Below are 72,089 nucleotides of genomic sequence, written 5' to 3' on the forward strand. Positions count from 1 at the left end.
CAAATGATAAAGAAAAATGTGTCCGATGCGTCAACTAGACAAATGATAAATCTGGTATATTTAGTCAATGATACAGTGTCTTAATAACATATATAAAACAGATGACATATCCGTCAAAGATACAGAACACTTACTTACTACAAACATAATAAAATATGACACATACGTTGTTATGAACAAATTCCCAAAACTGTAGCGTGAAAACAGTCCGATGATTTTTTTTCTTCATATTTTGGAAAAAACATGATAAAAACTATATTTGTGACTTACTATAGAAAAAAAATCATCTGGATTTTAATAAGTACCCTCCATTCTTCTTAAGGACTATAACTTTCACAAAAAGTCGTCTGACACTTTTGCCATCCTAACAATTGATAAAATTCAAAAATATTAAATCAACACGTTTAATGATTGCCTGCGTCCGATGCCCTTTTGGTATGGAAATATCGTCATCAGGAACGCCCGGAGCCAAACATATGAAATCCGAGAATGTATAAGTACCGAAACAATTGAAGAGCTATATGACAAGTATACCTAATATAAACATATAGCCGAATTCATCTAAGGTCAACATTCTGGACAGTTTTGCCCTTTCAGAATTTTTCTATTTATATATTTTTTTTTTAGAGAAATAAAATTAATTTCATTCTACCTCTATGTACTTATTATAGCCATGTCGACCTTTTTTTGGTTGGCAGGCGATGTCATCGAACGGAATTTTTAACGCGACACTTCAATACTGATTTAATGTAGCTAAAGTTTCAAAGGAGAAATTATTGTAAAAGTTACCGACGACGAAGACGGACGCCAAGTTACTTTTTATACCAGTTGATCTGAAAAGGCAACGAATATAATTGAGGGAAAACAAGCATTGTACTGACAAAAGTTGGAAGCTGAATAGAAAATGGTTTGTTGGTTTGAATTGAAGACAAATAGAACATTAAACGAACTTGGTCATTAGACAGACAATATTCCCAATGTTCTGAATGTAAACATTCTCGGATATGTTTTGGACTGTAGAGAAAACATGCGATATGTTTTCTGAAACTAGTGGAACATGAAATGATTTCACTGTTATCATATACGCTCAGTCAATATCGGAATTAGGATAACATTCATATACGCTTAGAAATATAAGATGTCAACACAGAAGTTTTCACTCGATGAGGTAAAAAAATATATTCAGTCAAATATCGTTACATATTCGTCTGTTATTCAATTCTGAAATAAATCATTCATAAAAAAACTTGTTCCTACAATAATTGAAAGATTGGTGCTGTGGTAAAGCAATATCCAGACAATGCTTCAAACACAAAAATTATAAAGAGATATTTTTATAAACCAATATTATTCTAACGACAAAAACAAATTGACATAACAATACCAACAAGATCTTAAAATCATTTTGATTTTAGATTCATGTTAATTTACGCTCAATAATTCGGGGTGGCAGTGTTTTAATGGTTTTATTGGGACCCTTGATGTACAAATACAGATGATCAAAACGCACCTTTTCACAAATCAAAGAGACACAACGACTCAAATATAATAAAATAACGTGCCTTTTTGGGGTAAGGCATATTGGTCAAATAATTGTCGGGAAAAGCTCGATGATATGGCGAGTCTTAGAAGGAGTTTGTATAAAAAGTTTAGAAATAGGTTTGTAAAAAGAGTTGCATGCACCCAAACAGAAAAATAAATGAACAAATTGCTTTCAAATCGTATTTACATCTTTTTCAAATCGTGATTCTGCGATTTGTTAGTACCATTTGCTTGCGATTCATTTAACAAATCATAAACAAATCAGAATTTTCAAAATTCCCTAAAACTGTTTTCTTTGTGATTTCTTTCAATTGTATGATTTGTAAGTAATTTGTTTCTGTTTTTGTGCGATTTCCGGATGATTTGTTTACTTAGAATATCGTATGAAATGATTTGAAAGAGATTTGTTAACTTTGTAAGCTAGCATGGTGTGATTTCTTTATGATTTGATAACTTTGAATATCATATGAAATGATTTGGAATTGATTTGTTAATTTTGTTAACTATCTTAGTGTGATTCTTTGATGATTTGCTACAATGAATAAAATGTTAATGTATTCAAATTTTCTTTATTTATCTATCTCTCTGACTTTCGATTGAGGTCAAATTCAAATTTTCAAATACTGTTCTATATTAACTGAACAAAGAAGGTTGCAAGATGAGGAGTTTTATTCAGTCTATGAAAGATCACGATGGTAAGGAATCTCTGTTATTTATTTATAATTTCACATATTCAACTTATACTATTCAAACGTTAATTAACCTTTAAAATTCATAAACTGTGCATTGCAGTATCTCGCTATATATAATCATGATAATTTTGTGCTGTAATTAATTTTTCAAAATAAAAATGTGTAAAAGATGTGTAAACAGATCAAAACATTCATTTCAAGACTAGCCTCCCGAGCCAGCAGACACAGTTTACTGGCAAGTTTAATGTTTTAATTGTTGCTTACTGACCAGGTCCCTGGTCAAATGGACACAGCTTTATTACAATGTAGCAGATTTGGACCAAGACAAAGACCCAACACCTATTCGACATCATTCTACTAAGTACACGTGGTTGTCTATGTATTTTTTCTTCAAATTTCAGTATAGTCAAATTCGGGAGAAAAGTAAGAAAAATCTACACAGAGGGAACAATTCGTCCCTCATTGCAACCAAAGATAGTATTCCTTTTTGCTATTAAAGAAGTAGCTATTAAAGGTAAATTGAAGACAATTGCGCTTCAAAGTTTGGGGGTTTCAGCGGCAGAACATATTTTTGATCTGGATGTATATAATTTAATCTGTGAATTAATGTTTTACGATTTGCTTGTGATTTGCTTGGGGTAGAAATATATGATATACTTCTGATTTGTTTAAGATTTCATAACAATTCGTTTATAACTTCTTCAGAATTTGAAAACAATTCGTTTATGATTTGCTTGAGGTAAGAATATGATTTACTTCTGATTTGTTAAAGATTTGATAACAATTTCTTTACAATTTCTTTACGATTTGAAAACAATTTGTTTGTGATTTGCTTGAAGTAGGAAAGCAATTATTTCTGATTTGTTAATGATTTCAAAACAATTTCTTCACAATTTGTTTATGATTTGCTTATGAATTGTAAGCGATTTGTTCGTGATTTGTTATTGTGATTTGATAGCTCATTTGCATGTGAAATTTTACCACTTTCAAATCACAAAGAAATCATACGATTTGTTTATCATTTGTTACTATGATTTGTTCCCCATTTTTTGTTTTGTTTGGTGGTATTCATTTGTAAGAATGGATGGAGATGTTATATATACAATAAACCAGCACCTGCACAAACAACGATGAAATACTGTTTTCCATCAAACATCAAACTGACCTAGATGTTGGCTTGCATGCATTTGCTATATTTGAGATTTCCAAATTACCATCCACTATGAACTGGGTGTTTTTCTAAAAAAATGAAAACAGATTATGTCACTGAAAGATGTTAATCATCGAACAGTTACATGTAGTTTCATGACATAATATAATTCCAAATATTAAGTTAAATTAGGTTGTAGATGAATAGATCAAATGTTACACAAATACTTTATTTGTTCAATGATATGATGATAAAACTGCATCACGAGATCATTATTTGTTAGTATTGATGATACAGCTAAAGGGTGAGTAAAAATACTAGTTTTTAATGTTGACTAATTTTTAACAATACACTGTGTTAAGGTAGCATCAACCCATCATATTTGATCGGGACATTCTTTAATTTGTTATCAATATTTTGTAGTCGACAGATGTTTCCTGCCGTTTTCGTATAACCATTCTTCATACATAATTTCTCAAAATAAGGATATTTTCGCTTCTGTCATTAATGAGTCATCATTCTTTACAAATTCAAAATGACATTTAGTGGGTTTATGTAATGGCATTTTTTTTATTAGATCTTTAAAGATGCAAATGTTAACTAGCTGTTTCTCAAAGCTTATCTTTTATTTACAAGATACGACAAATGAAAATTATACGTAGTTTGTTTATCCTTATTTATATGTTTTGAATGTTCATACATATTTAAACATGCCTTGTTTTTAAGAGATAAGACTTGAGCATTTTATGCAGGAAATTGGTATGAGAATGATGATATTTATTAAACGCCGTACGAATACACTACTTTGTAGAAAATACTCCAATAACAAAGCAGTCGAATTCTTTTTTTAAGTATTTTAAATACACACCATTGTCATATCTTATCAGATAAGGTGAAGTATATTTAAGAATGTGTTGTTCATCTGTGTTGATAGTTTTATTGAGATATATTGACACACAGATTAAGACACTTTACCACGTAAGGACGACAATTGGTTAGTGTGTAAATATCTAGTAGTCTTGTCTATCATTATGCTGAAAAAAAAAAATTTTCATTTATATATTTTCCGACTTAGCTATTTTGGCAAAACATAAACGTCATATAAGGGCAATCAATCGTATACGCTGCGGATTTTAGTATTAGCTTGACACCAATATTTGTGCAATTTATATACAACTTTGCGTAATCTGTTTGTCGATATTTTTGTTCTGATATTGTTTTAAGAGCTTTGCAAACTGTCTGTATTGGTTGCATCTCACTAGTGACTATGACATTTTGGAATATTGTTGTCAACATAAACTTAAATTTCTTGACGATTAATCATTATTGGTTAGTACGACTGGTGTCACGGTCTGTTAGCATTCAGCCATTGTTAATCTAAAAATTCTTACATAACAACTAAGAAATAAAGTTTGAAAATAAATATTTTCACTCTTATCATTCTGGAGTTAAAGTCATTGATAAATTGGAAAATGAACAGTTTTTTCTCTGTATATCCGAGTACGCATGATACATCACTCAGCTAAAATGTCTCAATCGGTAAAGAGAGACAATCTTTAGAAATTAAGCTATTAGAAAATTTATTTTATTTACTTAATAGCAGGGCACAATGGCCAAAGGGACCCAACTTGTTTTGAGTGAACTATTATAACACTCTAGCAGTAAAGTCAAATTTTAAAGTGTAAACTGTATGACATAATATAATACTGAACATCAAACAAATTCAATTTTGAAGGTTAGATGACAAATGTAAATCCTTAATCAATACAAATTCTATATTTGTATTATGATAAACGATGATAAAACTGCATGGCGGGATCAATATGCGCTACATCAATTCAGCTGATACGTGCATATATTACGAGAAATTACGAGAAATTTTGGGATCGGTGATAAAAAGATGAAACTGTTCCTACTTGTAGACTTGTGTCTGATTATTAATTTAAAATATGGACACACTCTGAGTCATTCAATATGAGGGTCATTTTCAAGGTTGCGACAAATTAGTCTAAATGTTAAAGCCTTGCATAAAAAAGCAAACAAATAAAATATAATATAACGTTGATGACCCATTGGTGGCCTTCGGCTGTTGTCTGCTCTATGATCGGGTTGCTGTCTCTTTGACATATTCCCCATTCCCATTCTCAATTTTAATTGTTATAGTATGTCAAGATGTTATATTGGACTTGACAATATTTTGTTTTCAAAATGGTGAACATTTTCGATTGGCCGCAAAAATAGAAAATGAATAAACTGAGATACGGCTTTGCTGATATCTATTTTTTCTGTGGAATTGTACATTGAAGAAGAAACGATATTCTAGGCATTGTGTGTCTATGATATACGGTTGCTGCTTACAAGAAGGCAACTTAATCTAGGGTTTCATGTCCGGATTTTAAATTCATCTCTCAGATTCTTCATTTTATATTGTTTCAATAAATTACAGAGACCAGTTGTATATAGTTATCAAAGGTACCACGATTATAATTTAGTACGCGAGACGCGCGTTTCGTCTACATAAGACTCATCAGTGACGTTCATATCAAAATATTTATTAAGCCAAACAAGGAAAAAGTTGAAGTACATTAAGGATCTAAATTAAATAAGTTTAAGAAACAGAATAAATACACTACATTGAGATCCATCAGCCTCCTTACTCTCAAAGCCAGTGATAGTTGACCTTACGTTTATTGTGCCCTATGATTCCATATCTTGTTCAATTTAAAATTGATTTATATTTTTATTAAACCCTTCACATTTCTTTCAAGAATTAAGTCTTTCCGTGACATTAAAGTTCATATGTAATCAGTCCTCTTTTGATTTGATATCTTGTTTCAAGAGTATGTTCGATAATGTCCTAAATACTCTTCAACTTTGTATTTGTTTGACTTTTAACTATTTTGATCTGATCATTACTGATGAGTCTTATGTAAACGACGAAACGTGCGTCTGTCGTATCAAACTATAATCCTGGTACCCTTGATAACTATTCACATCACTCATTGTGGACGTTTCGTTAGCCCAGTAGTCAGCATTTCGGTGTTGACATGAATTTCAATTGTATGGTCATTTTTATAAATTTACTGTTTAAAAAGTGTGAATTATTCGAAATGCTAAGGGTGTTCTTATCCCAGGCATATATTACCTGATCCATATTTGGCACAATTTTTGGGAATTGTGGATCCTGAATACTCTTCATCTTTGTACTTTTTGGGTTTCTGAACTTTTTTATCCGAGCGTCACTAATGAGTCTTATGTAGACGAAACGCGCATCTGGTGTATTAAATTATAAGCATGTAACCTTTGATAACTATTAAGATATCATCAATCCTACGATAATTCATTATTGATCGTTGGTAGTACGACTGATGTCAAGGTCTGTTTCTACTCAACCATTCTCCATTGAAAATTTATGTGATGACAAATGAGGAATCCAGCTTGAAAGTGTACATTTTCACTCTTATCATTCAGGAGTTATCGTCCCTGATAAATGGGAAAATGAAAAATTATGTTGTTTATTGGTATACACGAGAACGCGTGAGTACATCACTGAGTTAAAATATCACAATCGGTAAAATTACAGACAAGTCCTTGTTTTTGGTATTTTTTTTTAAATCCAAGGAAATGTCGGATATTTATTTGGTAATTTACGGCGGTCGTCTGTCAAACAGTGTATGTTCAATACCTTTACGAAATCCTTACCCATTAAGCTATGTAGTTTACATAACGGTCATGGTCGGTTTAAGTTATTATCGTTATTATATTAACATCCTCATAGAAGGAAACACATGATACTTAGATACTAGTGAAGGATAACGCAATAATCGTGCATAATCAATTTATTAAAAAGAAAAGAATGTCCACATTGAAAGTGAAACAATGTTAAATCATTTGATTGACTGATTTTTCAAAGGTAAAAACGATGATTAACATATATTTTAAATCTATTATTTGAAATTTTAATATCAAAAGATTGTATTAGAATTGCACATTTTTTTTTTCAATATTTGTTGGTTTTTTTTTTTCGAACACTATATATTGTATAATTGTTCAGTTTACACCTTTTATATCATCATATTGCTCAAACATAGTCAAAGAATGAAAGCCAAAAGAACAGGATTACTACCAACTATTACAATATTTCACCGGGGGACTCGTTATTATACTCATCAGATAAATTCGGTGTTATACACATCGGTCAATTGGACGGATTCGATCATGTCAATGTTTTATGTTAAAATAATTTCTGTATTATTTGTTAATAAGCAAAGACATTTTTTCCTCTAAACATCAATGTAACAAGCGTCTTAAGCAATCACTAAGACAATGTATCGAAAACAATATGAAAGTGCATGTATAATTCAATCAAACGAAGTTAAACAGATAAACTTATTTTGTTGTGTTTTTCATTAAAGTTATCTTGTGATTGTTACCGCTTCACATACTATACACATGTGTATATTCTACCGTTTGAAGTCCATATTATAACATGTATAAATAACCTGTGATTAAATAACAGTGTATGTAAACAATTTGTCATGTCCTTCTCGTACACATTTACTTGAATGGTACTTTGAGCATTATCATTTCTTTCTCAACAAAAGTTTATATTTCTTTTACAATGTTGAAATAGGAAGGACTGTGTACACAAACATAAAAGTTCTTGCAGACAAAATAACTAAATTTAAAAAAAAAAATATTTTGATGTTGATTATATACTTTTTGTAATCAAAATTTGCGGAGTTCAATATTTTAATAATTCTTAGATACATGTATATTGTTTTATTGCATATTGGTAAAACAAAGGATTCTTTTTTTTTCTGTCATTGCAAGCTTGTCTCGCTATTTAATTTTAATTGCATATCAATTTTGCTGCCAGTTGTTCTCAATCATTACAATTTTCATTAAACCTTATTTCAGTTATCTTTAAACAATAATATAAATGTCAAATTTCAGGTGGTCATTGTAATAATTGTGTTTATTTTGCCTATAAGATAATTCTCTATTATGAAAAGTTGACTGCCTTTTATAATTATTTATATTTGTTATAAAGAGTTTTAGTCCATAAACTATCTTTTATTATTATTTTACTCCCAACATGCCCAAAAGAGACTTAGCAATTGAAATACAGCCACCTTGGTATGATTGCGATCGGCTGTAAATCTCAAACCCTGTGGCCTCCGTTTATATGTGTGAACGGACTGATCTAACATTCAAGTAAAAGTAACGTTTTCCATATACCTATTTACTTAATGCTAGCGCAGCCACAAAATAACCAAATTAGCTCAGGTTCTTTACATAAACTATAAAGACCAGTTCTGCCCTGGACACCTTGTCACACTAGGGGACAAGTGTCTACAACAACCGACATAACGGACAATTCTCTGGGAGGACAAAGCTAATACTTGACCGGATAATGATTTGGACAAGTATAAGCCAGCATTCTAGGAAGGGAAGTCTTAAAGAAATAATACCTAAATTATCATATTTATTTCATACAAAAATACACAACAAATATTCTAATATTATGACAGTTAGTTGTACAACAATACAGAAGTTAAATAAAGTGGGGGAAATGTCGTACGTTAAGTGGGACTTTTAAACTGTATCATTTAAACCATTTTATACCCAAGTCCTAGCGTTTGAACCCTTAATAATGCCAAAATATTTTAGAGACAAATTGGTCCAGAACAGTAATAGTAAATAGCATGGCTGTAATGAATACTGATAGTTACCTTCGAGGAAAGTATGAATTCTGGACAATGTATAAAATGGGAATTCAGTATATAATTAATAACAAAATGACTGAACAAATGGTACTTTCTTGAAATAAGATTAGCAATTTAACCAATTTCCAACACCATCTTACCTTTAACTATGAATAACCGGTTTAGAAAAGGAGTCAATTTATTGTGTACATAAACACAGGTGAAAGTTTTCATGTAAACAATTGTTATTATATAAAATGTAAATAAGCTCAAGCTAACTAGGGAGCTTACACAATATTACCACATATGTAAGGAATATAAAAGCACCATTCAATATCCGTGTATGAAGAAGACGACACTATTTTTATGTTTAGAACACTTGCAAAAACGTTTTTTGGGGTCCGTGGGTGGATTGTCGCAAGCCCAAATGTCTGTCCCTATCCAATAAACCTTATTTTTCATTGGCAGTCAACATTTTGCGACCTTCATCCTCATCGACATCTACTTCAGGACATAACTAATATATTTATTTATAATGTGTTCTCTTTCTGAATATACATAGACAGTTTGACACTAAACGGTCATCAATTAACAATTTGAACGAGTAAACAAATGACAATTACTCATAATAGAACCAGCGTGATATTACACTTCGAATTATGAAATCTTTCTGGTTATTGTGTATCAGATTTGTATGTCCCCGTCGTTGGTTACATAGCTTTTTGACGTTTTAAATCTTTATTCATTCCTTGGTTTTAAATATCAAGGTTGAGCATATCCTTAAGAAGAAAACAAAAAACAAGATGAGTACGTCAGGCGCAAGAAATATATGCTCATACAATTTTTGTATGTTGAAAATGACGGTATTTATCTAGAGCCATACACATACACTTATATATTAAAGACATACTCAACAAAAAAAACCATTACAACATATTTGTGTCAAGTTTAATGTTTAATAATACACTCTGCTGTCATATCTTGTCATATCTTGCCAGATAAAGCCATAAAATAAAGTACGATTGATATTGCGTTGTATTTATAGTATATAGACATGTTGAGTAAGAAACGTTAACAATTAAAATATATTACCTTCGATAAAATTTGTCAGTTCTGTCATAACAAAATATAAATTACAGAATAGAAAAGCGTTTTTTTTTTTAAATGTTTGGGATATTTTGTAGGCGAAAAACCCGTCCGGCGTATTGAATTATAATCCTGATACCTTTGATAACTAATTGCACATTTGAGAGTAATTTCCAAAACAAAATAGTAATTTAGAAATGAAGTTATGCACTCATACGTAATATTTTGCTGAAAGGCAAGTTTGTTTTAACGTAAATGTAACCCTTGTTAGCCAACTTTTTCCATTAACACATAACACATCATCAAGCTGATAACGGAAACTTAAATGCGAAATAGTAGTGGTATCACAGATTATGTAAATATTCACTATTATTTGTGTTTCATATAAACATTTAACACTATATCTATTTTAACTCGATTGATTGGTGTTAAACGTCACTTTAGCAATATTATCTATTATTTTATTGCTGAAAGAAGCCGAAGAGAATTACCGACAAATATCAGGAACACCTTTAGTCAATTAAATTTCCGAAAGTCATGCCGCTTTTTTTCAAAAATGCCTTGTCTTCATAGTAATTGTAATAGTAAGCATATTCTTATAATTTGCAGGAACACAGTTGGAATGGTAAACTGTGTTCACATATGGCACTACACTTTACATGTAAATATAATGCCTTGTTATGTTAGATATGAGTTATCTGAAGGGTTGAATTCAGAAGACATGTGATCTTTTATGTTATACGTCAATAAAAGCAAATTTAATTAAAATGTCAATTGTTCTTGAACTATTGAGAGGTCTTTCCTTTTCAAATGTAAAGTACATGTTCCAATAGGCGTAGAATGCATTGAAAAGCTCTCAAATACACACAAAACCGTTAAAAAATGACAAAAACAACAAATTCGTTAATTTTGACATAACCTTGACTTTTAACCTTGTAACATTTGTAAAGGTCATTGGTCCACAATGTCATTGCAAAAGACCCCATGGGTCTAGGACTTTTCGTTCAAGAGTTAGAGCTAATTTTACCTTTTCAGAAACCGTTAACTGGGGTTATGCCCCTTAAGAATATGTCAAATCCTTTCGGTCAAAAAGTACATTTTTGTAAAAAAAGTTGTGCCTCAGTCACCTAAACATTTTTAACTGTTTACTATTCCTGTAAGATAAACCGTTTTTGAGATATCGACTAAAAAGTTGAAAGGTCAAAGGTCAAGGTCAACCTAAAAAACATTTAAAACACTGCTAACTTCGTCAAAGTTTTGCGGAAGAATAATAATAATTAAAAACAAATTGTTCAGAGAACAATTGAAGGTCTTTCCACCAGTAAATATCTATTTTGATATTAAAATATTAAAAATCAGTCTAAAATGTCAATTCCTATGGCTTTATGATGTATAGATATGAATTTTAAGCAAAGGTCATAATCTAGAACGTCAAATTTACCTATGACCTTGACCTCAATTTCAAGGTCACAAACTGAGGATTTCAAATCAAAAGACCCTAGGTCTCTAATATGTATGGTAAATAAGTTATATCACTTTACGCATAATTTTAGATATGGTAGGGGCTAAAACTCCCGTTTATTGACTACGCACCCTTTCAACCAAAATTATTAAGTTACGACATGTCGCAACTAACAATTTAGTAAAAATAATTTGTCGATATCTTATAAGGTTAATGAAAATGAGTGAAAATAAGCCAAAATCAAAAAAATTAGAATATGACCTTGACCTTTGACCTTGACCTCAATTTCAAGGTCACAAACTGAGGATCTCAAATCAAAAGACCCTAGGTCTCTAATATGTATGGTAAATAAGTTATATCACTTAACGCATAATTTTAGATATGATAGGGCTAAAACTCCCATTTATTGTCTACGCACACTTTCAACCAAAATTATTATGTTACGACATGTCGCAACTAACAATTTAGTAAACATAATTTGTCGATATCTTATAAGGTTAATGAAAATGAGTGAAAATAAGACAAATTCAAAAATTAGAATATGACCTTGACCTTTGACCTTGACCTAATTTTCATTTTTTTAGACCAAGGACCTCAAATCAAAAGATCCTAGGTCTCTATCACTTATGGTGTTCCAGTTTAAAATACATTTCAAAATTTCAAATACAAAAAGGGAAATAACTCTCATATGGAGCGTTCATATTGCTTCGGTCGAAATTGGACAAATCATGCGAAGGATATAACGAGCAATTTTATAAAATAAATTTGTCGTAATCTTTTACGGTTGCGAAGGAGTTGTGATCACAAGGAAAACAGTGTTTGGGGAGATAAGTCCTACAAAGAAAAGTATTCTGTTACACAGGGTAAATTTCAAAAGCGCATAAACTGTTCAATATCATATACCAAATATCTAAGCGACATATTGCGAAACAAATGTTTATCGCAAGAACAAAATTTGGCGGAAGAAAAAAAAAATAATCAGAAGAAAAACAATAGGTCTTTCCACAGAAAAGTGGAAAGACCTAATAATAATCAGAAGAAAAACAATAAGTCTTTCCACAGAAAAGTGGAAAGACTTAATAATCAGAAGAAAAACAATAGGTCTTTCCACAGAAAAGTGGAAAGACCTAATGATAAACAGAAGAAATACAGTAAGGTCTTTCCCTTTTGAAAAAGGAAAGACCTTAATTAGAAACACAGAAATGTTGTAGATATATTCACCTGTATACTTCTTATGTTTCAGCCGATTTTTAAGTCATTCTGAATAGTTAACACACTCACAATATTATAATTATTCCAACGCATTTACTTATTAAATCGTTGAAGACTTTGTTTAATATAATGTAAATATTATAATATGTGTTATAATATGTGTTATATTACAATTGCATTAACGTTGAAGATAAACAAACAAACAAACAAACAAAAAAACGATTTTGAAAATAAAATCAGATAAATGTTTAGAAGGATAAGGTTCTTACTAAAAAAAACAGTTAACAGGTGGGCTGGAAATAATGAAATCATTACAATTTCCAAAGGAATTTTAAGGAAGCTGGCTTGTCATATTTTAGATTTTTTGTCAGATTTTCGGAATCCTCTGGTTTTATCTATTTGAATGCCTTGCCCGGTGACCTCCATTTTTCTTTTTGTAAATCTTTTACATGTATAATGATAAGTCATCTATAAATGTCTTATAAAATTTTAATTATTTTTTAATAGTTTTTGAGAACTTAAACTTGTCAATGATAAAGCTATGAAAAGTCAAGAGAGAATATTTTCCCGCCAAAATTTCAATGGCTAATATCTCGAAAACAAGCACGGTGACCTATATATGTTTTTTGCTTTTTGGATTCCATTATTAGTCCCCTATCAATATAAACTAGTGTCTTGAAAAGTTAATTATTTTGAAACCGAGAAGCGAGCTCCCTTAACAGGTCAGTGAATACTTCAAACAAAACAGGACTATGAGTCTATCCTATCCAAAAGGCATGTTACTTTGTTATTGCAAATCCGTTGATATGTTGTTACGTGACATATTATAACCTTTTACAAGTAATTTGTAATTTTATCATGTCAAGTGCAATCTTCATACCATCATTTTATACTAACATCAAACTAACTTCAATTTTACATGATTAGATTAACTATATATTAAGTGCTTAACAATGCTTAAGTTATTCAAATTAAATTATATTTGTTTAACGATATCATAAACTCCATCAGGGGATCAATGTGCGTTATACTAAATCAGCTGGTACGTGCAAAATCGTGGGATAGGTGATAATAGAATGAAACTTTGCACAGTTTTTAACATATGTTTAATAATAATTTGAAGCTATGGACCCAATTAGAGACTTCCAACATGGTGTACGTCTAAATTACACAACCATGTTTAAAAACAACCCACACAACTTTTTTAAAAGTAAATGAAATATAAATATCTTATCTAGTAAGTTAATCTGTTGCATTTAGATTTTTTTTAATATCGAGAATTTTCGAAATGGCAGCAAAAAAGAGAAAACGAAAAACGGCTTTTCTGATATTTTTTAATACATCAAATTTTAATGCGAAGAATTCTAAGGATTTCGTTTCTATCATATAAAATTGCTGTAATTACATCAAGGGTAGCATGTACGGATTTTGTGGTAGTTCATGTTGATCGACATTAATTTAACTCCCATTTTGTGATGTAAATATTGTTGTTTGCCTTTGGTCATGTTTCATTTTTGGCATGACTTTGGCAGTTTGTCATTTACTTGTAAATTTAAACATCCATTCTTTATCTTTCGACTTTCTTTTAAAAAATTACAAAGTCACCCATTAAAATATTCTTATCTATTAAATAGTGTTTTTATGTTGTAATTTGACATTTGTTTTTGTTGCAATTCAGTGTTTCTATTGTTTAGTTGTTTCTTAGAATAACTGATGTGTTCCTTCTGATTTAAAGTGTAACATGGATTTGTTGTCCACATATTATTTGTGAATTCTGAACAAAGGTATACTATTATTGCCTTTATTTATTCATTCCCCAGAAACCCCCATTTCAAATCAAACGTGTAATTTTAGTAAATTTTAAGAGACTTTGTATACAGTTTTAAATTGTGATTCTAAAGGTTTGAGTTATCAACCTGCTATTGTAATAGTAGCTATATGCATAGATACTGGACATACTAATCAATTTAATTATACAACAGCACACAGGCAGGAGTCACTTTTGTGACTATAACTGCTGACCCTTCTGGAGCAGCTAAGTTTAATACTGGTTTAAAAAAAAATTACTAGTGTAAAACAATTCAAACAGGAAAACCCACGGTCTAACCCAGCTATTTAACTGATTCATCCTTTACACATCACTGGATTTCCAATACTTGAAATCTATCCAGCTGATATTTATAAAGTGTTTTTACTTTCAATTTCATAGAAATATGAGTGTCATAACTTTCATTGACTGTTTTAAGTCATACTCAAAATTAATACGAAAAAAGATATAGCAAAACATTTGATTTTCTAGATGTCAGCCTTCTAGGATGCATTTAAATTCCTTTGTAACAAAGCAGCTCGTTGTTCACTAATGATATTGATTCTAATTAAGACATTATAACATTTAGTTTTTATATAGCAGAGACTAAATATTTGACCACCTTGAGAACAAATCTGTGTTCAGTCACTTTTCTAAAAGTTTTAACTAATTTGGGAGTAATAAATGTATTGGTAAATTTCAAACAAGATGTTTTTACATATAAGGCAACTACAAGTATTTTTAAAATATATTTTAAGGATAAACCATCAAATAGGTGTAAAAAAGAGTCTATATTCACTATTATAAATATTCGATTGTGTTATAATTTAGAAGGAAAAAATCCATAATAAGTCATAATCACTTAAAGAGGTTATAACTAAGCCGAAAACCAAAGCAATTGAAACATTATTTTTGTTTTTCCATATAATACTAGTGATAACTGTCTGAATTTGATGTTATTCCTGTTATAAATACCAAGTTAAGTGTTTGAATATACGGAAAAGTTGTTTCAATTTTCAAATACGTCTAACAGATTAAGGTGGTGAAAGAAATGTGAACGCTATTACTCAATTATTTCACCTTATACACCACGTTATTGAAAAACAAATCATTTTAGTTTTTCTCCCCAAATAACCCAAACTGAATAATCATAAGAATGGATGACAAATGCGACTATGTATGTATCCTATAGGACACAGAGGCATGATGAATAGTTTATTGTGGAAAAAAGAGATGCGACACACAAAATAAGGTCTTCTCGTGTATTAGTATATATACGCCAGACGCGCGTTTCGTCTACACAAGACTCATCATTTACGCCCAGATCAAAATAGTTAAAAAGCCAAACAAGAACAAAGTTGAAGAGGACTGAGGATGCAAAATTCCAAAACAATGTGAGCCAAATCCAGCTTAGGCTATCTATTCCTGGGATAGGAAAATCCTTATTATTTGGTAAAATTCATACTTTTGTTAACATGAAATTTATACATATGACTCATCAATGACGCCCAGATCAAAATAGCTATAAAACCAAACAAGTACAAAGTTGAAGAGGATTGAGGACCCAAAATTCCAAAAAAATGTGTGCAAAATACAGGTAAGATAATTTATTCCTGGGATAAGAAAATCCTTAGTTTTTCGTAAAATTCATAGTTTTGTAAACAGGAAATCTATAAAAATGACCGTATAATTGATATTCTGGTCAACACCAAAGTGCTCACTACTGGGTTGGTGATAGCCTATGGGGACGAAAAGTCTACCAGCAGTGGTATCGACCCAGTGGTGTAAATTATTATCAAAGGTACCAGAATGATAATTGAATACACCAGACGTGCATTTCGTCTACACATTTCTCATCAGTGACGCCCAGATCAAAATAGCTATAACGTCAAACAAGTACAAAGTTGAAGAGCATTGAGAACCCAAAATTCTAAAAGAAATTGTGCAAAATACAGCTAAGGTTATCTATTCCTGGGATAAGAAAATCCTTATTTTTTTTCGTAAAATTTATAGTTTAGTAAACAGAAAATTTATAAAAATGACCATACAATTGATATTCATGTCAATACCGAAGGGCTAACTACTTGGCTGGTGATACCCTCGGGGACTAAACGTCCATCAGCAGTGGCATCGTCCCAGTGGTGTAAATTGTTATCAAAGGTACCAGGATTATGATTAAATACGGCAGACACGCGTTTCGTCTACACAATCAGTGACGCCCAGATCAAAATAGCTATCAAGCCAAAAAAGTAAAAATCGGAAGAGGATTGAAGACCCAAAAATAACAAAATAAATTCTGCAAAATACAGCTTTGGTAATCTATTCCTGGGATAAAAAAAATCCTTAGTTTTTCGTAAAATTCATAGTTTTGTTAACCGGAAATTTTTAATTTAGAAGAAGAAGCAAAATTAGACTGACTAGAAACTTAAATGTCCAAATACCAGTAAATGTAGGTTACAGTTTAACATGTTTAAACAAAACTTTTCCCCTTTCCGTCAGCTGAGAGTGGGTTTTTTTTAAAGAAATTCAAGAATTAAATAATTTAAAAAAAACATGTCAAATAAAAGATAAACGTCATACACTATTGCGATATTTTACGCAAGCAGTGTATGAAAATTTTGAGCGAATTAAGCTAACATTTGACTTTCTTTGGAAAAAAAACGGAAAAAGAGAGGGGGAGGGGGGTTTAAATAAATTACAAATAAACATGTTTGATTCTTTATTGGCTGGAAAACTACAGGATGTTCCCACTATTCCCTTATTTGCCGGTTAAAAGTAATAAAAATCATATGTTGACTCCAAAATATATGAATTCAATATATATGAATTCAATATCAATATAAATGTCAGATATTTTTTTGTAATTTAGGAAGAGAAAATAAAGAGGAACAATGATGCAAAATAAATGCAAATCATACTTGTTGTTGTTATTGCTTTTGGTAGGCGGCTTACTTATGTAGTAATTGCGCCTTAAATTCATATAACACAAATATTATGTAAATATGCTTTCAGTCCTTAATCTATTTTTAGTATAACACAAATTTGGCGAGTAATTATACTTAATAAAACTGACTAAATCTAATATTTGTTTCCAACAAAACTTGAAATTAAGAGCAGTGTATTACTTAATGATTTATTAACAACACTCAGTTAGTAATAATCTTTTTTTTTAAATTATTGATCTTTTTGGTGCTCAAACTACAGTGCATACATACATTTTTACAAGACACAAGTGAATGACATGACATGTGTTGCATTGTTATACTATTGACATTATGCAAATAAGACATTGTAAAAATTTACAAGTTAGTGGTGTGAATACTCAGTATATGATACGTCTTAAGAATACTTGGGAATACATTATACTATAATCATATTAAAAAATAAATTTAATTAAATAGTTTTCATAAATCCCCCCCCCCCCCCCATCTGTTCACAAATGAGTCGTGTTTGTCTTTAGAAATATATAAATATTCTAATATATCCAGACGTCTTTTAAACAAATTAAGAAAAGCTCGCACAGATATGATCAGTCTGTCTAATTGTGTGTTCTTTACATAATAAATGTAATATTTTGCCTGTAGAATGCAATAATTTATAACTAAGTTATCAGAATTCAATACACCAAAAATGACACTGTCTTTATTCATAAATAGTTTTACTCCAAAAACTGAATACCACCAAATTAAATTTGAAAAATCTCTCCATTTTTTTTTTTTATTTCTGTACATTCAAAAAATTTATGCTCTATGGTTTCTATTTCTTTACAACTGGCTCATTCATTAGTTAAGGAAAGTTTATATTTTGCAAGAAGATAATTATGTGAGACTAATTTGTGTAGTAGTTTCTATTGAAAAGCTTGTAGTTTGCTTTCTATAGTACATTTGAAAGCTAATGAATAAATATTTTTCCATTGTTCGTCACTAATTTCTAAATTAAAACTTTCTTCCCTTCTTTGTTGTGAAATAGGAGAAATACTTCCCCGATCGATAAGAAGTGAATATACATCTTTAGCAAATAATTTACTTATAGGCATTTTTTATTCTCATGCTCAAAAAGAAATCCAAATGAGTTGCTGTTAGGTGACATGTGTTGTTGTAATAACAAATCTTTACGGTCACGTGGTATAGCAAGCTTAATAGATAGAATGTCTACAAAAGTGACATTCAGGTTATATTTTTTGTTAATAGCGTCATGAGACAAAAATTCGCCTTTATCATCTACAATATCATTGGTGAACCTTATGCCTTTTATGTACCAAGATCTGTAAAAAATACTTTTTTGATCAATTTTGATAAACGGATTGAACCAAATAAATTCCTTTTTAACATGAAATGCATTTAACGGGATGAAAATACCCTTGAAACGTTTCCAAGCAGATAGCACTTCTATATAAAAAAGAGGTGTTTTCAAATTCAAAAAATTCACATCTGCTCATAAACAAGTCCTTTAAATCAAGAAGGGAAACAAATGCTTTTGAAACATGTTTCCATTTGGAGTCATGTTCTGACAGAAATCTGTTTACCCACATAATACGAAAAGATAACAGCTGTACTTCAAAATTTGGAGCGTTCAGCCCCCCCCCCCCACCCCTTGCTAAGAGACTTTTGAATAACTTCCGATTTAACTTTCGGAGTACTACCATTCCATAAAAAAACTATTAATATCACGTTGTATTTTAATTACATAAGATTTTGGTACATGTGTAGATGAAATGACATACACAAGCGTCGATTTTTAAATATGCGTATTGTTTTGCGTTTACTTTTCTACATTGGCTAGATGTATAGGCGGAGGGTTGAGATCTCATAAACATGTTTAACCCCGCCGCATTTTTGCGCCTGTCCCAAGTCAGGAGCCTCTGGCCTTTGTTAGTCTTGTATTATTTTAATTTTAGCTTCTTCTGTACATTTTGGAAATTAGTATGGCGTTCATTATCACTGAACTAATATATATTTGCTTGGGGGCCAGCTGAGGGACGCCTCCGGGTGCGGGAATTTCTCTCTACATTGAAGACCTGTTGGTGACCTTCTGCTGTTGTTTTTTTTTTCTATGGTCGGGTTGTTGTCTCTTTGACACATTCCCCATTTCCATTTTCAATTTTATTCGATATTGCAAGTGATTTAAGAATTACATTTTTTCCGATCAAGGAAAGGTTTCTGATCCTCCATAGTTTGATTATTGATTCCATTTTTTGTATGCATGTATCTAAATTAGAACAAAACATTCTTCAGAAGCATTACATTTTAAACCTAAGGTTTTAAAACCATCTGTCCATTTAATAGGAAGGGAACCTTCTTTGTTGAACTTGTTTCTTCCAATCCATGTTGCTTCGGTTTTAGAAGAATGTACTTTTAATCCTGAACACTTCTCAAAACCGTTAAAGGAATCTAATAACATTTGCGCGGAGAATACATCTTTCAAAAAACAAGTTGTATCATCAGCCAACTGTGACATTTTGATTTCAGTATCCCCAATGTTTATACCAGATATCTGATTGTTCTTATGAATACTTATTGCCAGCAGTTCAACGGGCAGAATAAATTAAAAAAAGGAGACAAAGGACACCCTTGTCGAACACCTCTCTCAATTGTGAATGGACTAGAACTAAATCCATTATTAACGACAAGACTACATATATTTGAATATAAAGTTAAGACCCATTTCCGGAAATTGCTACCAAAATTAAAACAAACCAATGTTTTTTTAATAAATTTCCATTCTAGCGTATCAGACGCCTTTTCGAAATCGACCAGTGATATAAGCCCTGGGTAATTCTTTAAAATATTCAACAGTATAATATCACAATGAGTCGTAGATTTTCACCAGCCACATATCCCGTTTGGTCCGGATCTATAAGCTTTGGAAGAAATAATTTCATTCTTTCCGCAATAACTTTGGCTAATAATGTATAATCAAAATTTAAGACAGAGAGGGGACGCCAGTTCGGCAAGATTGTTATATCTTTATCTTTCTTTGGAATAAGAGTAAGAATACCCCGTCTTTGGTCCGGTTTCAAAGGAATATTCATACCTTTCAAACACATATTTTTTTATATCAATCCAGAAAAAATTGTAAATCTCAGCAGTAAGCCCGTCTGTACCAGGGCTTTTATTATTTTTAAATGTTTTAAAAACTTTAACGCATTCACATTCTGAAATATCTGCATCGCCTATATCCTTTTCCAGATCTATACGCTCAGGAATAAAATTTAAGTCAAAAAAATTAGAATCACCTGAATATTTATCAGGGTCTTCTTTAGATGCGTATAAATTTACATAGAAATGTCTCTCTTCGTTTGGAATTTTTTCTTGTGACACAATTTCAATGTCGTTTACAACTAATTTGTTTATACATTTATTTTTATAATTGCGTTTTACTAATGATAAGAAATATTTTAAATTTCCTTTATTGCCTTCACAGTGCTCGGCGTGTGATCGTATACTAGCCCCCTTGTTTGGTTATTTACTATTTGCTGTCAATCTTCTTTAACAGTGTCTAATTCAATCAAAAGATTATGTATATCTTTATCTAAATATGTACCAGAGAGAGTTTTCTGAATTTCGTCTTGTCGTTTTTTTTAAATTGGACTCTCTTTCCCGTAATTTAATGTTTTTATATTTCGAATATTTGACGGTTGCGTCTCTTATTTCACTTTTTATGGTATCCCATTTCATTTTTTATTTTCTAAATTGTGATCTTTATTATTTCATTCTGATAAAGTATTTTTTACTATATCCACATAAGTTATTAATAATCAGTTTCTATTATTAAAAACTTTAATTGGACAAAAGAGTAGCAATATTTTAACCACCTAAGCCTACACATAATTGCGAAATTATACCCTTTTATCAAATACCCTTTGTTAGTTGTTTTTTTTAGCAGAAAGAGACCACAGTACATGCAAATTTGTTATTGTTATCGGTTTTAGCATTATCCGTTAAATGAATATGTTCGTTGTCAAATTGCGGTTGACATACATTCACCTTGGTAAAATTATAGTTTTCCACCTTACTTTGCATGGCTATTGCAATAGTCTAAAACTAGTATCGAATGGTACAGTTTACAATGCGATATTGATATGTTTAATTCAAATGGGAAAATTGGATAAAAGTCAAAAGATATTGTTAGGAAGTCGATAAAGTGTTTTAATGTCCGTCTTCTATTCGTAAATGACAAACCTGAATGATAAATCAGTATCTTTTTAAGTTTTTTTAAGGGATAGATTCTCAATATCCCACTATTTACCTCATACATGTTGCTGGTCTCTTAGTTACTAGTTGTGTTATCGAAAAACAATTTAATAAATATAAGGAATCAATAAAATTCTTGCAAAATATGACTACCATTGAATGATAGTGTCTGTTCATGCGTTTATGTAAGCCTTTTTTTATGAAGACGTTTGATGAACAGATATAAAAAAAAAACAATTGCAGATTTTCAATTTGTCACATGGTATAATATATGATTAATATAGAATGCCAAGTACAGAGGTGTTCTTGTAGAGTTGAAAAAGGGCATCTGGATTGATCTAAAATTTCAACATAAAAAATTATCGGGAAATAACAACGTTTTTTTGTCTCTTTTTTATATAAGTGTAGCGTAGTCGTTTTTTATGGATTCTTGTTTGTCGATGTGTTATTTTGAGGTAGCGTAAATTACGTAAAATCCAAGTTAAAATGGCACAAAGAAAACAAACCACAACGCAAAGTCTCAATTTAAATCACAATGTAAATGTATAATATCAGTTCAACATAATATAACAGTCGAACAATAATCCTTATTCAATAACACAATATCACTCTCATATAGAAATGTAATAATTAATACTACTGACAAATTAAAATCGCTACAGAAGGTTAACTTCTCCCCATATCAAATAGTTAAAATCGAAGTATGTTAAAGCTTTGAATTGTTTAAACGTTATGGGTAGCTCTGACTGGGCTGATGATCTCAAATGTTAATAAATGTATATAGATGTCCCGTTTGGTCTAAACTAGTTAATGGTTTCATAGAGTATAGCTCCGAAAGAGAATCAACGATCGAATTTGTCAAGGCTGTGCATTACCAAAGTTTCGTCTGTGTCTTGCTACCTTTATAACCACGCAAATTGAAAGTCTGTATGTAGAGTCTGACTATTCTTCACTCTCTCCTTTTAAGTCTGATCTCGCATATACCGTCACGTTAAAGGCATTTGCATGCAATCAATTATTAAAATGTTGCCAATCCCTTTCATGAAGATACTATGGAGAAAAATTAACATCAAAACAAGATTATTCCATTAGAAATTCGTTTACAACCACATTTAAATACGTGGCGGCATTTTGTGTAAAGTTATGGTTGTTAATCTGATACTGATGTACATAAAAAAAAAACTTGTTTAATTATTTTTTTATTTACATTGTGTCTAAGATCAATTTTTTTTTCGTTCAGTGCATGTCTACTTTTTGTTAATATGTATTTTGATTGAGTTAAACCATTTCACACCGAAAAGCAAGCTCTGAAGGGCCCAAAAATTACTAGTGCAAATTCATTAAAACAGGGAAGCTACATCAACAAACGACAATGATACCTTACGATTTCAAATATACAACTTAATGTGTTTGGATTGAGAGTTATCTCATTGGCACTCACACCACATATGTCTATATCTAATTAAATGTATCGACTTTTCAGATATCTTGAGAACACATTTTATAAAATGGATGATTTATTCAACAATATTCCAGTCTAAATAAAATTAACAATTTTAAAGAAATTCATAGCATATTCCAAAATATAAATATGTTAGATGAGTGCAAAATGATTTAAAAATGATGTCACTGAAACATCTAGGTATATCGTATGTGCAAATATAGATGCGTTTAAATCAAAGGTTTAGTAAATTGAAAGACCTGATTTTTGAAACTGGCTTGTTTTAAAAGATAATATATTCTCGTCGATATATCATGGATCCGTTTTGTGGCGATGCGGCGTCAAGTAAACGCCAATCAATCAAAAAGTTAATTATTATAATGTGATCTTTTTAGGTGGCAAATTTAAGAATTGAAGAAACAATTTGATGGACATCTTACTCTTACTGACTGTCTTTCAGGTATGTATAATATAAAACTGAAACATTTTATTATAGAACGTTTTTCTTACTTTCCCGTTTCATTCCTTCCTAAGAAGTACCGGTAAGTTTACCATGAAGTGATCGCATCAAAATAAAACTAAGCACATACGATACTTTTGGTGTAAACGTTTTGATTTACATGCCAATTCACTGTTCCATGAGCACCTAAATGGAAGAGTGTTTAAACAGTACATTTTAAAGGTAGCTTTGATTTCAAAGTACTATAATACGTTCCTGTTAGTGGTTGTCGTTTGTTGTTGTGGTTCATACGTGTTTCCCGTTTTATATATATATAATAGGACATTAAATCCAATGTAGAGAATTATGACTGTTCTAAATGGGCCTTTAGAAAGGAAACTAAAGTTTCAAATGAGCGTTTCAATAGAAATTAAAAAAAGATATCGTATGATTTATTGATGATGGTCATTCCCTTTACACTCTAAACTCTGAGTATGTTCAATTAATATATCCTTCAGAACTAGAATAAAGGAAACAATAGACACGGCTACCTCCGTCGCATTAATAGACTTATATCTCGATTTGGCTCGAGCGGTCATCTTAGTACTAGAACCTAAAGCAAACGAGACGATTTGATTCTGAAATAATAAATTTCAGAACCTTAGAATAATACCCCAACTACAATTGGAAATGGTATATACATCTCACGTATTTAAGAACCTGCAGCTGCTAATTAGACGAAATAAACGTCAATAGTGTCTGTGCTAATTATAATAGTTGATGAACCAGGTTTATTTTTAAAAAAAAACCCGTCTGTTTCTAAAAGTATATAACAGTTGTTTTATAATCGTTTGATGTGCTGAAGAATATGATTTGGTCATTTTCTAAATCACTTTCCGCTTTTAATTTTCTTTGCATTTAGTTTTTTTTTGCTATTTTATCTTTTGCTGATACCTGATTGTCTTTGTTTTCTATACAGTTATTAAAAGTATATGTATTACGTTATATGCTTACCAATTCTGAATCTGATGATACTGTACAAGAATAATTCTAAGGAATGAGTCAATTAAATATTTCGATAAATTGTGTGTGTGGCCATAGTATCCTCGTACACGATTTTTATTAATATATTGCGTATTTTGTTTTAATCTGAAATTGAAAGGACTGCAATAAAACGAATTTTTACCTTAAAAAACTATAAAAACAATCATGCCGTCAGCCCAAATCCCAGAAATGTTTAACGAAGTCATATTCATTTACACTCATAACCTTGAAACAATTGCAGATCAATTTACAGAATTAATTTATTACAGCACTTTGTTATCAGGAAAGGGTATCAAAAGAAAATTCTGTTTGAACTTGTATTCTATACTTCTATTTTGTAGATGGTATCATTAGTTGGATCATACGAGTTCATCTGTCCATCGCAGGCACACTGGAATCTTCGAGCCAAATCCATGTGTAATCCGACAACAAACTATACTTGTTTATTCGACATAAACCTTCAAATAAATGTATACAGAGATAGATGTTATAGACCTAGCATTGTAGGTCCTGGTAAGTTATTTTTATAAACGTTTGTTCCATAAAGGTCATGATAGGAGAGTTTCTTTTTTTTTTCTTTTTGAGCTTCATCAGATTGAACATGGCAAAATAAAAAACAAATCTCATATTTTCTAAACATTCAACATGAAGATGTTCGATTCATGATAAAACAGATATGTAAATAGATTAGCTTTCAGTATTAAAGATACTGGAAAACACCAGCGACATCGCGGAATCTTGACTAAATTAAAGTACATACGCCTTATCTAAAGCTTAGAATGCTAGTACTGTAATCTGATAAAGTCGTGCTGATTATAAGGTTCACAATTTTATCTGTTGTCAACATCTTTATGTTTCAGCCTGTCACTGTTTCCTTATTGTAAAAAAAACAACAATTAGCAATTTTACCCCGGTGACAGTTTTTGTTTGGAAAAAAATCCCCCAAAAAAGGAAAAAAATCATCAAAAAGGGGAAGTAGAGTACACTTTTTAATGTTAAGAAGTGTTTAAGTTGACGATTCTGTCTTGAAAACGTATAAAAGAAAAATATTTGATACATCATCTCGCTTCAGATTTTATTATTTTAATATATCATGTATTTTGAGGCTGAAGGTTCAAATACACTAAAATGAAAATTTACCGTTCGAATAGATAAATACATAGGTCAAGTGAAATATCTTTTTAATGAGTTCTAACAATTGAGCTGTTGTGTTATAATCACAAAGGAGTAGGTCCGGTAAGGACCGATTTTGGCCCTAAATTTCAGGTTCATCTGACGAAAGATTTTGACCACTTTTTAAACACTAAAGTGTCTATTTTATTTGATTCAATTAGTTTGTGTGAAAGATTTTAACAGATTTTGTCATTAAAAACGATCCGATTCAATCTCAAATATGAAAAATCTACCAAATATGCCAAAAAATGCCACTTTTCAGATGGTTTTTGTCACAAATGAAAGTGGCCGCATCCGTGTTCATCCTCAACCTTTATATATGTTATGTATTATCATAAAACACAACTTACATTTTAATATTAAGGATGAACACGAATGCGGCCACTTTCGTTTTACACGAAAACCGTCTAAAATTTAACTAAAATGCTAGAATTGTGAAGATTTCAGTGATTTAGCATGACTTAATGGTACTTGTACCCGATATATGTGCATTGTATTGTCAAAAACAGCCCATATTTACGTAACAGAAGCATTCTACTGTTCAACTTATAGATAAAAGTTTACATTTTAACAATTTTGTAAAATTGCTTTATTTTGGGGATAAAAAGGGGTCTTACCGGACCTACTCCTTTCGACTTGGTAGTAAAAGTATAATATCAAGTTTTAAAATTTAAATTTTGGTGACTATTGATATGGCAAATTACAGATATAGCAGAATTTCACTTAATATATAAAAAAAGAAACGTTATCAAAGTAAATGTATTCAAACATTCATGTCCATGAATATTATTCACTTTCTTTGCAGGTTATAAATACGTCTTTCAACCTAACTTAAACAGAGCAGCATGTAGTGGTAATCGATATCAGCCTTTCATTTTTGAGACAGTTGGGTACAGTGGCTGCACTTTTCAAAAATCACTTTGTAACAGCCTAGGTCAGGAGACATATGAAAATAGCAACACTAGATCAGACACAACATGTATTTGTAATACTGATAAAGGATATACTTTTGTCAGGAACTTGAATAACCAATGTTACTGCAATCCTTCAACTGACGATTGCTCCTGTTATCTTGGAATCAATCCATACAACGAAACGATTGGACTGAGAGGTAAAATGAATTTTTTGTCAGTTTTGAATCTAATCAATATTCATTTTTGATCAAAATGAATAACTTCACCTATTCAATTCGACATAGAAGCAGACACATTCATTGTTATCAATTGCTCCCCAGGTTGTCTATTAATGACCTTTTGTCATTTATACAAAAGCAATTGAGCATTCGTCAAATTCGCACGAAGCTTTCAACAAAAATCTGAATGCAGATGAACCAATAACAATACCGTTTTTCTTTAAAAATTACATAAACTGCTTGGTATGAATGTTATAAAGTAGTTTTCGGGATAAGATTCCTTTTTTTAATAAGGCTAGTCCATTGCTATAACTGATTGACGTTTAGCCGCCGGGGTATGTCTATTCAAGTAGTTAATAATGATAAATTGATACTATATACACTTAATGTTTATTTGAGGAAAGCCAGTAATATGTTTTCTGTCTATGACGGAATAGCATCAACATTGTGGTGCACACTGTATAACCCACATAGCGGTTTATTTTAAAGAGGGACGAAGAGTGTATCACATTTTCTAATGTTATTTCATATAGGTAGAAAATATTACTGTCATTTCTTATAATTTAATTCTTAATTCCATTTTAACCGAAGTAAACCACGATAAAACGTTGATGACGTCACGATTACATTACAAAATTATGTCTGAGAGCTGATAAACAAAAAAACTTCAGCAAATTCAGAAGACTCGTTACATCCAAAATTAAATTAGTACATGTTGAATTATTCTAAAGATTAGAATAATCGGAATAGCGTATTACATTTAAACCTGATATATTTGACCATTGTATTAAGCTCTTTGCATTTGTATTGTTTATGTGTTAGCCATAAAACAGGAATCCCGTCAGTATTTGTTGCATATTTTAATGTAGTTTATTGAATACTAGATTGAAATTGCAGGTTACTATTACATTAGTTCACAAGTTTGACAGACTTGTAAGCGTTAGAGCTTGACATAAAGTATTGATTCCTATCTATCTATTATGTATACTAATTTGCTAACGCGTATTACAACTTACTGAAAAATGTTCTCCATATGTGAACCGCTTATATAAAAGAGACTTTTTATTTTTCAGATAATAAATGCTATCATGAAATGAAAACGACAAGAATCCCATACTCAGGGGATATGTAAGTTTTTATTTATTTCTCGAACTGCTTTGATATGTCCATTAATTACTACACATTATTTGAAATAAATCGTCAAATATTTTGTCTTATTAAACTCATCTGAACATATGTTCAATCATAGTTGTCACTATGAGTAAATAAATATCGACTCCACAGTTTGGATGTGTTATACTTATACCGAAAAGAAAAGAGTTTTACAATAATGTTAATGACGACGTATTTCAAAAACTTCAAAAACTACATTCTTTGAACTTGATATTTTGGATATTTTTTATGAAATGTTTTGTACGATTTATGCTACAGTGACAATGTACCCTATGCTTTTTTTTTCACAGGTTTAATATATCACGGAAAATAAACATCATTGAGTTTGATAACTACAAATACAACCTAAAACATCTTCCGACCAGTAAGTTTATGAGTTTGAATGTCTCGCTGGAAATTAGTCCAAAAAAAGAGTTGGTCAACATAGTTTATGGTTCGGACAACGACATCAAAAATACCAGGCTTATATTTGTATATACACTTGACGCGCTTCTCGACAGTTCCCCGGTCAAATCAATTGGAGATAACGAGTCTCTGTCGTTAGTTGTTGACAGTGAAAGTTGAACGAGTATTACGAGTGTATGTGCGCCATGACGTTTTCAGTGTGTCTACTATATGCGACAAAAGACTTAAGATTAATGAAGAGTCGAACCTCTTTCCTCGGATTGATTGTATTTCACTCAATTAGAAAGCATATTGACTGATTTAGTAATTCTGTAAAACAAAGGATGTATTTTAAAAACCCCAAAGATTATCGCGAAATAGAAATATGATCACTTAAGGTCGTTTTTCGCACTAAGGTAAAACACTTGCCAAGCTTGGACATCCTTTCGGTTGTGTGGTATGTATACATTCACAGTCCTGTCCAATACGAATCGGCAGGTTAAATCCTCGTGTAGAGATTGAGCCATATTCTGTTCACTTTCTAAACCCTGCAACAACTATTAGTGGTCCGCAGGTGGTCTGTTCAAGTTTAAATTCCTGTTTCTTTCCAAAGAACTATCGTTTTGGGTAGGCAATTCAAAGTTCATCCTAATCAACCCGTATTACAGGAGATACCTTTTGATCCAATTGTTATGATGATCTCGATCTGTATAATATGTATGAAATGATTGACACTAGAGATAATGTAAACAACAATAACTAGATTCTATTGAGATGGGAGCCATCTCTGTGGGCCCCGCTGTCAATAACGTGGGGTAAATAAGTTGTATGGATAATCTGATATGAAGCATTATTTGAAGTTATTACATAGTCTCATGTGTGATTTTATTCTATGATTTTAAGTTAAAACTGATAAATATTCTCAACTTACTTTCAAAGTATAATAGTGATATGACTGCATGATGTGAACTCATTGTTGACTACTCTAAGGTGACTTCTGGATATATGAATTGATGTTTGAACAATATGTTTTTGACTTTGACCTTTGACCTAGGAAGCTGTACATAGATCATGACACACCCTCTGGTGTTGGTTAATAAACATGTTAAGTATCAAGTATAAAATCATAACAGTTATCTAGATATGGAGCGGACACGATCTTCACCACAGGACACGGGGTTGTCAACTAAAACCAAAATTTTTGACATTGACCTTTGACCTAGGAAGTTGTACATACATCATGACACACCCTCTGGTGTTGGTTAAAATGGATGTTAAGTATAAACTTTGAAATCATAACGGTTCTCAAGATATAGAGCGGACACGATCTTCACCACAGGACACAGGGTTGTCAACTGAAACCAAAGTTTTTTTTACCTTGACCTTTGACCTAGGAAGTTGTACATACATCATGACACGCCCTCTGGTGGTGGTTAATAAACATGTAAAGTATAAAGTATGAAATCATAATGGTTCTCTAGATATGGAGCGGACACAAAGTTAAAGTGTTACGGACGGACGGACAGACTGATCACTATAAGGCGATCCGCCTAAAAGCGGGGCCCTAATGAACCATGTAGTTTTACACACTTTGTTTAATGAAATTGTAATTCGATGCATTGTTTAACTTAAGCAGATTCTAAAATGATGGTTGGTTAAAACGTATAAGTAAAAACTAAATCAATGGTATTATGGATATGACGACAACACATACATGTATGTTCCGTCACCTAGTTCGTCGATATATGTAAGCATCCCATGCTATGCATGCATTTCAAACCATGCAAACAAAACTTAGTTAATTGTCAGACTCGGTATATTTCAGATTTAATCCCTTCTAACGATTAACGACCATTAAACATGTCTAGACGCCGATATATCGAATATATCGATAATTCTGCAGGGTGACCTTACAACGTATGTTACGTTGAACGTAGTCGTTATATCGTGTTGTAGCAAACGATTTTGTGTTAGGGGCCAACTATGTTAACGAAATTCGCAAAGTTTGGACATGCACGAGCGTGACCCATTATTCCAGATATTAAAAAATTCAAACGACGGAAAAGAAGGTATGCATATACAAAAGACATAATATTTCCACCAGTTTAAATGAAATCTGAAACTGGCACGTAAGTAACTGCTAACAGTTCTTTGTTAATTTATGTTTCTTATTGGTTTTTTTGGTGTCTAATCTGACGTCGGAAATTGGACTAGGACTTTTATTTAAATGAGTTTCACTGTGCATATTGTTGTGTGTTTCTAGATTGGCTAAAGCTATAGGGGAGGGTTGAGATCTCACAAAACCTGTTTAGCCCCGCCGCATTTTTGACTGTCCCTCTGGTATCTTTTGTCCCTATTTTACAACTGCCACATTTTATGAGCCTTTGGTTTTTGTAAGTCTTTTGTGTTTTTAAATGTAAGTTTAATGATATGTTTTGGAGTTTCGTGTGCAGTCCATTTGCATTGAACTGGTGCACATACTGGTTAGGGGCAAGCTGAAACGCACCTTTCAATTGTATGCTAATGAAGTGAAAATTGAATTTGACAAATCTTCTCTTTCGTGCAAGCTTCTAGTTTGAAGGTAAGAGCTAATAAAAATATAGCAAGCATTATAATGTACCTACCAAAAAGGCCCTATCATTAAATGGTATAACGTCCGAAGAATTGTTTTCATCTTGTACATGTCAAATCGCTTAATGCTATGAAATAGATGCATGATTTTTCGTTTATTTTACTTAATAATTATGGTTTATGACCAGACCGGCAATATTATAACCATAGCATATCGAATGTCAATCAATTAACAGAGTACAAAGCAACAGAAATAATCGCATGAAAGGTTATAGGCAAGATAACAGCAGAATGGTTTGAGGATGTACACCTCTGAGGAGCTAAACATTTCTAGAAATTTAAAAACTGTTTATCTTAACTTGATTTTTTTATTTATATTACAGTAAAAAACAATAAGTAAAGAAAACTTCATATGGTGGTGCACTTCTTTTCTTCCTACAGCTTTTTGAAAGTACCTTGTGTTGATGAATTTCTCATTTTCGTCAATATTTGGCCAATTTGGGGCTATTCTAGTGCGAAAAAAATCACAATTCCACATTTATACTTTTTTCCATACTTTGAATTAAGATAAAGTGGACCAATTATATTGTGATGCTTTAAGTGTCAAATATTTTGGCCACAAGCATCACTGAAGAGACATGTATTGTCGAAATGCGCATCTGGTGCAAGAAAATTGGTACCGTTAATTTTATTACTACCACTGGGTCGATGCCTCTGCTGGTGGACTATAAGTCCCCGAGGGTATCACCAGCCCAGTATCCAGTACTTCGGTACATGTCATGAAAATACGGATTTTTTTGTGTTATTAAAATTTGCTGTTACAAAATATTATAAATTATTATAAAATAAGGAATGTATCTCCCTCATGCAGAGCTCTGATTCCTTTCACGGATTTGGCTTTACTTTTTGGACCTTTTGGATTATAGCTCTTCCTCTTTTATATAAGCTTTGGATTTCAAATATTTGGCCACGAGCATCACTGAAGAGACATGTATTGTCGAAATGCGCATCTGGTGCAAGAAAATTGGTACCGTTAATTTTATTACCATGCTGTCAATTTTGTTAATTTGTTATTTTTCTCTATTTTAAGAGCAAACTGCTTACTATTTCAACTTTTTTGTTATAAATGATTGAAAAAAATACCTATCTAAAATTTTGAAAAGAAAAAAGTGATATGGCATGTATGGGATGTACATGTTCCTTGTAAAATCCTATTTTGTGCCTCTCTCCCATTTCTCAAAATTTTGGCTAAAAATACTGACTTGATTGGTCATAAAATTTAAAAAGGTATTCTTCAGATTCTACTTGTGGTAAATACACTCGTTTTTTTCACATAGTTAAGATTGATTATAACATTTTTAAAATGCATTGATATTTTCCACTTGTTTCGCATGTTTTGGAAATAATTCAAGAACGAGATTTCAACGGGACTGAAACGTCAGAAGAATACATCCTTAAAATAACTTTTATTACCATCTAGATTAAAAATTCACTTTAAATTACATTTATAGTTTATGGTTATGACTTTTAAAGATGACTGCCTTACTTATGTTTAACAATATTAAGAATGGACAATGGAAATGTCTTCAAATTCAAAACGCTATCATCAGCTTATTTCGACTAATTTCAGATAAATATCGCATTGAAGCAGTTAAATGGGTTTTTATATTGTCATTAGTAGACTGTAAGTACTTATGAAAAAATGTATATTGACAGACTTATTAACAAAATAAGGCAAAGGCTATCAAAGGGATATTCCGCACTCACCAGTCGAAGAAAGTAGGGAAAAAACAGATAAACAACAACACACAAAACATTTTAAACAAAAGACTCAGCATCACAAAGCCCACCAAAAAATCTTGAATAATCTCAGGTGATCCGGAAGGGTAGCAGACCCTTCCCCGATTGTAACACACATTCATGTTTAAAAGTTATAAAGATACCACCGATTTCCTATTGAATTATATTGTGGTCCAACCTTGCCAATGCGACTAAATATAAACTGGCATAATATACCTCTAAAGAATATCTTTATTCTGTTTAACATACGTTAAAGATACATTTAACATATATTACTGATCGAATCTGAATATAAAATTTAATATTTTTTTCAGGCGTTGTTTGTATTATCATACTGATAAAACAGCTACAATTGCGACGTAGCACCAACACTTCTATTAGTAAGTACATACAATATAAACCTGTGTTCGTTAATACTTTACGAGTACTTTCTGTATTCTAAACAAGGATGACTTTGGAATAGAAATATGGTCACAATTTGTTTTCTAGTCGACAAGCATTAAAACCCTAGTTAAAGTGGGACATCAGTTTGCATTTGCGGGATGTATCAAGAACGCAGCCACGTCTGGTTAGAATGGGGACAGTTAATCAAATGCCTAATTAGAGAAAAAGCCATGCTCTTTGCAAGTGGATAATTCAACTTTTCCAGGGGTCCGTACATGACCTATTGCAAGGCCTAATTTATGTTACAACCCAATGTTCACTCATTGTGGTTATTTAGCGTCGTATTATATAATGCATATTCAGGAATATAAAAAATTAACAATAAATACAAGATAAAGGTAGGTCATGAAATAGAGGCCATCCGAGATGAAGGTCGGGGAATTTCAAACTACCACTGATATATATATATGATAGAGACAGCGGTTAAGAATTGCAACATAACACAAACAGACACCCCAAAGAGTTGTTAACTTGCGATAACAGTGGATGAATCAGATTTAATGTCCCCGTTATGACTGGACGTTGCTTCGTACTTGTAAAATCGGTTTTCATTACGTTTATTTCCAAGGGTTCAATATTCGACTATATAACGACACCTTTTTTACTGTATACGATTCAAACTCCGACACTCATTGTTTCGGCTGTGGCGATTGAGCCACAAATATCTGAAAAATGTAACCCCTAAACAAATCTTAAGGAAGAAAGTATAGTCAAACCAAGCACCAGAGTGTGCCCAGGAGGATTGCGTTCCTTTGTATTCGTTATATGACTTTTATTTCTGGCGTACTAAATTATAATCCTGGTACCTTTGATAACTATTTTATAGCAACAAGTTTGATTGTTCCGAGTCAGGAAAATGGCCATTGTTATTTTATAGTTCGTATCGTTGTGTGTTACATGTTATATTTGATGTGTTTCCCTATCCCGGATTTGTTTTTTTTTTCTCAATCGATTTATGAATTTCGAACAGCGGTATACTACTGTTGCCTTTAATTATATTTGTCATTTCGGGTCCTTTTATAGCAGACTTAGCGGTAGGGGCTTTGCTCATTGTTGAAGGTCGTATGGTTGTTTATTTCTGTGTAATTTGTCTCTTGTGAAGAGTTGTCTCATTGGCAATTATACCACATCTTCTTTTTGACATATAAAAAAGTAAAAACACAAAAATACTGAACTCCGAGGAAAATTCAAAAAGGAAAGTCCAAAATCAAAAGGTAAAATCAAAAGTCCAAACACATCAAACGAATGGACAACAACTGTCATATTCCTGACTTGGTACAGGCATTTTCTAATGTAAAAAATGGTGGATTGAACCTGGTTTTAAAGCTAGCTAAACCTCTCACTTGTATGACAGTCGCATATAATTCCATTATATTGACAACGATGTGTGAACAAAACAAACAAAAACAATAATAGGTAAAAATGTCACAAATAGGGGTAAATAGTCTAATTCGGTAGGTCACATTAAGTACACATTATTTTATATTAGTTTAAAAGTACATGTTCTTAAACAACATATATCCCCATTCAAACAAACACACACAATTACTGTAATTATATCATGTGTATTGTCAAGAGTTTTAACATGATTGAAAAAAAACCTCAAGAAAAGCTAACAGATTACTTCATATTCGAGGTGTTCGTCTTATTTCTATTTCATCTGTTTGTTAGAGTATATGTTATAATTTCCACTGAACACCTTAGCGTTTTTATAATTTATATTAATTTAAAAAAATAACATAACAGATGTAAACTTATTTCAGATTTACCAGCAGCCATAAACCAATTACCACAGAAAGATAAAACTAGATACAATAAACTAATGCAAAGTGAAAAAACAGAAAAGAGGTATTTTGTAAGAACTATGATAGTTGGCAAGGAATCGGTCGGTAAAACATGTCTCTTAAGAAGATTGTTGAAGGAGGATATATCTGATGTTACCAGTACAGACGGTGTTGATATTGTAGTTAGTAGATGCAAAATTAACATAGAAGATGGACAATGGATAATAGGCAAAGGTATATAAATAATCTGTGTTGATAAATAATGAATATGTATTCAAAGAAAAACAAAACAATCGGAAAGCGATAATTTGAACTTAAAACATATCGTATAGAAGATTAGAGGCTATTTACGTCTTCCTCAAAAAGAAATACTGAAGTGTAATTTGCGTTCAGAGAAAAAACATTAGAATTTTCAAAATCTAAATTGTTATCTTACAAAAAACTTCTTAAACCAAAACTGCTCAAACAGAAATCTACACTTCACAATTGTTAAGGTCACCACCACACTGTGTTCGTGTTCCGATGTGTTATAGAGTCTATAAGTCATCAAATTAAACAAAAGGATGATGGATATGGTTTAAAAACTTGCATGACAAGTTTTCTTTAAACACATATAAATGAATTTGGTGTATTTACTGTCTTCTGATATGTTAAAATTTTTACTTTTATTGTCAATGTTGTCAATTTTTATGGCGACACTCCAACTCTGACGGTACATGTATTTATATGCCAATATGTGTGTACGTTGTTATTGTTAATATAAATAAGACAAAAAGTTCTTTGAGCCTTATTTTTAATAGAAATTTATTATAATGAATGGCAATAATTATTTTTGAATTTATTGAAGAATAAAATTATTTTTTCACTCTTCACATTTTACATAATTCGTTTCGCGGATTTTTCAACCTTCTTCATCTGTATGCAAATACTGTAACCACGTGACATCTTGTTACTACTTTGGCAACCGCATAGAACACATGTGAGGTAAAAATAAAAGTGATTTAAGAAAAGGTAAAATCACGTAAAAGTATTGTTTATTTTCCAGAAAAAAAATATTAATTCAAATAATTAAACAAAAGTTATGAACAAGTTTGATTAAAAAAAATTAGAAACGCATGTATACAATTAAAATAAAGATCGCTATATTGCTTTTATTTCATCTTTTACGTTCTGCATGATCTGTCCATTAAACAAAAAAATATAGTAAGACCTGTAGATTTGAAAGATTAACCCTAATATTTGATCAACTCTACAGTTTTCATTCTGTGCACCTGTTTATTTGTCCCTTTGTTTTTCTGTCTGTCTGTCTGTCCTGCTTCAGGTTAAAAGTTTCAAAAAGTTTTAAAAATTAACATTGAATTTAAGTTCAATATTATCGATATACGAATAAGGATGGTATCACTTATTACATGTTAGTACCTTAGATATGTCCTGTACTAAAGGGAACAAATGCTGTATACAAAAACATTGACTCTTGCATATTTATAAAATGAGGAAGAAAAGGGGGCACCTTTGTGCCACAGACACCTTTTTATTTTTATTTAACTGCTTGTACCACTAAACAAATATTTTGTAGGAGTACCTGTTTATCACATCTTAAATAAAAAAATCAGTGTGGGAGACACAAAACATAGTAATCGTTGGCTTAAATTTCATCACTAAAGTGGGGTGTGAGATGTGGATCAATATATTGATATATCCTCTTAGTGAGAAAATTATTTGGTTCTCAGAAATCAAATCCTTCATTTATATTTATTCAGATCCCATTGATGCTTGCAAGGTAACAGGACTTTGGGCTCATTACTAATGTAAATCATAACATTTTCCCCCCTTGGAAATAGTTTAAGGGACCCTCCTCCCCAATAAGACAAAAACACACTATATATTGTTCCACTCAAAATGCAGAAAATTAAACCTTTAAACCCTTTTATATCATATGGATAGGAATTGGCATGACATTAGTGAATAGTTCCTTAAATTGTATCAACATGGGGCGTAAAAATCATAATTAACACAAACAAAACTTCAAAATTGACGATTTTGATGGTGCTACCATCTACAGCAGCGAAATATTTCCTAACTTTTTTTTGTTTAGATTTATTCTATAGAGCTTCTCCTAAAAGACAATATATATAATAAATAAACTCATCATAGATACTAGGACTAAATTTTGTATATACGCCAGACGCGTGTTTCGTCTACAAAAGACTCATCAGTGACGCTCGAATCCAAAAAAGTTAAAAACGCAAAATAAAGTACGAAGTTATAGAGCATTGAGAACCAAAAGTCCTAAAAGTTTTGCCAAATACAGATAAGGTAATATATGACTGAGGTAAAAAAAAAACCTTAGTATTTCCAAAAATTCAAAATTTTGTAAACGGTTAATTTATAAATATAACGATATCAATGATAATTCATGTCAGCAAAGTGTGTATACTGTTGCTGTTTAAAAAAGAATAAAATGAAATTAGATAAAATTTGCATTTTACTATACTTCTTTTTGATCACGTTTGCATAATTACGGTTGCTAGGGAAGAAAATATTTGAAATCAATTTTCAATCTGTTTCATATCACTATATATATATGACCTCTATATATGATATATACTGGCAACAAAAATTAAAGCTATTCAAATTACTTTAAAGGGGAAATTTTCAAATTATTTTTTTTTTCAAAAGAATTTTTTTTCAAATTCTTATAAGGTATGTTCACATCTAGCATATGAAATTTGATCATTTGCCAATAAGGACTTATCACTGTTTGCCTGATTCTTACATGGTTCTGTACTTAATGTCACGTTCGGTAAACTTGTGGAATAAAACGAGAATTAGTAGGCAAAGTTTTCAGTGCATTGAAATTTTTTGTTCGTTTATATGTTTTGGATTTGTAAATAATGTTAAAATACGCGCATATGGGACTCAGTTTAGTAAATGCCGTAGTTCCATAATCCTCTTCACATTATATTTGCAAGCGACTCGTTTCATATGCCATTAAATATCTTGGTATTATTTTACAATCTCATATCCGCGGCGAATTATGATTAATGCAACTGTCAGTTTATTTTCGACCCATGTGTTTCAATGTCCCTTTTTTATTCTCCCTCTTAAAAGAAGCGTACAAAATAAAAACATACCCCTAGGTCTAACTGAATTCGATCCTGCTTATATTACTTTTATATTTTTTATTCTTTATATGTTTTTAGTTTTATTTTCAAAATCAGACCCTGAAATAAGTTACAGCAATCATAAAGGGATGGTATATTTAGTCCATAAAAACATGAAAATAATCATGATAATAGAGACTTATCAAATGTTCAAAATAACTGCCAATTCCTTTGCACAGGAAATTTTTAGTAAAGTCTCTATCTAGGGTCATACAACGTTTGATGCGGTACAAAAGAAAAAAGTGTATATGGGAACTACAATCTATTAATTTAAGTAAAATTTATATTCTCTTACAATGTAACATGACCTACAGGGTACTATCCTAATGAACCTATACAATAAACATAAAACCAGGTATAGTAAATCATACTTCTTCTAATTGATATGACTTGAAACTTGTTGTAAAAAGGGAACTTTTTTTTCTGTCAGAAATTTACGATGATAAAATGGGCCGGATAAAGAGAGCACTTAATACAAATGCAAAGGACAGAGACACTCTTCATAAGCAGGTCAATGAGACAAAGAATATAAAAAGAAGTCAAACTGATGAGATACCTACGGATAACAAAGAAACGACAACCGACGATGATAAAAATGAGTCTTCTTCATTGATAATACATCAGAATTTAGCTACCGAAGTAAATGTTAATATGGATAAAAATAACGATACGAATGAATCTGCATCATTTGTAATACCTGAGGATTTAGTTACCGACACAAAGGCTGATCTTGATAATAATACAAATACGAATGAGTCTACACCATTGGTTATGCCTGATGATTTGATGTCTAATGTGTTTTCTAAATCAACTGAAAATACTCTCTCGAATATTTTCGCATTATGTGAATTATGGGACTTTGCAGGACAAAAAGAGTTTTATGCTACACATCAAGCATTTTTGACAAGCAGTGCAGTATACCTGGTAGTTGCAGATATGAAGGACGACATAAGTAAACAAGGTTTAAGTCAGTGTTTTGACGATTTTAAGAAAATTGGAGGTATGTTTTTTTAATATAAGAAAATCAAATACATTAAGGTACAATTGTAGATCTTCAGATATACAAATATGGCAAAGTAAGCCTTCGGTGTTGACATGAATATCAATTATACGGTAATGTCTATAAATTTCCTGTTTACAAAACTTTGAATTTTTCGAAAAACTAAGGATTTTCTTATCCTAGGAATAGATTACTTTAGCCGTATTTGGCACAACTTTTTTGAATTTTGGGTCCTCAATGCTCTTCAACTTTGTACTTGTTTGGCCTGACAACTATTTTGATCTGAGAGTAACTGATGAGTCTTATGTAGACGAAACGCGCATCTGGCGTATTTAGTTATAATCCTGGTACCTTTGATAACTTTTTATTTAAAGGAAAAGTCAGCGATTTTTTACGTATTATCTAAATATGCTCATCTTAACATGAAAAACACATTCACAAAGTTTTAAATATATATTCTTTCTAATAACGGAGAAAATCAAGTATTTGTAACTTTTTTTGTTAACCCACTTGAGTGGGTTGTGACGTTTTAACCCGATTTGTTGAATCCTTGGGAAAATAATATCTGTTAAAGTCATAATTGCGTATTGAAATGTTACGTAATTAAAAGCGCACAGATGATCGTTAGTCGTAGTTAACATGGTTAATAACCACAATATAAGAATGAAAGAAAATATATATGCGTGTACCGTTTTGTATTGACTGAATAAAACTTCCTAGTATATGAAATTTTATAAATGTAAATATTTTCGAATCAATTTCATAAATTATTGAGATTTTTTTATAAAATATCTATTGAACATTTTTACTGATATTGAAATGAAAATATGTTTTATTTACCGTTGTAACTTTGATAGTAAATCCAATGCAAAATATTTGTGAACAGAGTTAGTAATTGTGAATATTGATATTCTAAATGGATTACCTAAAATAGTATTGCGTGTTTAACTACAAGTAGATTAACAATAGAGAAACAGCAAACACATTGTATAAATTTATTGAAAATTAACATTCATTTTTTGTAATTCCTGAGGTGTATACAATATCAAAAATGGAACAATTTTCGAATACATTTTTTAAAAATAGCATTGAATTAAAAAATAAAGTTAATAGAATAGTACTATTAATCTTAAAAATTGAATGTAACATTTCCCAATTAATAATAATTGCACATCTGCTAAATTTTCTTCACCGGAATTCTTTAACTTGTATTTAAATCTGGCGATGTTTTTTGCTAACAATCGTAAAACTATAGCAATTTTAAAGTTTTTAATTTAAAAAAAAAACCAGTACAACATGCATGATTTTTAAAAGTTTTAAAATTGTATTAATAGATATACCCCGGTACATATATTATAAATATAATATAATCTATCAAATAACAAAAAAGTTCCGGCGAATATCCTGTCACTATCCGTGCAATCGTTCTGTTATTGATGTAACCCAACTGTTGGCAGCGTATCGTCGCGATGCGGTATGTGGGATTCAGCGTATATTTTACGAAAAAAAAACCAATATTATATTACCAAGAGTTACAGTATGTAAGCATACAGCTTCCGGATTTTGTAGTTTTCTGTCCAACATAGGGACGTAAATAAGAACAATGACTGTCAGTTTTCTTATATCACACGAAACGTCATTACTATAGTCTTCTGTATACTACATGTATAAATAATTCATCAAAAAATAATTTTACATTTGTATTCATCCAGCTCAGCCTGTCGGGTTATACAAAGCAGTGGTATCTAACGCCTCTCTATATCTATCTTTTTTTTTTCTTGTTGGGAGGTGGAGCACAAAAACATGATCAAGATTGATTTGTATATTACTCATATTTGTGTAAATATCAAACGTTATTTAACAATAACGCTAGTTAAAAATCACTGTAAAAGAAGCATACAAAATTTTACATCGGTTGCTGGCTGTCGAAATCAAAAAAATCTAGCACCAAATTATAAAGTACATTATACTCAATCTTTCTGTAATGCTTCCAGAGAATGCAGACTAGTAGCGATTCGTTAGTTTCTTTGTTGGGAATGGAGAGGCCATGTAACCACTTGTACAGGCTTTAATACTTTGAGCACAAAAAAAATATGTTTTGTAGTAATTCTTTAACCTGTCAATTGTAGCGATCTGTACGATCAGCAGATAAAAAAGTACGACCGCTAGACGTCAGAGCAATATGGGAATATCAAACACTATGCTTAGTTTTTTTGAAACTTTTGATGACCACAACAACAAAAGTTCCACACTGTATATTTGGCTTTACAAGTCACCAACAAGAGAAAAATTTAACATACACACAAATGTATTTATGAAGAGTAACATGTCTTTCATAGCGCAAAAAAAGTGATCATTACATTTAGGTCCGTCTTTTGAAAGAGTATTCAACTCATATAAAAAAATGTTTTTGTGCTGATATTCGTGTAATATTTGCCACTGAATTTATGTAACAAAAAGATAAAGACATGAACAAAAACCATAAAAAACTAGACGTTCAGATGTAGGTGCGTGTTCAGAGCTCTCGATGTGATCCCTTGACATAGGGAGATTGTCGGATTCCGATCATTACTTATAAGGACAACCATTTTTTAATACAAAGGTAGCTCATTTACTCTTGATACCTTGGTTCTTTATAAAATAATGAACAAATTAATCAGTTATTTTTAAATAACCTATTATTAATCAGTATTGGGAAAGAAGTAAAGGTATACCATACTGAAACATAAATCTGATAAAAGAATATACATTCAAAGAAAAAGAGGTGCACCAACAGAAAAAAGAAACTGCAATCTTTCTCTTAATTTCATCGGATCTCAAAATTTTAACTCTTACCAGAAATTTGATTCTATCTGACAGTATAACTCCAAAGTTTCTAAGTGAATTCGAGCTTTATCTAGAACTCTTTCTAAAGTTAATATTCGAACTCAAAATAAAACTCGAACTTTAACTCAAAATTTAACTGGAACTTGTACTTATTAAAGTGTCTTCAAGGGTTATCTACACTCTCACTTAAAAAAATTAGAATTAGATAAAATATAACAACATTTCCACAGAAACGCGGAACAGGAGAAAACAAATCCATATAAGTTAAAAGATTGTTTATTTATTACATATCAACTGGGAACATTATATGTTCCTGATATCAAAATGGCGATGATCATTTTATTGTATATCTGTATTGCATAAAGCTTTGATACCTAGACGATGACACTGAACATGTTATGTGCAATGAACATGAAAGATGTTTGAAAAATGGGTGCAGGATGATAGAACATCAAGACACAAATTGGGTTTCCACAGTTCGAATTATGAAGCGTTGTGTAATTGCTTAAATGTTTACCATTTTTTTAATTCCTTCCGAAACATGATAGTTTATATTAACGTGTTGAGTTTGAGCATTTTTAACACAGCATTTCAGGTTTTATCTACACGGTGCGAATGGACAAGCTAGTGAAATTATTCTGCCTGGAGTCTAAAAGGAACGTGTTGGTTATCCGAGGTAGAAAATGTTTATCTAGAAGCCGAAATGTATTTCTATAATACGTACGGCATCATCGCAGACAAACATTCGGTTTACCCATACAACAAATGCAATTTAAAAATTAGATGACTTCAACTTTGATAATTACTTTATAATAAAATGTTACTGTATCTATGTTTAACGATTCAATAGATTGATAAAATATCAATGACTTATCAGAATACCCTTAAAATGTTCAAACATGATATAGTTATTATATTTTAATTCAGTCCTAACATTTATTCTTGTTAATAGCCATTACATATCATAATTAAAAAAAAAGTTATTTTATATCGCAAACCTTTATTAACTGAAAAATTATTTTGTCTCAATACGGAACTATCCTTTATGTTAATAAATGCACTTGATATAAAAGAGGCATACTAATGCATCTTTTGTAAATCAGTGATGGTTATAAGAACACTGCATTTATCTTTTTTATAATTGAAACTTTTCTTCCTCACCAAATCTAATTTTTTTTAATTAAGGAGATTTTATCATACAAGGATTTGATAACTATAGCCATCAGAACTGTAAGAAAATATAATTACCATCGAATCTCCCTCGAAACTTAATTATTCAAAATGGTCTTCGCAAACCAACTTGAGCTTGCACAAGATGCAACTATTTGCTGTTAGTTTAAGGTTGTACAACTATATCTGATACAATTCTTTTTTTTTTTATTGGATTGGGAAACAGATGTAGACTTTTTTCATAACCTTGTCATAACCTTGTCGGACATAACAACCGTACTCTTGACAAGACATTTTGACTGATGATTGGAGTTTTTAACGCACGGGCGGTAAATCCCCTATTCCTTCTGTTGTTTGTGGTTTATAAATCATGTAGATATCACGTGACTTTTTTTTATCGAACATGCCGACAGGATTGCGATAGGTCGAGAACGGATAGTGAATTCTAAAATTCGATTTTGATCTCTTTATATAGAGAATTAAAGTTTGTTTATGACTAAAGCACAAAATGTCCATTTTCATTTTTTTTTTGTGGAGTTTCCCTTTAATTTTTATGATTTGATCCTTTTATAAAAGTGGACTGAAATAACATCACACATTGTTTTCATTTTATATAATTAACCACCAGCTTGTAACCAATGTACATTAAAAAGTGTGGGCATCGAACAAAAACTAAAAAAAATCGAATAAATAGAGAAATAATTAGCATAGTAATCAATTGAAACAATACGTACAATGTCATACAAATATATCACCGTGTAGAACACCACATGATTATGGAATTGACTAATATCAATGAAAGAAAGTAAATGAGAACACAAGCACAAACAATGAATTGCTCGCTCGGAAGATACTGATCTATAATTTTCAAAAAGTAACGGTTGAAATCCACGGGTTCTCTTTTGTTGCAACCACTCCCTCCTTACCTCAGTGTAGCAGATTTCTCGACTTTAAATCAAGGTCGGAGGACAGAAATTACTGTTTGGTCTCCTCCGTTAGTAATTTAAATGGGGAGATAATATGAAAACGGGTTTCATATATAGTTTTCTTCATAAAAGTCCAAATGCTTTATATAGGTTCCAATGATAACTTTACACTAAAGCATTTGCCACTAGTTTGAAGTTTCTTAAAAAAGTGGTGGTTTTGTGTTTGTGTGTATGTGAATCTTGTGTGTATATTTTTCTTTATGGAATCAAGTACATTGTTATGCAAGTTGATCGACGAAATTTATTTTGAAAGTAGATGATGCGGATAACAACTTTAATTTAAAATCTAAAACAGTGTATCCTTGACAGCAGATCCAGAATGACTACAATGTCATATAGTACGTGAATTGTTCACCTGAATTATTTACCTTGAATAATAAATTGACAGAAAACTGAAGATTTAATATATTACTATAATGAGGCCTGCAAAATTTGAGGCAAATGCACTATCTGCACTAGTACTGTCACTGTATGTTGCCTCAATGAATAAATTATTATGTAGATGAAGGGTATAAAACGAACTTGCTTCCTGATGAGAGAATTTCATGATTGGTGAACATGTTATGTTAATGTTACTGAATAATATCTAGGAAAATATGATTAAATAAAAATTTCAAACGTTTTAAAAAAGAATATACATGAAAGTCTTTGATAAACCAATACCAAATACTGAAATCTAATGAATTGACATTTTTTGTAATTATTTGAAATTAAATCAAATAGCTATGCTTAAATATGAAATTATGAAGAGGTTCAAGGGAGACAATACACGTATATATTCATTTAACTTAGATATAGGAAGATGTGGTGTTAGTGCCAATGAGACAACTCTCCATCCAAATAACAATGTATAAAAGTAAACCATTATAGGTCAATGTACGTCCTTCAACACGGAGCCTTGGCTCACACCGAACAAAAAGCTATAAAGGGCCCCAAAATTACTAGTGTAAAACCATTCAAACGGGAAAACCAACGTTATAATCTATATAAAAACGAGAAACACGTATAAATTACATATTAAACAAATGACAACTATTGTACATCTGATTCCTGACTTAGGACAGGTGCAAAAATTTGTAGCGGGGTTAAACGTTTTAATGATACCAAACCTTCTCTATTTTTCTGAAACAATAGCATAACATCACAACATAGAAAACCACACAATAAAATATCAATTGGAAGGCTTAACTCAATAAAAAAAAATGCATACAAATGACACACTAAAATAATTAATTAAAATAGCCTTCGTGCTCCACCTTCAACGAATATTCTATATTATCATTATAACCAATAGATGCTTATCGGTTTCATAGGGATAGCTATCGATTGCTGACCGACAAAATGATAGTAAATTTGTTAGATTTTGTTTTAAAACTTACTCAGAAAAAGATACGAACTACTTGACTTTCATAGATCGAAACTAACGTGTTTACATATTCAAATTATAAATTCGTCAAAGATTATTTGCTGTTTAAAGTACAAGACACAATACAGATCGTATGCTTACCTAAATTATCAAAACAGCCAATAGATGTTTACTGACCGATAGTAAATTACACTTCTTTCCAAAAAAATTGATACATACTTAGAAAATACACGAACTACTTGACTTACATAGCTCATAATAAACGTGTTTACACATAAAATAGTAAAGTCATTAATTATTAGTTGCTAAAATTGTAACGAAATTTTAATCAACATAGCATGAGCTACAAAAGGATGTATTTATAAATTATCGCTATCATATTCCATTCTCTCACAACTCTGTACTTAGTGTGAACATCCTTACCACATAAAAGGAGATACCGTTTGATTAGGTGAAAAATTTGATCTATACATTATATTCGAAATCTTAGACACCCTTATGTAGATGATGGCTCCAGGAACAACATATGATAATATCAACCCTATCATGGGATCCATGGAGAAGCTTATTTCAATTAAAGAAGAAATTGTCGTAAAATTTTGTAGAAACAGTTAATATTATAATTGATTACATTATTGTTGCATAATACCAACATTGCATTAATTTGAAGAGTTATCTGTTAGCTATCCATAATTGCCACTTTTATAATTTTTTAAGCATTATAAAGAAAGTTATAGCATTTTCAAACTGGGGAATAAAAGGTATAAAATATAAATAGTAATAGAAATAATTCATAATTTTATTATTTTTCCCTGTTATGTATACATATTCAAAGTATCTAACTTGGTCTCAAACTTTTATTTATTGAACAATGTTGATGTATTTCAGAGTATTTAGATTTTTGGTTTGATTCTATCCATTGCCATCGAACAACCAACGAACAAACTAGTTATGGACACATCGATCCTCCGATCTTATTAGTGTTCACTGGAAAGGATAAATATAAAAAGGTAAAACAGTAGAAAGTTTTCCCTCGCTTCGGAAATATCACAAAACATGACTAATTATCGCCCGTTCCTGATCGGAACGTCATATTATATATGTTTGCAAATAGGACCTTCGTCCATAGATGTTAATTTCTGTGTCATTTTGGTCTATTGTGGAGAGTTGTCTCAATGGCAATAATACCACATCTTCTTTTTTTTATACATCAAGGCCAATCAATGGTGCAAAGCCTTTTGTTTACTATGTTGTGTATTCTTTACTATTATTTTGTCTGTTTGTCTTTTTATTTTTAGCCACCGTTGTCAGTTTATTTTCTATCTATAAGTTTGACTTTCCCTCCGATATGTTTCGTCCCTCTTTTACAGTTACACACTTCTTTGCAAAAAGAATTTTCCAAAGGTATATTTGTCAGCAAAATTTGAGTGAAGGAATAAGGGCAGGCTTCATATAATTCATTCTAAAACAGTTCATCAAGCTTCTGCACCATTTTTTCAACACTGCTTCTTTCTCTTGAGTAGAATCAAGAGGTTCTGCAGATGATCTACCACTCCACATGGACTTCCTTTTCACAGGTTTTGGTGATTTATGACTTGTAATACCACTGCCTTTTATAATTCTACTAGACTTTTTGACTGTTTAACAGAGGGTTTTATTGAAACTACCTCTAGTTTTTCTATTACATTCATCATCTTCAACGTTATCAGGAACAAATAGATAATGAAATGCTTAGCCATTACCTCATTAGTTTCAAACCCCAAAGGTGACTGGGGATGCGAAGTACATAGAGTGCCACGTTCTTTGCACATTTATAACCCTTACAACAACTCTTTTATGAGTCCGTATGTGGCCTGTTGCATAGCAAAGTTCCTGCACCTATCCAATATACCCTCATTTTCCAATGGCAACTAAAATTTCCCTGACCTTCACCCTGGATTGCCACTTTTATTATATGACCTTCCTATTGTATTTATTGTTATTTTTTTCTTGTCCTGAACATGCATGAAATATTTGCTACTGGACGTAAAGCAACCAACAATCAATCAACCAATCATTAATTTCATCATCATTTTCGTCATCTTGCAAAAGCAAAACATCTTTATTGTCAAAATCGGTCATTGAAATAAAATATGTGTACCTGAACAGGTAAGACACGTGCTCATTCTGAAGAATAAAAACGACCTTCAGGTAAAAAAATAACCACCTGTATGTGTTTACATGTTCAACAATTTTAAATAGAAGTAAATGACTAAAGTAACAAATGTGCCGTACAGTGTAGGCACAAACTTAAATGAATAAACTTGTCATGCATCATGTACATCGTAGCCAGATTTTCTTAATATCCTTTTCATCAACACTTGTTGTACATCATAGACAATATAAATTTAATCTTAATATTTTTCAAACTTTCGAATCTAAACATGAACAATTAAATAACTATAAACTTCATACCCTCAAGAACAAACACTAACAAGTTATTGAAAAACTGTTTATATACTAGGGTCAAGGTCACTTGTCATTTTTAGTTTGTTTCTGTAAACATTTATATTACTTGTTGATTTAACCCTCACAGAGAGGTGTCGCTAATTCATTACTTGAGACAGAGAGGCGAAATATGAACAAGATAAAATTGACATTGGAAATGGGGAATGTGACAAAGAGACAACAACCCGACCAAAGAGCAGACAAAGACGATTTTTTATCAAACACTAACAAACTTGTCTGTCTAAAAAACTTAGTTTTATCGTTTGACAAATGTTTGAAATGTTTTACATTTCGCATTTCGGGGCCTTTTATAGCTGACTATGTGCAATGTAAGTAATAGAGAGATAAAAGCCTTTTATGACGATTTGAACCTCATCACAATGAGCAAAACCATGTGATATGGGTTTTGCTCATTGTTTAAAACCGTACATATACCTATAGTTGTTAAGTTCTGGGTTGTTTGGTTTCTTGAGTTGTCTCATTGGCAATCATACCACCGCTTCTTTTTTTATATCAGCAGTATTAAACATGATAAGTGTTAATTCTTTGGTTTTTTTTCTATAGGCAGATTTTAAGAAAAGAGAAAAGGAACTTAATGATCAAATGGACTCTATTTGTGGATTAAACAGTAAATATTATCATTTGCACAACACATTTTATCTGTCAAATAAGGAAGACAGTGATGAAGAATTTGAGAAGTTGCGATACGCGATTTACGAGACAGCACGGAGAATGGATAATTGGGGTAAAGCTTTTCCATTAAAATGGATTCTTTTAGAGCATTTGATTGAAATCAATAAGAACGATGGAAAAAATTTCATCAATTTTACTGAAATGTTCAAACTGGCTAAGCATCCTGATATCAATATTATAGAAAAGGAGGATTTGTTGTTGTTTCTTCGATTTCAGCATAATGTAGGGAACATTATTTTCTTTGAAGATATACAGGACTTGATCATATTAAGACCTCAGTGGTTAGCAGATGCTTATCGATGTTTAGTTTCAGATAGAATTGGTAACAGAAGATTGCACAACCTTAAGGACTGGACACTGTTTACACAACAAGGCAAAATAAGTGAATCGCTAATAAAAGAACTCTTCGAATCAAAAGGAGGACGTCAGTTTTCAGGACAGAATATCAATTTACATAAAGTTATGGAAAAGCTAGATATATTGGTCAAAATAGACTCAAGTTACTCTATAATGCCAAGCCAAATGCCGTCTTCCACGTTTGACGTTGTATGTGAAAAATTTGGCATTATTACAGAAAAATGTAAAAGGACTTCTTGGCTTTGTTTTAAATTCGAATTTCTTCCACCTTCTGTTTTTAACCATCTATCTGCCTTGTTTATCAGAAATTACAAGCCCAGCAAATTAGACAGTGGCATTGCTTTATATCGTGGAATCTGTATGTTTGACATTGAGGGATCTGGTTGGAAAAAGATACTGGTAACCATGTCCACTGACACAATTGCTCTCCAAGTTGTGTCGTTTTCAGAACAACAGGAGGGATTCGGAAATACGTGTAGCGATATATACAGTGAAGTAAAACAACTTATTGAAGATATTATAGACAGGTATAAAGTGAAAATATCTTTTAAACTTCATTTCAAATGCAGTGATGGCTATTATTATAAAGACACATTTGAATATGTGAAATTGATAAGTGACAAGGAGTGTTACTGTTTTCAGCATAAGAAAGTGCACCGATCCGAGCAGATATATTCTCCTTGGATGAATAATGAGGTAAGTTTTTAAAACGGCATAGTTGTGATTGCTCAAATTATAATTTGTATTCATCAACAGTCACAACACTGTTTCGATATTTCTAAACACATTAGTAACGAGCTACAGTCTGAACTTTATCTGATATTGTTTGAACACATTGTAAACAGTCTGTACACTCAGTGTGATATTGTTTGAGCATATTGTCCACATACTTTACTCAGTCTGATTCAGTTTTTACTCATTAAGATATTTTATGAGCGGACTGTAAGCATATCTTAAACAGTCTTTACTCAATCTGACATGTTCTGGGCTCATTGTAAACAGTCTACTCAGTCTGATATGGTCTAGGCACATTATAAACAGTCTTTACGCAGTGTTATATGGTCTGGGCACATTGTAAACAGTCTTTACTCAGTCTCATATGGTCTGGGCACATTGTAAATAGTGTTTATTCAATCTAATATGCTCTGGGCATATTGTAAACAGTCTTTTCGCAGTCTGATATAGTCTGGGCACATTGAAAACAGTCTTACTAAGTCTGATATGGTCTGGGCATTTTTGTAAACAGTCTTTACTCAGTCTGATATGGTCTGGGCATATTGTAAACAGTCTTTACTCAGTCTGATATGGTCTTGGCATATTGTTAACCGTCTTTACTCAATCTGATATGCTCTGGGCATATTGTTAACAGTTTTTACTCAGTCTGATATTGTCTGGGCATATTGTAAACAGTCTTTACTCAGTATTATATTGTCTGGGCACAATGTTTACAGTCTTTACTCAGTCTGATATGGTCTTTGCTTATTGTAAACAGTCTTCACTCAGTATTATATTGTCTGGGCATATTATAAACTGTCTTTACTCAGTCATTTGTTGTCAGTCTGATATGGTCTGGGCATATTGTAAACAGTCTTTACTCAGTCTGGTATGGTCTGGGCTTATTGTAAACAGTCTTTACTCAGTATTATATTGTCTTGGCACAATGTTAACAGTCTTTACTCAGTCTAATATGGTCTGGGCTTATTGTAAACAGTCTTCACTCAGTATTATATTGTCTGGGCACATTGCAAACAGTCTTTACTAAGTCTGATATGGTCTGGGATTATTGTAAACAGTCTTTACTCAGGATTAGCTATTCTTGGCACATTGTAAACAGTCTTTACGCAGTCTGATATGGTCTGGGCATATTGTAAACAGTCTTTACTCAGTGTTATATTGTCTGGGCATATTATAAACTGTCATTACTCAGTCATTTGTTGTCAGTCTGATATGGTCTGTGCATATTGTAAACAGTCTTTACTCAGTCTGATATGGTCTGGGCTTATTGTAAACAGTCTTTACTCAGTATTATATTGTCTGGGCACAATGTTAACAATTTTTACTCAGTCTGATATGGTCTGGGCATATTGTAACAGTCTTTACTTAGTCTAATTGTGTCTAGGCATATTGTAAACCATTTCTTTTTGTCTAATATTGTCTGGGAACAGTGCAAACAGTCTTCACTCAGTAATATATTGTATTGGCACTTTGTAAACAGACTGTATTCAATCTGATATTGTCTGGGTACATTGTAAACAGTCTTTACTCAGTCTGATATTGTCTGGGCACTTTGTAAACAGACTTTACTCAATCTTATATTGTTTGAACACATTGTAAACAGTCTGTACACTCAGTGTGATATTGTTTGAGCATATTGTCCACATACTTTACTCAGTCTGATTCAGTTTTTACTCATTAAGATATTTTATGAGCGGACTGTAAGCATATCTTAAACAGTCTTTACTCAATCTGACATGTTCTGGGCTCATTGTAAACAGTCTACTCAGTCTGATATGGTCTAGGCACATTATAAACAGTCTTTACGCAGTGTTATATGGTCTGGGCACATTGTAAACAGTCTTTACTCAGTCTCATATGGTCTGGGCACATTGTAAATAGTGTTTATTCAATCTAATATGCTCTGGGCATATTGTAAACAGTCTTTTCGCAGTCTGATATAGTCTGGGCACATTGAAAACAGTCTTACTAAGTCTGATATGGTCTGGGCATTTTTGTAAACAGTCTTTACTCAGTCTGATATGGTCTGGGCATATTGTAAACAGTCTTTACTCAGTCTGATATGGTCTTGGCATATTGTTAACCGTCTTTACTCAGTCTGATATGCTCTGGGCATATTGTTAACAGTTTTTACTCAGTCTGATATTGTCTGGGCATATTGTAAACAGTCTTTACTCAGTATTTTATTGTCTGGGCACAATGTTTACAGTCTTTACTCAGTCTGATATGGTCTTTGCTTATTGTAAACAGTCTTCACTCAGTATTATATTGTCTGGACATATTATAAACTGTCTTTACTCAGTCATTTGTTGTCAGTCTGATATGGTCTGGGCATATTGTAAACAGTCTTTACTCAGTCTGGTATGGTCTGGGCTTATTGTAAACAGTCTTTACTCAGTATTATATTGTCTTGGCACAATGTTAACAGTCTTTACTCAGTCTAATATGGTCTGGGCTTATTGTAAACAGTCTTCACTCAGTATTATATTGTCTGGGCACATTGCAAACAGTCTTTACTAAGTCTGATATGGTCTGGGATTATTGTAAACAGTCTTTACTCAGGATTAGCTATTCTTGGCACATTGTAAACAGTCTTTACGCAGTCTGATATGGTCTGGGCATATTGTAAACAGTCTTTACTCAGTGTTATATTGTCTGGGCATATTATAAACTGTCATTACTCAGTCATTTGTTGTCAGTCTGATATGGTCTGTGCATATTGTAAACAGTCTTTACTCAGTCTGATATGGTCTGGGCTTATTGTAAACAGTCTTTACTCAGTATTATATTGTCTGGGCACAATGTTAACAATTTTTACTCAGTCTGATATGGTCTGGGCATATTGTAACAGTCTTTACTCAGTCTAATTGTGTCTAGGCATATTGTAAACCATTTCTTTTTGTCTAATATTGTCTGGGAACAGTGCAAACAGTCTTCACTCAGTAATATATTGTATTGGCACTTTGTAAACAGACTGTATTCAATCTAATATTGTCTGGGTACATTGTAAACAGTCTTTACTCAGTCTGATATTGTCTGGGCACTTTGTAAACAGACTTTACTCAATCTTATATTGTTTGAACACATTGTAAACAGTCTGTACACTCAGTGTGATATTGTTTGAGCATATTGTCCACATACTTTACTCAGTCTGATTCAGTTTTTACTCATTAAGATATTTTATGAGCGGACTGTAAGCATATCTTAAACAGTCTTTACTCAATCTGACATGTTCTGGGCTCATTGTAAACAGTCTACTCAGTCTGATATGGTCTAGGCACATTATAAACAGTCTTTACGCAGTGTTATATGGTCTGGGCACATTGTAAACAGTCTTTACTCAGTCTCATATGGTCTGGGCACATTGTAAATAGTGTTTATTCAATCTAATATGCTCTGGGCATATTGTAAACAGTCTTTTCGCAGTCTGATATAGTCTGGGCACATTGAAAACAGTCTTACTAAGTCTGATATGGTCTGGGCATTTTTGTAAACAGTCTTTACTCAGTCTGATATGGTCTGGGCATATTGTAAACAGTCTTTACTCAGTCTGATATGGTCTTGGCATATTGTTAACCGTCTTTACTCAGTCTGATATGCTCTGGGCATATTGTTAACAGTTTTTACTCAGTCTGATATTGTCTGGGCATATTGTAAACAGTCTTTACTCAGTATTATATTGTCTGGGCACAATGTTTACAGTCTTTACTCAGTCTGATATGGTCTTTGCTTATTGTAAACAGTCTTCACTCAGTATTATATTGTCTGGGCATATTATAAACTGTCTTTACTCAGTCATTTGTTGTCAGTCTGATATGGTCTGGGCATATTGTAAACAGTCTTTACTCAGTCTGGTATGGTCTGGGCTTATTGTAAACAGTCTTTACTCAGTATTATATTGTCTTGGCACAATGTTAACAGTCTTTACTCAGTCTAATATGGTCTGGGCTTATTGTAAACAGTCTTCACTCAGTATTATATTGTCTGGGCACATTGCAAACAGTCTTTACTAAGTCTGATATGGTCTGGGATTATTGTAAACAGTCTTTACTCAGGATTAGCTATTCTTGGCACATTGTAAACAGTCTTTACGCAGTCTGATATGGTCTGGGCATATTGTAAACAGTCTTTACTCAGTGTTATATTGTCTGGGCATATTATAAACTGTCATTACTCAGTCATTTGTTGTCAGTCTGATATGGTCTGTGCATATTGTAAACAGTCTTTACTCAGTCTGATATGGTCTGGGCTAATTGTAAACAGTCTTTACTCAGTATTATATTGTCTGGGCACAATGTTAACAATTTTTACTCAGTCTGATATGGTCTGGGCATATTGTAACAGTCTTTACTCAGTCTAATTGTGTCTAGGCATATTGTAAACCATTTCTTTTTGTCTAATATTGTCTGGGAACAGTGCAAACAGTCTTCACTCAGTAATATATTGTATTGGCACTTTGTAAACAGACTGTATTCAATCTGATATTGTCTGGGTACATTGTAAACAGTCTTTACTCAGTCTGATATTGTCTGGGCACTTTGTAAACAGACTTTACTCAATCTTATATTGTCTGAGCACATTGTTAACAGTTTTACTCGGTTTAATATTGTCTGGGCATATTATAAACTGTCTTTACTCAGTCATTTGTTGTCAGTCTGATATGGTCTGGGCATATTGTAAACAGTCTTTACTCAGTCTGATATGGTCTGGGCTTATTGTAAACAGTCTTTACTCAGTATAATATTGTCTGGGCACAATGTTAAGTCTTTACTCAGTCTGATATGGTCTGGGCTTATTGTAAACAGTCTTCACTCAGTATTATATTGTCTGTGCATTATTGTAAACAGTCTTTACTCAGTCTGATATGGACTTGGTATATTGTAAACAGTCTTTACTCAGTTTGATATGGTCTGGGCACATTGTCAACAGTCTTTACTCAGTCTGATATGCTCTGGGCATATTGTTAGCAGTCTTTACTCAGTCTGATATGGTCTGGGCATATTGTAAACAGTCTTAACTCAGTCTGATATTGTCTGGGCATATTGTAAACCGTCTTTACTCAGTATTATTTTGTATGGACACAATGTTAACAGTTTTTACTCAGTCTGATATGGTCTTGGCTTATTGTTAACAGTCTTCACTCAGTATTGTATTGTCTGGGCATATTATAAACTGTCTTTACTCAGTCATTTGTTGTCAGTCTGATATGGTCTGGGCATATTGTAAACAGTCTTTACTCAGTCTGATATGGTCTGGGCTTATTGTAAACAGTCTCTAATCAGTATAATATTGTCTGGGCACAATGTTTACAGTCTTTACTCAGTCTGGTATGGTCTGGGCTTATTGTAAACAGTCTTCACTCAATATTATATTATCTGGGCATATTGTAAACAGTCTTTACTCAGTCTGATATGGTCTGGGCTTATTGAAAACAGTCTTTACTCAGTATTGTATTGTCTGGGTATATTATAAACTGTCTTTACTCAGTCTGATATGGTCTGGGCTTATTGTTTATAGTCGTCACTCAGTAGTATATTGTCTGGGCACAATGTTAACAGTCTTTACTCAGTCTGATATGGTCTGGGCATATTGTAAACAGTCTTTACTCAGTCTAATTGTGTCTAGGCATATTGTAAACCGTTTCTTTTTGTCCAATATTGTCTGGGAACAGTGCAAACAGTCTTCACTCAGTAATATATTGTATTGGCACTTTGTAAACAGACTTTATTCAGTCTATATTGTCTGGGTACATTGTAAACAGTCTTTACTCAGTCTTATATTGTCTGGGCACTTTGTAAACAGACTTTACTCAGTCTGATATTGTCTGGGCATATTGTAAACAGTCTTTACTCAGTATTATATTGTCTGGGCATATTATAAACTGTCTTTACTCAGTCATTTGTTGTCAGTCTGATATGGTCTGGGCATACTGTAAACAGTCTTTACTCAGTCTGATATGGTCTGGGCTTATTGTAAACAGTCTTTACTCAGTATTATATTGTCTGGGCACAATGTTAAGTCTTTACTCAGTCTGATATGGTCTGGGCTTATTGTAAACAGTCTTCACTCAGTATTATATTGTCTGTGCATTATTGTAAACAGTCTTTACTCAGTCTGATATGGACTTGGTATATTGTAAACAGTCTTTACTCAGTCTGGGCACATTGTCAACAGTCTTTACTCAGTCTGATATGCTCTGGGCATATTGTTAGCAGTCTTTACTCAGTCTGATATGGTCTGGGCATATTGTAAACCGTCTTTACTCAGTATTATTTTGTATGGACACAATGTTAACAGTTTTTACTCAGTCTGATATGGTCTTGGCTTATTGTTAACAGTCTTCACTCAGTATTATATTGTCTGGGCATATTATAAACTGTCTTTACTCAGTCTGATATGGTCTGGGCTTATTGTAAACAGTCTCTAATCAGTATAATATTGTCTGGGCACAATGTTTACAGTCTTTACTCAGTCTGATATGGTCTGGGCTTATTGTAAACAGTCTTCACTCAATATTATATTGTCTGGGCATATTGTAAACAGTCTTTACTCAGTCTGATATGGTCTGGGCTTATTGAAAACAGTCTTCACTCAGTATTATATTGTCTGGGTATATTATAAACTGTCTTTACTCAGTCTGATATGGTCTGGGCTTATTGTTTATAGTCGTCACTCAGTAGTATATTGTCTGAGCACAATGTTAACAGTCTTTACTCAGTCTGATATGGTCTGGGCATATTGTAAACAGTCTTTAATCAGTCTAATTGTGTCTAGGCATATTGTAAACCGTTTCTTTTTGTCCAATATTGTCTGGGAACAGTGCAAACAGTCTTCACTCAGTAATATATTGTATTGGCACTTTGTAAACAGTCTTTACTCAGTCTTATATTGTCTGGGCACTTTGTAAACAGACTTTACTCAATCTTATATTGTCTGGGCACATTGTTAACAGTTTTACTCGGTTTAATATTGTCTGGACATATTGTAAACAGTCTTTTCTCAGTATTATATTGTCTGGACACAATGTTAACAGTCTTTACTCAGTCTGATATTGTCTTGGCTTATTGTTAACAGTCTTCACTCAGTCTGATATGGTCTGGGCATATTGTAAACAGTCTTTACTCAGTCTGATATGGTCTGGGCTTATTGTAAACAGTCTTTACTCAGTATTATATTGTCTTGGCACAATGTTAACAGTCTTTACTCAGTCTAATTGTGTCTAGGCATGTATTAAACCGTTTCTTTTTGTCTAATATTGTCTGGGAACAGTGCAAACAGTCTTCACTCAGTAATATATTGTATTGGCACTTTGTAAACAGACTTTATTCAGTCTGATATTGTCTGGGTACATTGTAAACAGTCTTTACTCAGTCTTATATTGTCTGGGCACTTTGTAAACAGACTTTACTCAATCTTATATTGTCTGAGCACATTGTTAACAGTTTTACTCAGTATTATATTGTCTGGGCATATTATAAACTGTCTTTACTCAGTCATTTGTTGTCAGTCTGATATGGTTTGGGCATATTGTAAACATTGTTTACTCAGTCTGATATGGTCTGTGCTTATTGTAAACGGTCTTTACTCAGTATTATATTGTCTGGGCACAATGTTAAGTCTTTACTCAGTCTGATATGGTCTGGGCTTATTGTAAACAGTCTTCACTCAGTATTATATTGTCTGGGCATTATTGTAAACATTCTTTACTCAGTCTGATATGGTCTTGGCATATTGTAAACAGTCTTTACTCAGTCTGATATGGTCTGGGCATATTGTTAACAGTCTATACTCAGTCTGATATGGTCTGGGCATATTGTAAACAGTCTTTACTCAGTCTGATATTGTCTGGGAGTTAAATGGTGAATATAAAAAAAGAAGATGTGGTATGATTGCGAATGAGACAACTCTTCACAAGAGACCAAAGGACACAGACATTAACAACTATAGGTCACCGTACGGCCTTCAAAAATGAACAAAGCCCATACAGCAGTCAGCAATTAAAGGCCCCGTAATTACAAATGTAAAGCAATTCAAACGAGAAAACCAACGGCCTAATTAAGGTAAAATAAAAAAACCAACGAAAAAAACAAATATGTAACACAGCAACAAACGACACTCACTGAATTACAGGCTTCTGACTTGGGATAGGCACATACATACATACTGTGTGTGGCGGGGTCAAACAGGTTAGCGGGATCCCCCTAACCTGGGACAGTGGTGTAACAGTACAACACAAGAACGAACTATAAAAATCAGTTGAAAAAGGCTTTACTTGTCAGATGGATACAAACAGAAATACAACTAACAAAAAAAAACCACACAGAGTGTACGTGGCGGGGTACTTGTACATCCCAACAACTTATTTTCAATGTTGTTAATTAATTTAAACGATTTTTTTTTTTTAAATAAGTTTGATTTTGCCATACAATTATAATACGTATATTTATGTGGAGTTAAATGGTGAATATAAAAAACGAAGATGTGGTATGATTGCGAATGAGATAACTCTTCACAAGAGACCAAATGACACAGACATTAACAACTATAGGTCACCGTACGGCCTTAAAAAATGAACAAAGTCCATACAGCAGTCAGCTATTAAAGCCCCCGTAATTACAAATATAAAGCAATTCAAACGAGAAAAAACAACGGCCTAATTAAGGTAAAAAAAAAACAACGAAAAAAACAAATATGTAACACAGCAACAAACGACACTCACTGAATTACAGGCTTCTGACTTGGGATAGGCACATACATACATAATGTGGCGGGGTCAAACAGGTTAGCGGGATCCCCCTAACCTAGGACAGTGGTGTAACAGTACAACACAAGAACGAACTATAAAAATCAGTTGAAAAAGGCTTTACTTGTCAGATGGATACAAACAGAAATACATCTAACAAAAACAGAGTGGACGTGGGGGGTACTTGTACATTCCAACAACAAAAAAGACACTAAGTACAGTAACTGACAGCTAGTTTAAAGCCAAAAACAACTAATAAAAAAACATGCATCTCTTAGACTAAATAATCAATCATTACACATCCAATATCCAATGGAGTTAGTGTAAAGACGTCATTAACAGTTCATTCCGCTGTTTTAAGTACTACGATTGGGCTACTAAGACGTGAAGTCTTCATTCATATATGTTATATGTCATATAATGTATGTATTCTCAATAAAGAGCAAAATAGTTATTCAGGGAACAAAATAGACTTCCAGAGGAGGCAGTGTTGTAAAATTGACGCAAGTCTTTCTATTCAAGGTGAATTTGCACATAATCAATCGATTGGAATAACTCGACTCGGTATGTCATTACCCGACACGATAAATGAAATAAAGTGGAACTTATGTGTATTGTTGAAACTTACTTTAAAGGGATATTTGTTACTTAATTTACGAAGTTTCCTGTTCATATTGAGAATTCCGCCAATCTGTATTTTGAACCCTGGAGCAGAAGTTATCGTTGTTTGAAAACATAATCTCCAGTCTTTTTTTTTATTATTAGAATGTATGTCCTCGTTTGTAAGTTGTATACAATTATTTCTGAATTTCATAGTAACGTAATATCCTATGATGAAACTTAAAGAAGTTATAACTGTTTTACTTTCACTGCTATAAATTCCGTGAAATGATCTGCATGGCGGAAAATGGGTCGTAATTAACTTATCAATCAACATATGAAATAGGATAAATAGGCAAAATTCTCTGACACACATGTTCAAGTTTTAAATTGTATTTTGTTAGCAGTACTGATATATTTGTTTAATATTAGTAAATAACCATTTGTGAAAAAAAAAAAAAAAAAAAAAATAACCATTTGTATAAATTATATTAATTTTGTACTTTGACATGTTTGATTTCGTGAATAATTTGCCATCAGATTCTTTTTTAAAAGTATGCAAACCGCTCGGAGGCACACATTTCACCACATTCTGTTTATTACTTACAAACAAATGTATAATCTTAATTCTGCTAATCACCTTAAATATTAACATCCTGAGTATTGCAACGTAAACGGGAGTGTATATATAAACATATATTCCTTTAATATTTTGTCTCATAAAATTATACCCCGGTAGCTCAACCGTGTACGTTACTGGTAGAAAGGTTTTGGCCTGTGCTTTTGTATCAAGGTTTGCAGACAACACACTGACAATCCATAAAACCAACACAATACAACAAATGACTGGTGTCAAAACTTACAGATGGCAAGAGGTGACGATTGCGCCAAGCAATGTACTGTAAATAGTATTGCTTGCTTTTATTATTGCGATGTCAGGACATTTTTAAACAGATATATGTATCAGATATCAAAATTCGAGTTCGTATGATTGCGTTATTCGCCATGTCGTATGTTTCGCATTAATAAAACCATGCATTAATTTCTAAATTTACAGTATTCGCTCATATAATAGATAACCAAAGATCGACAAAGAGTTTCATATTTAATAAACAAAAACAATTATTCACAAATATCGCGGTATCTCCATATGAAATTCAATACTTGAATGTTCAATACATTGTGAACCTCAACTAATCCATAACGCAGATGCCACATGAAGATATATTATAAAGTAATGTATAAGCATTATCACGTTTAAGACATGTATACACATTCAGAATGTAAAGAAGATGTCGAGACATCTAGCATGTAGAGTTCAATAAGAAGAAATCATAATGTTATGAATATGTTGAGACAAAGTCAAAGAGTCATCATACTTTTCAGAAAAACAACACAAAATTCTTACGCAATCAAAATCGGTTATTTGGATCTGGTGACTTTATAGTGAATGCATATTTACGTCTCTTTTATAGATTCATCGACACAAATTCGAAAAGATTTTATCTGCTCTCTGGTCGGGTTCTTGTCTCTTCCCCATTTCCATTTTCAATTTTATTAAAATGAGGGGTACAATGTTAGCGTAATGAACCGCATGTTAATAATCTCTGGTACTATATATTTATCTTTCCATATGCGAAAGGTCAACCATGACGTATTAGTAACGTTATAATTACACTTTAATTTTATAAATTAATTGTAAAACACCAGATGCGCAGCATTTCGACGTTTCACGTCTCTTTGGTAAAGCACGAGGCCAAAATCTAAAAATGCAAAACGTAATACAAACGTTGAACAGCAAGTAAACTGATTCCTATGCACGGCCTCATTTGAAAAGATTCCGAAATTTTTGAACAGCCATTCGAATAAACAATATCCGTCAATTCATTAACGTACCGAAGTATTGGCTACTGAGCTAATAATATCCTCGAGGATTTAAAATCCATCAGATGTGGCCAAAAAGTCCACAAGAATATGTATCGAGCCATTAGAAGTAATCCATAAAGACAGTTCAGTCTGAAGTACTGGCTAATTGAATGGATTTATGATATCCTCGGGGACTAAAAAACTATCAGTAGACCTATCAATCCAGTGGTAGTAACAAAGTAAACATACACGGTACCAATAGATTAATGATATTGTTGTGACGGGATTTTTTCCACCAATTGTTGTGACGGGGATTTTATGATGTTTTTGTTAGTGGAAACTGAACATGGAGATCTCTTGTTAAAGTTGGTATTACGGTTGTAGGTAGAATGATGTCTGGACATCTGGGACTACATGTCGTTGTTGTGGACTGGCTTGGCAGCGAGGGTGGGATTCGCGCCTTTTTACCCTTTTTAATGAAATAAATAAGACAACTCAATTTGCTGGTAGGAATAAGGATTGTAATGTTTATTATTCTTTTCTTTTTGATGATGAAATATCATAGTGGATATATCATACAGATTAATAATAGATAACATTATCAATTGACAATAGCACATGCATTTCTATTTCAAATATTTCTTGAATTAACTTATGAACTACGTCCATCTTATTTGTTAAACATGGAGTGAAAACCTCATGAAAAGCATTTATTAAAATTGATGTATGTTTAAATTTATTGAATTATTTCCACTTAATTAGCAATAGTTTCTTTCTTTAAATAACTTAAAGTAACAGTATATAACTCACCTTTTTAATGAAATAAATAAGACAACTCAATTTGCTGGTAGGATCAAGGATTGTAATGTACGGGCAGTAGACTTATATTTGCTTTTATAGTCACTATTCATTACCCGACATTCTTGTTCCCCAGACAAGCAAGATTGAGCTTCTTTTGCAAACGGTGGAATTTGTTGCCAAAACATTTATTGCTTCATAATATGCAAAATGTATTTATTTGTTTTTGAAAAGCGTTAGGATTATTATTTCTAAAATTAAATAGAATAATATTTTTGGAAGAATTTCAATTTCTGATCTTAAAAATAAAAGATAATTAAAGATTTGTTAAATCTTAATTAGTATCTTGTATACGTCAATCTATGTATCTCAGTTTTTTTATTGGTTATCAATAACATTCTCGTGTGTCTTTAATGTTTTACTGAATATTCATGATTCTGAGAATATGGTTATAACCTTGGATGTAATATCAATTCGACATACATCTGTGTCCGACGATCTAATAACCTTCTAAACGCGTGCAAAATAACTAATGAGGTTCTTGACTTGTACTATTTTTGCTTATCTTGCATCTTACATAATGTATGTTTCTCTTATGAATTATGAACTCTTTTCTTTGTATTTTCTTCTTGTTATATTTTCTTATGCCAATGAATTATTTGACATTTATATTTCTTTTACTTTTAACTGACTTAATAAATTAGAAATATATATTTTTTGTTTTAATAAGCTCTATTTCATTTCAATTTCTAATTATTTCTAAAAGTGTCCTAAATCCTTTCATAACAATATCCTCAGGGACTAAAAGTCTATCAGTAGATCTATCAATCCAGTGGTGATAACAAAGTATACATACACGGTATCAATATATTAATGATATCCTCAGGGACTAAATGTCTATCAGTAGACCTATCAATCCAGTGGTAGTAACAAAGTAGACATACACGGCACCAGTTCTACTTTACCAGATTCCGAGTGCGACAATAAATGTATCTACAGTGATGCTCAATCAAAGAACAATAAACAGCTGCGCCATCAGTTTTTTTAAAGAATAAAGTTCAATAACATCTCAATGTCATAGAAATTTATAAAACAAACTAAAGGGAGGTTATTCTAACATATATAAACCTGTCACCAACGTTTCATGAAATCTGCGCAAAGCACTTTTCAGTTATTATCCGAAAAAGCACCCCTTTTGTATGAATAAAATCCAATAACCCGGAAACGTAGAATCTATAATTAGTAAAAATCGAAAAGGAGCTTACGTCAATAGATTTAGGTAATTGACCAGTTTTATGCAAATTGCTCAAAGCATTTTTTTTATTCATGTTCCGAAAAACTGGAAAAAAACTTTTTTAATGAATTAAAACACTATAACCATGATAACTGGGAAACGTAAAATCTTAAATTCATAAAAATCGAAAAGGAATTCACATCAATAGATATAAACAAGTTACGAAAGTTTCTAGCAAATCGATGAAAGAGTTAACCCCCCTTTTTGAATGAATGAAACCACATAGGTCGGAAACGTAAAATCTAAAACTCATAAAAAATAGAAAAGGACTCCACATCAATAGATATATAAACAATTCATGAAAGTTTCTAGCAAACCGATGAAAGTGTTTTTGAGTTTTTGTCCGAAAACTGGAAAATCCCCCTTTTTAATGAATGACACCCCATACACAGCTACTTTTGCATAGGTACTATGTATGTACCAAAAATCTGTAGTACTGCAGAAATCTACTTCTAATATTCAGTACTATTTTGTTACTCTAAAATTATTGTAATATTTAGGTACCTGTATTTTACAGTTCTTGATTTGTACTTGAAAATTAAAATACTACATATTTTTGGTTACAGCGTTACATTTTCAGCATTTTGATAGTATGTCTATTTCAAATCTCTTAAAATTATGATTTTAAAACATGGAATATTGTGATCGCTTAAGGTATTATTTCTGTTCCAAAATTTAAGTACAAATTAAGTACTGTAAAATACAGGTATGTAAATAGTGCAATAATTTTAAAGTAAAGAAATAGTACTTAATCATTGTTAATATCAAAAGTATATATTCAGTACTACAGATTGTAAGTACAAAAATAGTACCTATGCAAAATTGGCTGTGTAGATCGGACACGTAAAATCGAAAATTAAAAAAAAATGAAAGGAAGATATGAACAATTCACCAAAGTTTCGCGCAAATTGGTTAAAGCATTTTTGAGTTATTGTCCGACATGTTGACGGACAGACAACGGGCGTATAACAACCGAATATCTGATAAAACCAAGAAGGTTAACATGTACAGCCAAACACGGACAAAAAGCTTCACATGAGGACAGTACATTCCTTAATTTAAAATGATTTTGAAATTGTTTGATTATAATTTCAATAAAACAATATCCGTATTTCTATGCCAGTACATGGCAAATGTTACCCTTGGGGACGAAAGTCCTTCAGCAGAAGTATTGACCCAGTGGGAATGATAACGTTAAAATCAACGGTACAAAGGAGTGGGTTCAGTAAGACCCCTTTTTTGCCCAAAAATATGGCAGTTTTACAAAATTGTGAAAATGTAATCCTTTAGCTATTTATTGGAAAGTAGAATGCTTCTGCTACATTAACTTGGTTTGTCTTTGACAATACAAAGGACATATATAGTGTACTAGCACCATTGAGTCATGCTAAATTACTGAAATCTTCACAATTTAAGCATTTTAGTAAAATTTTAGACGGTTTCCGTCTTAAATGAAATTGGCCGGATTCGTGTTTATTCATAACATTGAAAAGTAAGTTGTATTTGATGAGAATACATAACAAATATAAAGGTCGAGGATAAACACGGATGGGATCACTTTCATTTTTGACAAAAAACATATAAAAAGTTACGTTTTTTGGCATATGTGATAGATTTGTTATATTCAAGCTTTAATCGAAGAGTTTTTAATGAATAATTTAGTTAAAATCTTTCCCATAAACTAATTGAATCAATTGAAATAGACATTTAAAAAGTGTCCAAAACCTTTCGTTAGATGAACCTGAAATTTGAGGCCAAAATCGGCCCTTACCAGACCTTCTCCTTTGAGTGACCAGGTGCGCATTTCGCCAATCAATTAGAAAGTCCAAAATTGTATACAAACGTTGAAGAGATGATGAAACCAAAAAAAATACCAATAGTGAAGTCAAACAACGGACAAGGAATCAAAGCTAATCACGACGGAGATACATTTCAGTTAAAATGATTTCGAAATTTTACAACATCAATCTAAATAATAATAACATTCATAAATTCCATGCAAATACCAAAGTACTGACTACTGGGCTATTGATATCCTCTAGGTCAAAAAGTTCCCCCAGCAGACGTATCGATACAGTGGTAGTCATATATACGAGTTCAATCCGTTAACACCGATCATATAGTCTTCGCATTATAAGTTTGACGGGTTGGTGATGTGAAGTTGACTGAGCAGTGACGTATTGATGCCTACTGACTGATCGCTAAAACAGCAACTCCTATTCTTGCAACAAGTTTATACAGTCAGGGGCATTACTTAAGCAAGTAACAATTAAAATAACCTATACAAGTAATGTTGAAAACGAGGCTATTATAAATATTACTTATATAAGTAACTTTTCTGAATATTATTTTTATAGGTGTTTCTTCTGAAACACTAATTAACTTTCCGACGCACTTATCTTTCATACCGACGCTTCTGGGTCAAAGATTGGTCTCTTGGGACTATTAAATTATCATTTTCCTCCAAAATCTTGAAAGTAGACTGATATAAATAGATAGATACTTGTGAATTAATTAAGACTTGAAGTATATATAATTTATAACCCAAATCAGTTACATGTGTTCCTTAAATAAGTTTAATTATTAATTAGTTTCAGAAATGTATAAAATAACTTGTTCAAGTAATATATTTGTCATCAATTTTAAAGTAACCTTTTATCTCTATACTCCTCTCTAATCCAATATATTATTTATTTTAAGATATTAAATGATGTAAACATTAATGAAAACTACATTTAGTCTATGTCTCATAGAAAATTAAAATAACTACATTAAGTAATTTTATTATTTTGAAAAACAAAAATTACTTATGTAAGTAACTTAAAACAATAACTTGTTTAAGTAACGCCCCTGACTGTTATATGTAGATCTTTAACAATATTTTACAGGTTATAATTTGACCAATCCGCCTGATTGGTTTTGTACTTCAATCATCAAACGTGAAAAAACATTATGTATAGTGAAGCTACATTTTTATTATACTGTATTTACTCAATTAAAACATCTTTTTTTCAGGTTAAAGGGATTCCTGACAGAGCGAACATAAGCACTAAGAAGGATGCCCATAATCCAAGTAATAGCATTGTTTACATAATTTTATTTCGTATCTTTATCTTTTAATCAGTTTCATTTTTCTAGAACATATGTAAATGGCGGTATAACTTAAAAAATATTTCTCGTTATACTGGAGGAAAAAAGAAAAAGAGACGTTTTTTTATTCAGAAGAATAAAACTTAATTTAACTGATGAAGTTGTACAAATTAACGTTTATTTCGCAAATATATCATTCCGTTGATTATTTTTACATGATATTGCTTATGATCTTATTTAAGCAAGGAGCAAATTTACACCGGATTAATACAGGTTGAAAGGAGGTTTGATAAGAGCCTTATTTGGCACCTAAACTGGCAAACATTGTAAACTTTTCAAAATTATGTCATTTTTTTTACAACTGAACATGCTAATAAAATCTGGACACTAAAATACAGAAATGTCATTTGTGATGTCACTATGACAATATAAACATGTCGAAATTTAAATGTTTTACATGATCTGCTAATTTCACGGACAGGTTCTTGGACAATTTATACATATATTAGCAACAGCTTTACCAAGACAGACGTTCTAGAAGCATAACATCTTTGTAAAATACATGTAGTAGCAACATTTTTTGATGTTGCTCGTATCAATATATCATTGCAGTTTTTGCGGTTTGCACTACATGTAAAAAGTTTTAAAAAGTCATGATGCCAATATAAAATACATATTTCCGAAATAAAATACTGATATCAAACAGACTAATGTCTTATAAACCTCTAAAGGTTGTTATTTGTTAAATTTATAGTTCTTTTGATTTTTGAATTAAAGATGGAAAAGTGTATTTTATTCATTCTTCGTTCTGTTATAGAACAGGGAACCGGTTTAAAAAATAAAGATGTAAATTTAGGGATATATTTGTATAAACGTTTTTGATTTGTGATGAATTAAGAAATTTCTAACAAAATTAAGGTTCCAACTACCTCAGACAAAAGTTGAAATTAGATCAATTTAACTATTTTTTTTAAGTCCCTTTTGTTGATAAAACTAACGTTGCCACATATTTTACATCCCTGGCCACCGTTTCACAAAGCCTTCTTAACTTACGATCATCATATCAGTTTACGATTGGTTTACGTGTGGTTCTACGTTCCCGTTACGTGTGTTTCACAAAGGCATCGTAAAGAACTACTAAGTTGATCGCAAGTTACGTCGTGTTTATCATCGTAAGTGTATTGTAAGCCGAGAAGAGTGCTTTCTTTCACGTCCGCACTTTTATCGAGTATGGCATGCCAAATAAACATTTTTAGAAATAATTATTATGGATGGCGAATTATGGCGATATTCTTATATCAACATCAATACAACTAAAGAATTTTAGTCCGTTTTCAATATCAATTCAAGATATATGACGCTTACAGACATAGGACAGAAGTGAGTTTCCACTCAAAAAGTGTCCTATTATTTCAACTAAAATCGGTATTTTTCAAAAAAATATTACCAAGTAAGTCTATGAGTGATTTTTATAAAATAGATACCATAAGATGCAGAAATGTCTGAAGTTTAATTGTTTATTTGGTCTTATTTTTAGTGAGGTTCTTTTTCATTATTCAATGGGTTAAACGCAAATGCAATTTTTGACGATTTTAATTTGGATAGAATACATAGCAAATTGTGCCGTCAGTCAAGCAATATTTTTCTTTGTGTTCACCTCGTCAGTAATAATACATATATTAACAACACTTTGTACCAATATTCTTTTTGGAGACAAAAACAGGCAAATATATTAAACGAAAATATCCGACACAGTGAGGGTCTAGATAAGTGGCAATGAGGATGGGGGTGGGGGGGGGGGGGTCGCATTTTTTTGTTCTGTAATTCTTTTAATTATTCTTATCTTTTCAGCATTAAAAAATATGCTAATAATTTAAGTTATGTACCCCTAGTCGTTGTATGTTTTTTCAGCTGTACATAGCTTTTTGTTGTCAATGGGTTTTTTTGTCGGAACTCTTTCACGAAATTTCATTGTTGTAATAATTATTGACACAATGTAGGAGAAGGATGTAAGGTTAACTAAGTCTGCAATGGTGGACGAAAATACCGATGCTTATTAATGAACATAATTTGCATGGCTAAAATTATTGAACCAGTTCTGATAAGGACAAGTTCAACATTTCATTCCAATTGATATTGTACGTTACGCACGGTGTTCGGTTTAGTAATGGTAACGTTTAAAATAGTTGACGTCGTTTTTCAATTATTTCATCCTACTTCTATACCAAACGTCAAAGCTTTGCAGCTTTTGATAAAACGTCTTGCATTTTGATGTTTAACTATTTATTTAAAAAAAAACATGTTAACATGACTGATTACTAGTATATATTTTTGACATCATATTCTTAACAAAATGAAAGTGTATATTTCAAATATTTGTCACTGCCAAAGCATGTCAACTGTTGCTCTATGATTCTCAGAATTCCGTCATCACAAGTATCTAGGACTAGGCATTTATATCGATTGGAAACAGCCAGTACCAAAGCTTTTTGTGCTTCAAGAGTATAAATGTTATTAACCCACCTTCAACTAGTTTTCTAACTACAGTTCGCGAATATAATTTCAGGGTCTTTTTATTCGTATTATCAACATCTTAAATATGTGTTTTCAAGAAAATCATAATGGAAAATAATCCTTGTTTAGGTCAATCGCAGCAACAGCTACTATTTATGCTCTTTTTGCTTTATCTATAATTATAGTTTCATCCTCAGATTTTAAAATGAAAACGGCAGTTTAAAATTGTTGATTTTATTTAAAATTAAAATGTCATCTACAGTCCTTGAAACATAATGAATAATTTCAAATTCGTCTGTTTGTCGGATGCGTGGAAATGACTTTTTAGTGTATGCAACATATACAATCGTACTAGCAGACGCATCTATGTTACTAGAATGCAAAAACGAAAGCTTCGACATGTTTAAAGCGTGTACTACATATATATTCATCCGAAAATTTAGAGTATTATTTTGATAAATTTACATGTAAATTAACACATGAAAATCGCAGGATCATATCAAGAAAATCATGATTGAATCATGCTTTTAGAGCTGTCTATGCGGTATGGGCTTTGCTCATTGTTGAAGGCCGTACGGTGACCTACAGTTGTTAATTTCTGTGTCACTTGGTTTAAAATGCAATTTTTTTGCATTAAAAATACCTAATCTTTTACATGATACTTTTATTTATCCGACGCTTTTACGATCAGCAAATGGATTAACAATTTAGATGGAAGTCAAATTTTCTTGTTGATTTAAATATTTATCCCAAAAAGTATCTCCCAAAATAATATCTTTACACAGATCGCGTGTCAAATGTTAAAGACACAACATGCTACACTTTCAGTAAATGGGAAATACAATTATATATTATAACGTTACATTCTCGTCCCGTGCAAAAATCGTTCAATTAGGACGTGGTAACATTTACGAGAGACATGAGCAACTTGATGGAAATTGATGAAAAATTTGGCGTGTCCTTAACCTTGAAGGCTTAACCAAATCTTTCGAAAAATCACTTTTCAGTAATGACATTTGTTTGCATAGTTCATTTGTCTGTCACAAATTTAAAATACGCTAAATTATCATCGTACTAAAAAATCTTGAACAATGGCTATATGGTAACATTTACGGGAGACACGGAAAATATTAAGAAAAATAAAATGGGAGAAGCTATGTTAAAAATAAAAATATTTTTGTAAAATTCAATAAAATCACATTGTTATGTAGAGGTGGCGAACCTTTCCTATTACTTATGTGAAAATATTATAATTTTGAAATGTTAGCTTTCATTTTTGTGTACTCGAATTTTCAAATCTTACAGCTATATGAAATTTGGAAAATGGCTGCTAGATTGCGAACTGACAGGATATTTATCGTGACCGGTTAACATAATAAATATGATCATATCATATCCCATCTGTACAAATTTTATCGAAATCCATTCAGTAGTTAGTATTTTTTCTTCGTTTACATTTGGATGGTTGGCGCTTGTTGTTACGTCTTACACGGCAAATATGGCAAATTATGAACAGAAAATCATTGTTTAATCATATAATGAGACATAACATTAAACTTATAAAAATCAATTCAGGTTTTATTTAATTTCGATTCAAATGAAAAATCAAGACAAGTTACGATTCAATAATGCGTAGTTTTTATTTGTTTTTGTCATACTTCTGCATCAGGAAATGGTCAAACGAAACATAGACCGAATACCGTGCGAAACGTCATCATGGCACTCGTTATACACCAGTCATCGCATTTTAAGTCGCCATTCTGACTGGACATTGCTGCGAACTTGATACATATACATCCAGCACAGCCAAACGAGCGCCTAACATTGGGGGGGGGGGGGGGGGGGGGGGAGGTTTACTGCCGGTCGAAGGAAGACCAATGGTGACTATATTTATATTTCCCTGATCACTGTTGGTGGGAGCCATAATGACTACTATGGATTAATTATTTACGTGGATTAATGATATTTGATTTCGTGGTTCAACCAAAAATTGCATACAAACCCATAGAAAACATCTATCTAAAAGTCTATACAGGCTAAAAGTATATTGCATTTCATCTATGAGTTACCAAATAACATAACAGTCGGCGTAAACTATTGATTTAAAAAAAAAAAAAAAAAAAAAATTTGGAATACATTTAATCGTCTAGGACTGGTATGATGGACATAGTATTTTGAGATTTTCACATCCTCAAGACAAAGACATGTTACATCTGTTGAACAATTCCGCCCCGAACACCGAACCCAAAACAAATTATAATGTAAAGCTGTAAAACGCGTGTCATTACCCTGTTATATATACAACGCCCTATAATTATGATTTGACGTGAATGCGTATTTCGGACCCTTGAGACGTGTTACAAAGAGCATGTCAATCTCTCTACATGAGGCATCGGATTAAACATCTGTCTGATTGGACGTGGCTGCGTACTTTTACATCCCGCAAACCCAAGACCACTCTCCACATTGACTTTAATGATAACATCTCTAATCCCAAGTCACCCTTTGCTGCGATCATCTGAACAAGAACACAGATTTAAATTATATGTTTGGTATATAGAATAATGTTCTGATTATTATAAGTAAAATTGAGTAGATGTGATGTATCCGTCAAACAAATAGCGACCCAATGACAATGACATAATGCTTGGTAATAATACGCAATAAACTTTCAAAAGCCCGTACTTGACTGATTATAGTCACCACAGGAAAATGAGGGTATACTGGATAAGGCAGAAATTTAGCCTTGCCACAAACCACCTACGGACTGCTTAAAAGGTTTCCCATTGTGACATGACATGGCTGCGTATTGATACATCCTACACAGCGAAACGGACAGCTAACTTTGACGAGGGTTTTACTGAAGGTAGCAGGGAGACCAATGGTTGCAATATTTCAATTCCCGAATACTTTGGATTATTTATTTTCGTTGGTACCAGTTTTATTTGATTGAGGAAATTTATGGTTTCATCAACATTTGCAAATAAATCAATGTAAAACATTGTCATTAACAAAGTCTTGATATACATCATGAGTTAACAATACAGTTGGCAAAAACGATTGATTGGCTTTAATTAAAAAGAAAAACAACGATCACAATTTTTGAACACATGTAATAGTCTTTGGCTGGAAGGGAGGACGGGGTATTCCGGAAAATAACAAC

The 72,089-nt window shown here is 31.9% G+C and overlaps 1 protein-coding gene across 1 annotated transcript; it reads left to right on the plus strand.

Moving 5' to 3' along the window:
* Nucleotides 1-23,680: 23,680 nt before the first annotated feature.
* On the plus strand, nucleotides 23,681-50,243 carry LOC143057358 (uncharacterized). Its single transcript, XM_076230662.1, has 12 exons — nucleotides 23,681-23,753; nucleotides 25,118-25,289; nucleotides 26,755-27,060; nucleotides 28,155-28,209; nucleotides 28,545-28,618; nucleotides 32,840-32,893; nucleotides 33,324-33,389; nucleotides 35,217-35,471; nucleotides 38,832-39,401; nucleotides 46,638-46,759; nucleotides 48,801-49,685; nucleotides 50,211-50,243. Exons 1-12 carry the CDS (start codon nucleotides 23,721-23,723, stop codon nucleotides 50,241-50,243), a joined length of 2,625 nt encoding a protein of 874 aa, XP_076086777.1. The 5' UTR covers nucleotides 23,681-23,720.
* Nucleotides 50,244-72,089: the final 21,846 nt, after the last annotated feature.

Source organism: Mytilus galloprovincialis, chromosome 13, assembly GCF_965363235.1.
Source record: "Mytilus galloprovincialis chromosome 13, xbMytGall1.hap1.1, whole genome shotgun sequence".
Classification (NCBI taxonomy): Eukaryota; Metazoa; Mollusca; class Bivalvia; order Mytilida; family Mytilidae; genus Mytilus; species Mytilus galloprovincialis.

What these genes read in the sequence shown, in the direction of transcription:
- LOC143057358 (XM_076230662.1), top strand. Translation starts at nt 23,721, where the DNA reads ATGGACATCTTACTCTTACTGACTGTCTTTCAG. An exon ending in TCTTACTGACTGTCTTTCAG is followed by an intron (nt 23,754 to 25,117) that starts GTATGTATAATA and finishes TCTATTTTGTAG; the next exon opens with ATGGTATCATTAGTTGGATC. An exon ending in CCTAAAACATCTTCCGACCA is followed by an intron (nt 28,619 to 32,839) that starts GTAAGTTTATGA and finishes GACTAATTTCAG; the next exon opens with ATAAATATCGCATTGAAGCA.